The sequence below is a fragment of the Salmo trutta genome, chromosome 15 (assembly GCF_901001165.1).
Source record: "Salmo trutta chromosome 15, fSalTru1.1, whole genome shotgun sequence".
Lineage (NCBI taxonomy): Eukaryota > Metazoa > Chordata > Actinopteri > Salmoniformes > Salmonidae > Salmo > Salmo trutta.
This window is the reverse complement of record NC_042971.1, coordinates 6,717,849-6,789,937: the sequence shown is the minus strand read 5'-3', so window position 1 is coordinate 6,789,937 and position 72,089 is coordinate 6,717,849. Positions and strand designations below refer to the sequence as shown.

Below are 72,089 nucleotides of genomic sequence, written 5' to 3'. Positions count from 1 at the left end.
TTATAACAGTATGTATTCATAATGTTCATATTCACATGTAGCTACAGGTCTGCATTAAACTATTCCAACAGTATGTATTCATAATGTTCATATTCACATGTAGCTACAGGTCTGCATTAAACTATTCCAACAGTATGTATTCATAATGTACATATTCACATGTAGCTACAGGTCTGCATTAAACTATTCTAACAGTATGTATTCATAATGTACATATTCACATGTAGCTACAGGTCTGCATTAAACTATTCTAACAGTATGTATTCATAATGTTCATATTCACATGTAGCTACAGGTCTGCTTTAAACTATTCTAACAGTATGTATTCATAATGTTCATATTCACATGTAGCTACAGGTCTGCATTAAACTATTCTAACAGTATGTATTCATAATGTACATATTCACATGTAGCTACAGGTCTGCATTAAACTATTCTAACAGTATGTATTCATAATGTTCATATTCACATGAAGCTACAGGTCTGCATTAAACTATTCTAACAGTATGTATTCATAATGTTCATATTCACATGTAGCTACAGGTCTGCATTAAACTATTCTAACAGTATGTATTCATAATGTTCATATTCACATGTAGCTACAGGTCTGCATTAAACTATTCTAACAGTATGTATTCATAATGTTCATATTCACATGTAGCTACAGGTCTGCATTAAACTATTCTAACAGTATGTATTCATAATGTTCATATTCACATGTAGCTACAGGTCTGCATTAAACTATTCTAACAGTATGTATTCATAATGTACATATTCACATGTAGCTACAGGTCTGCATTATTAAACTATTCTAACAGTATGTATTCATAATGTTCATATTCACATGTAGCTACAGGTCTGCATTAAACTATTCTAACAGTATGTATTCATAATGTTCGTATTCACATGAAGCTACAGGTCTGCATTATTAAACTATTCTAACAGTATGTATTCATAATGTTCATATTCACATGTAGCTACAGGTCTGCATTAAACTATTCTAACAGTATGTATTCATAATGTTCATATACACATGTAGCTACAGGTCTGCATTAAACTATTCTAACAGTAAGTATTCATAATGTTTATATACACATGTAGCTACAGGTCTGCATTAAACTATTCTAACAGTAAGTATTCATAATGTTCATATTCACATGTAGCTACAGGTCTGCATTAAACTATTCTAACAGTATGTATTCATAATGTACATATTCACATGTAGCTACAGGTCTGCATTAAACTATTCTAACAGTATGTATTCATAATGTTCATATTCACATGAAGCTACAGGTCTGCATTAAACTATTCTAACAGTATGTATTCATAATGTTCATATTCACATGTAGCTATTGGTCTGCATTAAACTATTCTAACAGTATGTATTCATAATGTTCATATTCACATATAGCTACAGGTCTGCATTAAACTATTCTAACAGTATGTATTCATAATGTTCATATTCACATGTAGCTACAGGTCTGCATTAAACTATTCTAACAGTATGTATTCATAATGTTCATATTCACATGTAGCTACAGGTCTGCATTAAACTATTCTAACAGTATGTATTCATAATGTACATATTCACATGTAGCTACAGGTCTGCATTATTAAACTATTCTAACAGTATGTATTCATAATGTTCATATTCACATGTAGCTACAGGTCTGCATTAAACTATTCTAACAGTATGTATTCATAATGTTCATATTCACATGAAGCTACAGGTCTGCATTATTAAACTATTCTAACAGTATGTATTCATAATGTTCATATTCACATGTAGCTACAGGTCTGCATTAAACTATTCTAACAGTATGTATTCATAATGTTCATATACACATGTAGCTACAGGTCTGCATTAAACTATTCTAACAGTAAGTATTCATAATGTTCATATACACATGTAGCTACAGGTCTGCATTAAACTATTCTAACAGTAAGTATTCATAATGTTCATATTCACATGTAGCTACAGGTCTGCATTAAACTATTCTAACAGTATGTATTCATAATGTACATATTCACATGTAGCTACAGGTCTGCATTAAACTATTCTAACAGTATGTATTCATAATGTTCATATTCACATGTAGCTACAGGTCTGCATTAAACTATTATAACAGTAAGTATTCATAATGTTCATATTCACATGAAGCTACAGGTCTGAATTAAACTATTCTAACAGTATGTATTCATAATGTTCATATTCACATATAGCAACAGGTCTGCATTAAACTATTCTAACAGTATGTATTCATAATGTTCATATTCACATGTAGCTACAGGTCTGCATTATTAAACTATTCTAACAGTATGTATTCATAATGTACATATTCACAAGAAGCTACAGGTCTGCATTAAACTATTCTAACAGTATGTATTCATAATGTTCATATTCACATGAAGCTACAGGTCTGCATTAAACTATTCTAACAGTATGTATTCATAATGTACATATACACATGTAGCTACAGGTCTGCATTAAACTATTATAACAGTATGTATTCATAATGTTCATATTCACATGTAGCTACAGGTCTGCATTATTAAACTATTCTAACAGTATGTATTCATAATGTTCATATTCACATGTAGCTACAGGTCTGCATTAAACTATTATAACAGTGTGTATTCATAATGTTACTATTCACATGAAGCTACAGGTCTGCATTATTAAACTATTCTAACAGTATGTATTCATAATGTTCATATTCACATGAAGCTACAGGTCTGCATTAAACTATTCTAACAGTATGTATTCATAATGTTCATATTCACAAGAAGCTACAGGTCTGCATTAAACTATTCTAACAGTATGTATTCATAATGTTCATATTCACATGTAGCTACAGGTCTGCATTATTAAACTATTATAACAGTATGTATTCATAATGTTCATATTCACATGTAGCTACAGGTCTGCATTAAACTATTCCAACAGTATGTATTCATAATGTTCATATTCACATGTAGCTACAGGTCTGCATTAAACTATTCCAACAGTATGTATTCATAATGTACATATTCACATGTAGCTACAGGTCTGCATTAAACTATTCTAACAGTATGTATTCATAATGTACATATTCACATGTAGCTACAGGTCTGCATTAAACTATTCTAACAGTATGTATTCATAATGTTCATATTCACATGTAGCTACAGGTCTGCATTAAACTATTCTAACAGTATGTATTCATAATGTACATATTCACATGTAGCTACAGGTCTGCATTAAACTATTCTAACAGTATGTATTCATAATGTACATATTCACATGTAGCTACAGGTCTGCATTAAACTATTCTAACAGTATGTATTCATAATGTTCATATTCACATGAAGCTACAGGTCTGCATTAAACTATTCTAACAGTATGTATTCATAATGTTCATATTCACATGTAGCTACAGGTCTGCATTAAACTATTCTAACAGTATGTATTCATAATGTTCATATTCACATGTAGCTACCGGTCTGCATTAAACTATTCTAACAGTATGTATTCATAATGTTCATATTCACATGTAGCTACAGGTCTGCATTAAACTATTCTAACAGTATGTATTCATAATGTTCATATTCACATGTAGCTACAGGTCTGCATTAAACTATTCTAACAGTATGTATTCATAATGTACATATTCACATGTAGCTACAGGTCTGCATTATTAAACTATTCTAACAGTATGTATTCATAATGTTCATATTCACATGTAGCTACAGGTCTGCATTAAACTATTCTAACAGTATGTATTCATAATGTTCATATTCACATGAAGCTACAGGTCTGCATTATTAAACTATTCTAACAGTATGTATTCATAATGTTCATATTCACATGTAGCTACAGGTCTGCATTAAACTATTCTAACAGTATGTATTCATAATGTTCATATACACATGTAGCTACAGGTCTGCATTAAACTATTCTAACAGTAAGTATTCATAATGTTCATATACACATGTAGCTACAGGTCTGCATTAAACTATTCTAACAGTAAGTATTCATAATGTTCATATTCACATGTAGCTACAGGTCTGCATTAAACTATTCTAACAGTATGTATTCATAATGTACATATTCACATGTAGCTACAGGTCTGCATTAAACTATTCTAACAGTATGTATTCATAATGTTCATATTCACATGTAGCTACAGGTCTGCATTAAACTATTCTAACAGTATGTATTCATAATGTACATATTCACATGTAGCTACAGGTCTGCATTAAACTATTCTAACAGTATGTATTCATAATGTTCATATTCACATGAAGCTACAGGTCTGCATTAAACTATTCTAACAGTATGTATTCATAATGTACATATTCACATGAAGCTACAGGTCTGCATTAAACTATTCTAACAGTATGTATTCATAATGTACATATTCACATGTAGCTACAGGTCTGCATTAAACTATTCCAACAGTATGTATTCATAATGTTCATATTCACATGTAGCTACAGGTCTGCATTAAACTATTCTAACAGTATGTATTCATAATGTTCATATTCACATGTAGCTACAGGTCTGCATTAAACTATTATAACAGTAAGTATTCATAATGTTCATATTCACATGTAGCTACAGGTCTGCATTAAACTATTCTAACAGTATGTATTCATAATGTTCATATTCACATGTAGCTACAGGTCTGCATTAAACTATTATAACAGTAAGTATTCATAATGTTCATATTCACATGTAGCTACAGGTCTGCATTAAACTATTCTAACAGTATGTATTCATAATGTTCATATTCACATGTAGCTACAGGTCTGCATTATTAAACTATTATAACAGTAAGTATTCATAATGTTCATATTCACATGTAGCTACAGGTCTGCATTATTAAACTATTATAACAGTAAGTATTCATAATGTTCATATTCACATGTAGCTACAGGTCTGAATTAAACTATTCTAACAGTATGTATTCATAATGTTCATATTCACATATAGCAACAGGTCTGCATAGACGAAAGTTTTGGCTGTAAGAAGTCAGACAAAACATATTTCCTTTCCTCATCTTTAAATTCTTTAAATGAATAAACAATGTAGTGAATATTTTTCTAAACTGCGTTACCCATTCCAGTCAGCTGACGGCGATATGCGTCTTCAGATGGTGACGTCATATCTAGTGGACTAATCGACACCGGATGCTGTTTCAACAACACGGATACTGACTCATTCAACTACCTCCGTAGCCTGGTAGCCAACATACAACCGAAAACAAGCTCTTTGGACCATTTTTGTGTATATTGATCTCGGTGTTTTTAACACAATCCTCTTTACGTATCTACTATTTAACTTAAAGTAATTTGCTTGTTAAATGTACAAATGTGTTGATTATACTAAGTCTAGCACTAAGCTTATCGCTAATGCTAGCTAGCCCGGCCATGAGGTCGCTAAGCTACTCTCCTCCTGATGAAGAAGAGGTCTGCTGCACGGAGAAAGAAGCTATGGGGCTGAACATTGTCATGAAAGAAGATGAGGAGGATATTACAGTAAAAGGAGAGGAAGAAGCTTTCAGAATGAAAGAGGAGGAAGAAGAGGCTATCAGTATCACATTGAAAGAAGAGGATGTTACAGTGAAAGAAGAGAAAGAACCTTTTAGAGTCAAAGAAGAGGAGGGGATAGAGGCTGTCACAGTGGAAGAAGAGGAGGAGGATATTACAGTGAAAGGAGAGGAAGAAGCTTTCAGAATGAAAAAGGAGGAAGAGGAGGATGTTATAGTGAAAGAAGAGGAAGAACCTTTTAGAGTGAAAGAGGAAGAGAGGATAGAGGCTGTCACAGTGGAAGAAGAGGAGGTAGAAGCTTTCAGGATGAAAAAGGAGGAAGAGGAGGCCATCACATTGATAGAAGAAGAGGAGGATGTTTTGGGAGATGAAGGAGAGGAAGAGGAGACTGAAGATCTGATTAACACCAGTGAGTACTGTCTTAAAAACACAGCCAGAAACTCTGCAGTTGTTGAACTAATGTGTGGTTTGAAAGCCAAAGGGTCATTGCACTGAAATGTGCTCCTCACCAGAACCCCAAATATAAGCTTGTAAAACTCCTGTTGTGTGTAAACAATGCAAATGTAAACAAACACTGTATTTGACTCAAAACGTGGTTAAAACAATCATTTTGATCTCATTATTGGTCCTTGCATCACAGCTCTGTCTATGAATTAGAGTTGTTCCATTTCTTCAAACCCTCAGCTACTCTCCCCTATCTGTTTATTAGGACAGTGGAGATATAAAACGTTTAAGTACCAATAAGGTGTATGATATTTATGGCTCTACCTTTCTCACTCATTATTATTCATGATCCATTCATGATTATCCCCACCAAAAAAATATTTGTATTTTATTTAACCAGGCAAGTCAGTTAAGAACAGATTGTTATTTACAATGACGGCCTACCGGGGAACAGTGGGTTGTTCAAGGGCAGAAGGGCGGGCAGAACGACAGATTTTTAACTTGTCAACTCGGGGATTCGACCCAGCAACATTTCGGTTACTGGCCCAACGCTCTAACCACTAAGCTACCTACCGAACCCATCATGTTAGCATCCACAAAGTGTTAAGAAACATATTCTATTCTTGTGTGACTCGTATGACACAATACATTATTTACCGTTGTTAGGTTCTAATTCTCAGAGTGAAAACCCAACGGAAAAAGCTGAACCAGTTTATTCTTCCCAGAGGGTCAATCCAGTTGGATTAGACAAAAAAACCTCCTCCTGCACATCTGTACAAACATTGTATTTTTACTGCACTTTACTTCACTTTACTGGACACTAAATAATACGGGCCATAAACTTTTCTTCCTCCCTTAACGTGACCTGACCTCGACCCCCCTTCATCACTAATCCGTGGCTCTCTCCCCTTATCAATGCCTGCCACATGTGACCGCTTCCCTGCACTCAGTCTTTCAATAGGATCCCTGATATAATGTAAACATTATACATTACTTCCTCCCTTAACGTGACCTGACCTCGACCCCCCTTCATCACTAATCCGTGGCTCTCTCCCCTTATCAATGCCTGCCACATGTGACCGCTTCCCTGCACTCAGTCTTTCAATAGGATCCCTGATATAATGTAAACATTATACATTACTTCCTCCCTTAACGTGACCTGACCTCGACCCCCCTTCATCACTAATCCGTGGCTCTCTCCCCTTATCAATGCCTGCCACATGTGACCGCTTCCCTGCACTCAGTCTTTCAATAGGATCCCTGATATAATGTTAACATAAAACATTACCCTCTCGCCCTCATGTTCATGAATAAGTATATTTCATATTCTCAGAACCCAACACCATTCATTTCTATTGGGTACAACATCATCTGAAACACAACCAAAACAAACTGCAAATGTATCCAACAAGTTTGTAGAGTCACAAGCTTGATGTAGTCATTGCGTTCTAGGAATATGGGACCAAATACTTTAATTCACATAAAAGTGAATTTATCCAAATACTTATGACGCATTCAAATGGGGGGACTAGATACATGAAGTGATTTTATTTCTAAATGGTAAAACAGATGCCCTGAAAATACCCTCAAATAAAAGGTGATGTTCTGTACTGTCTCATATGAAACATTTGATCTAAAATGCTGGAGTACAGAGCCACATTAAACGGTTTATCTTCCCTGTCCAGATAAATACGTAGGGGAGAACAGAGCCACATTAAACGGTTTATCTTCCCTGTCCAGATAAATACATAGAGGAGTACAGAGCCACATTAAACGGTTTATCTTCCCTGTCCAGATAAATACGTAGAGGAGTACAGAGCCACATTAAACGGTTTATCTTCCCTGTCCAGATAAATACGTAGAGGAGTACAGAGCCACATTAAACGGTTTATCTTCCCTGTCCAGATAAATACGTAGGGGAGTATAAATCGTTTATTTAAGCAATAAGGCCCGTATACCACAGGTATGACAACCTGATCTACATGAATGCAGCTTCCACTTCATTAAAGCCGTTAGATGCAGTTTATCGTAGCGCTCTTCGTTTCATCACAGGTGACAGGTTTTGCACTCCACCGCTCGCTCTATCAGAAAGTAGGATGACCCTCTTTGACCTCACGTAGGTTGAAACACTGCATTTTATTCATTTATAAAGCCCAACACTTGCAACGAGATTGGTCAAGTATAACTTGTGTGCAGTGTTCAGTGCCTCTTTGTATGTAGTCTGATGATATACCAGGGACTGGGGATGTAGTTAGGTTTGTATACAGTCTGGTGATATACCAGGGACTGGGGATGTAGTTAGGTTTGTATACAGTCTGGTGATATACCAGGGACTGGGGATGTAGTTAGGTTTGTACAGTCTGGTGATATACCAGGGACTGGGGATGTAGTTAGGTTTGTACAGTCTGGTGATATACCAGGGACTGGGGATGCAGTTAGGTTTGTATACAGTCTGGTGATATACCAGGGACTGGGGATGCAGTTAGGTTTGTACAGTCTGGTGATATACCAGGGACTGGGGATGCAGTTAGGTTTGTACAGTCTGATGATATACCAGGGACTGGGGATGTAGTTAGGTTTGTACAGTCTGGTGATATACCAGGGACTGGGGATGTAGTTGGGTTTGTACAGTCTGATGATATACCAGGGACTGGGGATGTAGTTAGGTTTGTATACAGTCTGGTGATATACCAGGGACTGGGGATGCAGTTAGGTTTGTATGCAGTCTGGTGATATACCAGGGACTGGGGATGCAGTTAGGTTTGTACAGTCTGGTTATATACCAGGGACTGGGGATACAGTTAGGTTTGTATACAGTCTGATGATATACCAGGGACTGGAGATGTAGTTAGGTTTGTACAGTCTGGTGATATACCAGGGACTGGGGATGCAGTTAGGTTTGTACAGTCTGGTGATATACCAGGGACTGGGGATGTAGTTAGGTTTTTACAGTCTGGTGATATACCAGGGACTGGGGATGCAGTTAGGTTTGTACAGTCTGGTGATATACCAGGGACTGGGGATGTAGTTAGGTTTTTACAGTCTGGTGATATACCAGGGACTGGGGATGCAGTTAGGTTTGTATGCAGTCTGGTGATATACCAGGGACTGGGGATGCAGTTAGGTTTGTACAGTCTGGTTATATACCAGGGACTGGGGATACAGTTAGGTTTGTACAGTCTGATGATATACCAGGGACTGGGGATGCAGTTAGGTTTGTATGCAGTCTGGTGATATACCAGGGACTGGGGATGCAGTTAGGTTTGTACAGTCTGATGATATACCAGGGACTGGGGATGTAGTTAGGTTTGTATACAGTCTGGTGATATACCAGGGACTGGGGATGCAGTTAGGTTTGTACAGTCTGATGATATACCAGGGACTGGGGATGCAGTTAGGTTTGTATGCAGTCTGGTGATATACCAGGGACTGGGGATGTAGTTAGGTTTGTATGCAGTCTGGTGATATACCAGGGACTGGGGATGCAGTTAGGTTTGTATACAGTCTGGTGATATACCAGGGACTGGGGATGCAGTTAGGTTTGTACAGTCTGATGATATACCAGGGACTGGGGATGCAGTTAGGTTTGTACAGTCTGATGATATACCAGGGACTGGGGATGCAGTTAGGTTTGTACAGTCTGGTGATATACCAGGGACTGGGGATGCAGTTAGGTTTGTGCTTTCTGGTGATATACCAGGGACTGGGGATGCAGTTAGGTTTGTATACAGTCTGGTGATATACCAGGGACTGGGGATGCAGTTAGGTTTGTATGCAGTCTGATGATATACCAGGGACTGGGGATGCAGTTAGGTTTGTACAGTCTGGTGATATACCAGGGACTGGGGATGTAGTTAGGTTTGTATACAGTCTGGTGATATACCAGGGACTGGGGATGCAGTTAGGTTTGTTTTCCTCCAGCTATTCTCCAGTTTGCTCCCAGCAGCGTTCATAGAACATAGATCACTGTTAAACTAGGCTGCAGAGTTCCTAGTTTGACAGATAATTCAACCAGTGTGACCAGTGGGTTTCTTTAAATGAATGAATATCAAACTGCCTTAAATACAGATGTGAAGGACAGTATGTTTTAAATTCTCACTCAAAATATGCACTGCTCTATTTGAACGTCTCAATATAATATTATTATTTCATGAAAGGAATGAAAATACATTTGTCTGAAAAAAAAAACGTGTCTTATCTATCGTATCTATCTTAACTGCATTTCCCTCCAGTCAGCAGACGGCGATGTGCGTCTTTCAGGCGATGCTGCAGCGTGACGTATAATCTAGTGGACGGTTCTTCATAAACAGCTCGTCAACCACCTCGGTAGCTTGCTAGCCAACATAGCCGAAAGATTCAACCTATTTATACGCTTTCGGTCTATATTACCTACTGTGTTTTAGACACACTTCTGTCGTATCTACTTGTTAACCTATTTAATTTAATATTACGTTATTTTTTATTAGTCAGCTATAGTAGCTGGCTGGTTAAGTTAGCATTAGCCTAGTCGCTAATGATAGCTAGCTAGCTAACATCCCCGAACATGAGCTCCCTAAACTACTCCCCTCCTGTTAAAGAAGAGGAGGTCTGCTGGACGGAGAAAGAAGCTCTGGGGCTGAACATTGTCGTGAAAGAGGAGAAGGAAGAGGAGGATTTTACAGTAAAACAAGAAGTAGAGGGTGAGGCTGTTACAGTGAAAGATGAAGAGAAAGACGTTTCAGTTAAACAAGAGGAAGAAGAGGATGATGCTGTTTTTGGAGTGAAGAAGGAAGGAGAGATTACTGTCACATTGGAAGATGAAGAGGAGGAGACAGGAGATCTGAGTAACACCAGTAAGTACCGCCTTCAATTAGTTTTTAACTTTGGATATTCGGAGTTGGCTCGTCAATACCTCTTCAACGGAGGGCCCTGGGAAGATGACTGATATGTCCAGAATCAGACGACGTAGAGAGCAAGCTACCCCTTGTTTTCTCCGTTCCGTTTCCAAAAAGTGACTTAACATACACTACCGTTCAAACATTTGGGGTCACTTAGACATTTCCTTGTTTTTGAAAGAAAGCATTTTTTTTTGTCCATTAAAATATCATCAAATTGATCATAAATACAGTGTAGACATTTTAAATGACTATTGTAGCTGGAAACGGCTGATCTTTAATGGAATATCTACATAGGCGTACAGAGGCCCGTTATCAGCAACCATCACTCCTGTGTTCCAAATGCTCGTTGTGTTAGCTAATCCAAGTTTATCATTTTAAAAGGCTAATTGATCATTAGAAAACCCTTTTGCAATTATGTTATGTTGGTGCTGACATCTTCAGGACAGGAATACCGGTTTACTTAATGGAGGAATAAACACACATGTTCATCATTGGTGTTTTAACCAGAACGGGGGAAAATGCACTTTATTTATTTTCGCACATGCGCAGTCATACATCTCTCATAGGGCATGACTGTACCAGTGTAAGAACACAACTCAACAACATATTAGTCCACATGCCAACATGTTAGCACAGCTGAAAACGGTTGTGCTGATTTGAAGAAGCAATACAACTGGTCTTATTTAGACTAGTTGAGTATCTGGAGCATCAGCATTTATGGGTTCGATTACAGGCTCAAAATGGCCAGAAACAAAACTTTCTTCTGGAACTCGTCAGTCTATTCTTGTTCTGAGAAATGAAGGCTATTCCATGTGAGAAATGGCCAAGAAACTGAAGATCTCGTACAACGCTATGTACTACTCCCTTCACAGAACAGCGCAAACTGGCTCTAACCAGAATAGAAAGAGGAGTGGGAGGCCCTGGTGCACAACTGAGCAAGAGGACAAGTATATTACTGTCTTGTTTGAGAAACAGACGCCTCACAAGTCCTCAACTGGCAGATTCATTAAATAGTACCCGCAAAACACCAGTCTCAACGTCAACAGTGAAGAGGCGACTCCAGGATGCTGGCCTTCTAGGCAGAGTTGCAAAGAATAAGCCATATCTCAGACTGGCCTATAAAAATAAAAGATTAAGATGGAAAAAAGAACAGACACTGGACAGATGACTTCTGCCTAGAAGGCCAGCATCCCGGAGTGTTTTGCTGGTACTATTTAATGAAGCTGCCAGTTGAGGACTTGTGAGGCGTCTGTATCAGCAGGTTGTGTTCCTCTGACAGGTTGTGTTCCTATAGGTTGTGTTCCTATATCAGACCACACTAGCACCAGTGTTCCTATATCAGACCACACTAGCACCAGTGTTCCTATATCATACCACACTAGCACCAGTGTTCCTAAATCAGACCACACTAGCACCAGTGTTCCTAAATCAGACCACACTAGCACCAGTGTTCCTATATCAGACCACACTAGCACCAGTGTTCCTATATCAGACCACACTAGCACCAGTGTTCCTAAATCAGACCACACTAGCACCAGTGTTCCTATATCAGACCACACTAGCACCAGTGTTCCTATATCAGACCACACCAGTGTTCCTATATCAGACCACACCAGTGTTCCTATATCAGACCACACCAGTGTTCCTATATCAGACCACACCAGTGTTCCTATATCAGACCACACTAGCACCAGTGTTCCTAAATCAGACCACACTAGCACCAGTGTTCCTATATCAGACCACACTAGCACCAGTGTTCCTATATCATACCACACTAGCACCAGTGTTCCTATATCAGACCACACCAGTGTTCCTATATCAGACCACACCAGTGTTCCTATATCAAACCACACTAGCACCAGTGTTCCTATATCAGACCACACTAGCACCAGTGTTCCTAAATCAGACCACACTAGCACCAGTGTTCCTATATCAGACCACACTAGCACCAGTGTTCCTATATCAGACCACACTAGCACCAGTGTTCCTATATCAGACCACACTAGCACCAGTGTTCCTATATCAGACCACACTAGCACCAGTGTTCCTATATCAGACCACACCAGTGTTCCTATATCAGACCACACCAGTGTTCCTATATCAGACCACACTAGCACCAGTGTTCCTATATCAGACCACACTAGCACCAGTGTTCCTATATCAGACCACACTAGCACCAGTGTTCCTAAATCAGACCACACTAGCACCAGTGTTCCTATATCAGACCACACTAGCACCAGTGTTCCTATATCAGACCACACTAGCACCAGTGTTCCTATATCAGACCACACTAGCACCAGTGTTCCTATATCAGACCACACCAGTGTTCCTATATCAGACCACACCAGTGTTCCTATATCAGACCACACCAGTGTTCCTAAATCAGACCACACTAGCATCAGTGTTCCTATATCAGACCACACTAGCACCAGTGTTCCTATATCAGACCACACCAGTGTTCCTATATCAGACCACACCAGTGTTCCTATATCAGACCACACTAGCACCAGTGTTCCTAAATCAGACCACACTAGCACCAGTGTTCCTATATCAGACCACACTAGCACCAGTGTTCCTATATCAGACCACACCAGTGTTCCTATATCAGACCACACTAGCACCAGTGTTCCTATATCAGACCACACTAGCACCAGTGTTCCTATATCAGACCACACTAACACCAGTGTTCCTATATCAGACCACACTAGAACCAGTGTTCTTATATATGAACACAGTAGCACCAGTGTTCCTATATCAGACCACACTAGCACCAGTGTTCCTATATCAGACCACACCAGTGTTCCTATATCAGACCACACCAGTGTTCCTATATCAGACCACACTAGCACCAGTGTTCCTAAATCAGACCACACTAGCACCAGTGTTCCTAAATCAGACCACACTAGCACCAGTGTTCCTAAATCAGACCACACTAGCACCAGTGTTCCTATATCAGACCACACCAGTGTTCCTATATCAGACCACACTAGCACCAGTGTTCCTAAATCAGACCACACTAGCACCAGTGTTCCTATATCAGACCACACTAGCACCAGTGTTCCTATATCAGACCACACCAGTGTTCCTATATCAGACCACACTAACACCAGTGTTCCTATATCAGACCACACTAGAACCAGTGTTCCTATATCAGACCACACTAACACCAGTGTTCCTATATCAGACCACACTAGAACCAGTGTTCTTATATATGAACACACTAGCACCAGTGTTCCTAAATCAGACCACACTAGCACCAGTGTTCGTTGTTTCCTCAGTTTGCCACTTCGGCTTGTTGTTATTTCATTCTGTTATTTTCTTCTTGTCCCATCGGCCATGGTCATAGGAGCTTATATTAATTAATATTAATGAAACCCCTCTGTTGCAAACCAAATGCTAGGCTAGAATCATGGGGTAATAATGTCTAGATAATTCTTTCTAGTGGAGATTAGTTTATAAATTGCCTGGCAGGGCTGTGGGACAGTGGAGATTAGTTTATAAATTGCCTGGTTGAGCTGTGGGACAGTGGATGTGTAGGCATGATTCAAATAGAACTGTTAACAGCCATTACCCGGGTAGTATTGTGAATAACTAACGGCTATTAACCAATCAACATCCAGGATCCAAATGTTGTGTTATAATGAAATATCTAGTCTGGATTAAACCTCAATAGGAAGACTGTTTTATCATATGGTTTCATTCAGGTCTCTGTTTAACTAAATACTTTGTTTGTCTTTGGCAGGAGAGAGACCAGACTTTCCCTTTGACAGACGGAAGAGTCCTTCAGGGAAACCAGACCCAGAGACTCCCAAACCAGTGACACGACATCACTGTTCCCTGTGTGGAAGGAGTTTTACCAAGTTAGGGAACCTAAAAGAGCATGAGAAAAAACACACAGGAGAAAAGCCTTTCCAATGCTCCCAGTGTGGAAAGAGATTTTCACGAACTCATGAACTAATATTACATGAAAGGACACACACAGGGGAAAAACCACACTATTGCTCCCAGTGTGGAAAGAGTTTTGCGCAGTTAGGGAACCTAAAAAAACACAAGAGGGTACACTCCGGAGAGAAGCCTTACCCCTGTTCCCATTGTGGAAAATATTTTAGGCTGTCAGAACACTTAAAATCACATGAGAGGACACACACAGGGGAAAAAACACACACTTGCTCCCAGTGTGGAAAGAGTTTTTCCCATTTAGGGAACCTAAAAAAACATAAGAGAATACACACTGGAGAGAAACCTTACCCCTGTTCCCATTGTGGAAAGAATTTTAGGTTATTACAAAACTTAAAATCACATGAGAGGACACACACAGGGGAAAAACCACACAATGGCATCCAGTGTGGAAAGAGTTTTTCCCATTTAGGGAACCTGAACAAACATAAGAAAATACATTCTGGAGAGAAGCCTTACTGCTGTTCTCGTTGTGGAAAGAATTTTACATTGTCAGAAAGCTTAAAATCACATGAGAGGACACACACAGGGGAAAAATCACACAATTGCTCCCAGTGTGGAAAGAGTTTTTCCCATTCAGCGACCCTCAATCAACATAAGAGAATACACTCTCGAGAGAAGCCTTACTGCTGTTCCCAATGTGGAAAGAATTTTGCATTGTCAGATAACCTGAAGAAGCATGAGAGGACACACACAGGAGAAAAGCCGTACCAATGCTCCCAGTGTGGAAAGAGATTTTCAAGAACACCGGACCTTAAGAAGCATGAACGGACACACACAGGAGAAAATCCTTTCCACTGCTCCCAGTGTGGAAAGAGTTTTACTGACTTAGATAGCCTGAACATACATAAGATAATACACTCTAAAGAGAAACCATACCATTGTTCCCAGTGTGGAAAGAGTTTTACTAAGCTAGGGAACCTGAAAAGGCATGTGGATATACACACACAGGGGAGGATAAGCTCCCAGTTTGGAAAGAGTTTTAGTTAGGGAACCTAATTGTGGAAAGACATTTTCCCCGGACAGAGGACCTGAAATCACGTGACAGAATAGACAGGCTGTGTTCTGACTTATGTTTGACTGTTGTTTTATGGCACATTAAATCATATTGTTTATATGAAATTTAACTAAAAAATAGGCCTCTACTTTTGTTTTAGTTTTTAACTCTGGAGACATGATCATGTCTAAAATGTGATTCGTTGAATACAAGTATGAACCCTTATTATTCCGCAATGTGCTGATTGTAAAAATGATTTGATTAATGCAACATTATCTGAATAAAACTCTATATAACTATGTTAGTCACTAGTGGACATTCATTATATACATCTACATCTATGTACTTATAGAAACTAGTTATTCTGAATGGATGGCTGGAAGGTACATAACACAACGTATCAGGAGGGGTCTTCTGATTGGGTGAATGGATGGAGAGGTCTTCTGATTGGGTGAATGGATGTCAGGACAAGTCTTCTGATTGGGTGAATGGATGTCAGGACAAGTCTTCCGATTGGGTGAATGGATGTCAGGAGAGGTCTTCTGATTGGGTGAATGGATGTCAGGACAGGTCTTCTGATTGGGTGAATGGATGTCAGGAGAGGTCTTCTGATTGGGTGAAGGGATGGAGAGGTCTTCTGATTGGGTGAATGGATGTCAGGACAAGTCTTCTGATTGGGTGAATGGATGTCAGGACAAGTCTTCTGATTGGGTGAATGGATGTCAGGAGAGGTCTTCTGATTGGGTGAATGGATGTCAGGAGAGGTCTTCTGATTGGGTGAATGGATGTCAGGATATGTCTTCTGATTGGGTGAATGGATGTCAGGACAGGTCTTCTGATTGGGTGAATGGATGGCTGGATGGTAGATGACACAACGTATCAGTCAGAACATCAGGACAGGTCTTCTGATTGGGTGAATGGATGGCTGGATGGTAGATAACACAACATGTCAGTCAGAACATCACTAGAGGTCTTCTGATTGGGTGAATGGATGGCTGGATGGTAGATAACACAACATGTCAGTCAGAACATCACTAGAGGTCTTCTGATTGGGTGAATGGATGGCTGGATGGTAGATAACACAACATGTCAGTCAGAACATCACTAGAGGTCTTCTGATTGGGTGAATGGATGTCAGGACAGGTCTTCTGATTGGGTGAATGGATGGCTGGATGGTAGATAACACAACATGTCAGTCAGAACATCACTAGAGGTCTTCTGATTGGGTGAATGGATGTAAAAAAAGCAGACATTGAATATCCCTTTGAGCATGGTGAAGTTATTAATTACACTTTAGATGGTGTATCAATATACCCAGTCACTAACTCAGTTGCTGGAGAGGAAGGAAACCGCTCAGGGTTTTCACCATGAGGCAAATGGTGACTTTAAAAATAGTTACAGTGTTTAATGATTGTGATATGAGAAAACTGCGGATGGATCAACAACATTGTAGTTACTCCACAATACTAACCTAAATGACAGAGTGAAAAGAAGGAAGCATTCCCAGTCAGAGGACCTGAAATCACATGAGAGAATAGAGAGGCTGTTGGCACTAAAGTAATACTACAAAAATATGTGGCAAAGAAATGAACTTTATATCCTGAATACAAAGCGTTATGTTTGGGGCAAATCCAACACATCACTGAGTACCACTTCATATTTTCAAGCATGGTGGTGGCTGCATCATGTTATGGGTATGCTTGTCATTGGCGTCACTAGAGGCGCCACTACAGTCCCTGGTTCTAATCCAGGCTGTATCACAAACGGCTGTGATCGAAAGTCCCATAGGGCGGCGCACAATTGTCCCAGCGTCGTCCAAGTTAGGGGAGGGTTTGGCCGGCCGGGAGTCCTTGTCCCATCGCGCTCTAGCGACTCCTTGTGGCGGTCAGCATGCACGCTGACTTCGGTCGCCAGCTGGACGGTGTTTCCTCCGACACATTGGTGTGGTTGGCTTCCGGGTTAAACGAGCAGTGTGTCAAGATGTGCAGTGCGGCTTGGCAGGGTCGTGTTAAAGAGGACGCATGGCTCTCGACCTTCGCCTCTCCCCCGAGTCCGTAGGGGAGTTGCAATTGGATATCATGAAATTGGTGAGAAAATATATATATATATATACACTCGTACTGAAATTAGATTTTTTTGATGACCTGGCAGATGTGTAAAACCATGTAAACACCTGCAAGACTTCGGTTGGAAGTGAATCACCTTCTTGGACATCCTAAGAACCACACAGAGACCTGCATTTAGAAGTGGGTTTAATAATACTTGTGAAAACTGACTTCAGGTGATTGAGGGATCTAATCGAGATTAAACATCATAGGAAGTTTTATCATGTGGAGGTTTCATTCAGGTATCTGTTTAATTAATTAAATAATCTGTTTGTCTTTGACAGGAGAGAGACCAGACTCTCCTTCTGACAGCAGGAAGAGTCCTTCAGAGGAACCAGACCCCGAGTCGTCCAAACCAGCAGGACGACATCACTGCTCCCAGTGTGGAAAGAGTTTTACTCAGTTAGGGAGCCTGAGAACACATAAGAGAATACACACAGAAGAGAAGCCTTACCACTGCTCCTTGTGCGTAAAGAGTTTTAGGTGGTTTGGGAGCGTGGAAAGGCATGAGAGGACACACACAGAAGAAAAGCCTTTCCAATGTTCCCATTGTGGAAAGAGTTGTACACAGTTAGGGAGCCTGAAGGGGCATGAGAGAATACACACAGGAGAAAAGCCTTACCAATGTTCCCATTGTGGAAAGCATTTTGCCCAGTTAGGAAACCTGAACCAGCACGAGAAGATACACACAGGAAAAAAGACACACCACTGCTCCCACTGTGGAAAGAGATTTACCCGGTTAAGGTACCTGAAAGAGCATGAAAGAATACATACAAATACACAAGAGGAGAAGACATACCACTGCTCTCATTGTGGAAAGACATTTTCCCAGTCAGAGGACCTGAAATCACATGAGAGAATAGAGAGGCTGTGTTCTGACATGTGTTTTTGACTGAGAATTTGTGATTTGTTTGGACTGTCAGACATGAGTTCACTTTGTGTAATGTTAGTGCACAATTTTTTATTGCGATTAATCCATTGTCTGGAAGGGTTAAAAATACACTGAAAACATCCAAAATACATCCTGTATTAAAATCTACAATGCCATGTAAAAACAAGATGACATTGAGGTTAAATAAAGGGTGCTTTACCAATGGAACATATTTTGACACGTCCACTGTGGGGCTCTGCAGAGTCATAATATCCATAACAACTACAGGTCAAACAGGGAAATGGTTCACATCGTTTTTCCACCATTCATTTTCCCCATAGGGCTGTGTTTTGTTTAGGCTCACCGTGGTGTGACGTTTTGATAACCATGTAAATCTCTCTAGGTCAAGGTGACTGAGGACACACAGTGTGTTGTGAATGTATTGTAATGTTTTTAAAATGGTATAACTGCCTTTATTTTAGCTGGACCCCAGGAAGAGTAGCTGCTGCCTTGGCAGGAACTAATGGGGATCCATAATAAACCCCAGGAAGAGTAGAAGAGTAGCTGTTGCCTATATTTGTCTGTCTTTACTCTCGGATTCTAAAATGCTAATTAGCGTCAAAGTAGACGACATGCAAGACTACAAATCCCTGCAAGTCATCTCTAGCCGACACCTTTCACAGAATAGTTCACTGAATTGTCCATTGAAATAAATGTTGACAATTTTATCATTGCTACATTAAGGCCTGATTGGTGGAGTGCTGCAGAGATGGTTGTCCTTCTGGAAGGTTCTCCCATCTCCACAGAGGAACTCTGGAGCTCTGTCAGAGTGAACATCGGGTTCCTGTTCACCTCCCTGACCAAGGCCATTCTCCCCCGATTTCTCAGTTTGGCCAGGCGGCCAGCTCTTGGAAGAGTCTCGGTGGTTCCAAACTTCTTCCATTTAAGAATGATGGAGGCCTCTTTGTTCTTGGGGACATGAATGCTGCAGACATTTTTTGGAACCCTTCCCCAGATCTGTGCCTCGACACTATCCTGTCTCAGAGCTCTATGGACAATTCCTTTGGACCTCATGGCTTGGTTTTTGCTCTGACATGCACTGTCAACTGTGGGACCTTACATAGACAGATGTCTGCCTTTCAAATCATGTCCAATCAATTGCATTTACCACAAGTGGACTCCAATCAAGTTGTAGAAACATCTCAAGGATAATCAATGGAATCAGGATGCATATGAGCTCAATTTCGAGTCTCATAGCAAAAGGTCTGAATACCTAAGTAAATACATTTGCAAAAATCTCTAAAAACCTGTTTTCACTTTGTCATTATGGGGTATTGTGATGTCATTATGGGGCATTGTGATGTCATTATGGGGTATTGTGATGTCATTATGGGGTATATTGTGTAGATTGATGAGGGGGGAAAAAGTACATTTTAGAATAAGGCTGTAACGTAACAAAATGTGGAAAATGTGAAGGGGTCTGAATACTTTACTTTTCTACCGCAGTTTTGTACATGATCAAATCAAAGTTTATACACTGTCATGTGATACGTGATATGGAAAAGTCCAATCTTAGGAGAGTACATGGGAGGCACTATACTGTGTGTCTGCAGGTGTCTATCTGGTCAAAACCACTGATACAGGTGCCCCTCCACCCTCTGGTGGGATGGATCATGTCTACAGAGAAACCTAGATTCAAATACTTAGATTTGTGTGTATTGGGTATATGTTGTGAAATTGTTAGATTTTACTTGTTAGATATTACTGCACTGTCGGAGCTAGAAACACAAGCATTTCACTACACCCACAATAATATCTGCTAAACATGTGTATGATAAAATGTGATTAGATTTTTATTTGAAATAAACGTCCTATTTATCAAAGCTGCTTTTGGCTGGGGTCAAAATGACTCCAAAGGATTTGAATTTGTTAAAAGTCCATATTGATACAGAAACACTAAACCATGATTTAGATTTACTAACAACAAGTTGATTGACAAAGTCATGAAAAATGTAATAGAATTGAATAAACCACATTTTGTCTATGATAAAAGATATGCCTCTGGGGTCAAAATGATCCATGTCAGAAGTATGGTTCAATGCAAATATGTAGTGAGTCTAAAGTTTGTTTTAAATTCTCACTCATTAAACACAAATCAATCAACACATGCTTCTCTTTGAACGACTTAATATAATATTAACCTTTTATGAAATAAATGAAAAATAAACGTTTGGTTCCTCAACTGCGTTGCCCTCCAGTCAGCAGATGGCGATGTGCGTCTTTTAGGTTCAGGCGATGCTGCCAGTGTGACGTATAATCTAGTGGACGGGACGCTCCTTCAACAACAACAGCTAGTCAGACACCTCGGTAGCTTTCTAGCAAACATAGCTACAACATTCACGCTCTTTACACTGTTTTGGTGTTTATTAGTCGCTGTGTATTAAACACACTTCTGTTGTATGTACTTGTTGGCCCATTTAATTATATGTTTACGTTGTTTGTCAGCTAGCTGGTTTGCTAAGTTAGCTTAGAACTAGGCTAGTCGCTAATGCTAGCTAGCTAACATCCCCGACCATGAGTTCACTAAGCTACTCTCCTCCTGTTAAAGAAGAGGAGGTCTGCTGGACGGAGAAAGAAGCTCTCGTCAAAGAGGAGGAGAAAGAGAAAGATGTTACAATACAAAAACAAGTAGAGGGTGAGGCTGTTACCGTGAAAGAAGAAGAGAAAGACGTTTCAGTGAAAGAAGAGGAAGATGCGTTCAGAGTGAAAGAGGAGGAGGATGTTACAGTTAAAGATGAGGCAGAGAAAGAGGAGGATGTCGTTTTTGGAGTGAAAGAGGAGGAGGAGGAGATGACTGTTACATTGGAGGAAGAGGAGGAGGTTGGAGATCTGTTTAACACCAGTAAGTACCGTCTCTGCAGTCGTTGAACCAATATGCAGTGAAGGGGTTCTACACTTTAATGTTGTTCTGTAGGAATGGCTGAAGCTACACTGTAACGTGTAGAACATCAAGAGTGGACCATCAACAACACGTTAACAATTGATCAAATGCATCCAATGACAATGCCTGAAATACTGTAGTCCTCAATATCTCCTATTAGATTAGCCCAATATGTTCTCTTAAAGGGGCAATCAGCAGTTGTTACATCCATTTTGGGACTTATACATTAATGATATGTACCCACTGTTTCCTGAATAAATCACTTATAAATGCCTCATGAGCTTAGTTCAACTGTCGTACCCCATCAGAACCCAAAATATAAGCTTCTTTTACTCCAATGTTTGTCAGTAAATATAAACAACCATTGTATATCCTCAAAACATGGTTAAAACTAGAATGTTGATATCATGGATGGTTACATTTCTCCAGCCCCATCCCTCAGCTTTTTACCGAAACGGGCAGGGAGTACGCTTTGTTATTGTGTCTACTGCTGATTGCTGCCCCTGTCACTCCTCAAGGTCCAAGGACTGTGTGTTATTTTCAGAGGTAGACTGGCTCTGGCAGCTAAAATAGTCAAATATTCCATCTAAATGTGAATCAATTCTCAATTGCGATACGTTTCTAGAAACATAAATCGCTGTACTTTCATATCAATTCAGAATAATTTCACACAATACTTAAATATCACATCAAAATTATTTCAAATAATACTTTCATATCACATCAAAATAGTTAACCAGTCGCGATGCCCCAAACAGTCAATGCAAATAAATGTATAACATTTTTGACATGCGTTTTTCTGGATTTTTTTGTTGTTATTCTGTCTCTCACTGTTCAAATAAACCTACCATTAAAATTATAGACTGATCATTTCTTTGTCAGTTGGTAAACGTACAAAATCAGCAGGGGATCAAATACTTTTTTCCCCTCACTGTAACTCCCAATCACGGCCGGTTGTGACACAGCCTGGACTCGAACCAGGGTGTCTGTAGTGACGCCTCAAGCACTGAGATACAGTGTTTTAGACCGCTGCACCACTCAGGGGCCCCAAAATCATGTTCTAGTGCTGTTCTAGTGCCCTATTCCCTCTACTCCCCACCTCTAATAACATCCCCACCTCTAATAACATCCCCACCTCTAATAACATCCCCACCCTAGTCCCTCTACTCCCCACCTCTAATAAATCTTGGTCAACCAAGAGTCGTCTTTTCTTTCTACCAATCGATTGGTTGAAATGTTATGTGTATTTTTCCATATATAGACACAACCCATGTGTTTTAATAAAATCAACTATATGTACTGAACTGGTCTGATGCTTTAAGCACGTTGTTTGACAAAATAATTAAGACACACAAATGACTCGAGGGAGATCAAGATAACCTAACCAGAAGGAGAAACATTCTGCCGTTATGCTCCTGAAGTTTCCGGTAATGGGCTACACCAGCAGTCAGCAACCTTTTCCATTTGGAGTGGCAATGTATCTTACCATTTCTACCAATCTGGTGCCAGTTCTGATTTTCATATGCACATTTTCGTGGAAGATTTTAAAATCATTGTCTGTGATTAATCTACATTCTATCTAAATCTAAAAGAAAATTATACAAATCTAAAAGGAACTTTTATTGCCATTGCCAACTATGTAAAATAGCCTACATAAAGCCAACAAATAAAAACCTTGCAGCCTGCAGGTACAACGAACTTGAAACATATCAACTGGGTCCTCTGAAACTTGTGATAGCAAGCTTGCAACATTGTATAAAATATTCTGGGCCCTCAGAGTTTCCCGGCCAGTGAGTTCTGGACAGACACAGCTGTAGGATATTTGTGCAAAGGATAAGAAGTAATCAGGTATTTTATGACATTTCCACTAGATCAGAGCATTACATTTTTCACTTTTATGCCGAGTGGTTATCGAAAGGGTGAGAGCTGGAAATATTATTTTTAAATACTTTGAGGAACTATTGTCATTTGCAATTGATTTTGATTAGACTTTGTTTACTTGCTGTTTGATGTGAAGAAAAAATTACTTTGAGAAGCTCCACAACTCATTAGTGGTGGTGCATTAAGACAATCAGAAATACTATCAGACATCCCCAAATGGGCACATTTATAGGCCTACATTTGCACACAGGACAGGTAGACTAGTCCTACTTCTATATGTGTAACCAGGTAGACTAGTCCTACTTCTATATGTGTAACCAGGTAGACTAGTCCTACTTCTATATGTGTAACCAGGTGTGGGTCTTTACTCAACATCGACAGGAGTGTTTCAAACAAAAGACAATTAATAAATTGACAACAATCTTGCGGGGTCAGGTCTGGGTGGTCTGCCAGGGGCCATTTCATTTAGTATCCGTTTGGGTCGGCATGGGGAATGATTGTATTTCCCCATAGTATGTTGTACCTAGTTTCCCTCCTTCAGGGTCAGCATGGGGAATGATTGTATTGTCCCATAGTATGTTGTACCGAAGTTGACCGACAGAAAGGGAGTGTAACTTTATGACAGTAATTACTGTTCCCTGAAGGAGGGAAACGAGGTACAACACCTGTTTGGCCCCGGCTCGGTGAAGAGCGATATTAAATTGAATATGACCTAAGGCTCGTATATCTGTGTTTATTATATTATAATTAAGTCTATGATTTGATATTTGATAGAGCAGTCTGACTGAGCGGTGACTGAGTGGTGGTAGGCAGCAGCAGGCTCGTAAGCATTCATTCAAACATTCATTCAAACAGCACTTTCCTGAGTTTGCCAGCAGCTCTTCGCAATGCTTGAAGCACAGCTCTGTTTATGACTTCAAGCCTGTCAACTCCCAAGATTAGACTGGCAATACTATAGTGCCTATAAGAACATCCAATAGTCAAAGGTATATGAAATACAAATGGTATAGAGAGAAATAGTCCTATAATTCCTATAATAACTGCAACCTAAAACTTCTTAACTGGGAATATTGAAGACTCATGTTAAAAGGAACCACCAGCTTTCATATGTTCTCATGTTCTGAGCAAGGAACTTAAACGTTTAGCTTTTGGCACATATTGCAGTTTTACTTTCTTCTCCAACACTGTGTTTTTGCATTATTTAAACCAAATGGAACATGTTTCATTATTTATTTGAGACTAAATTGATTTTATTGATGTATTATATTAAGGTAAAATAAATGTTCATTCAGTATTATTGTAATTGTCATTATTACAAATAAATTAAATATTACAAATATATATATAAAATCGTCCGATTTATCGGTATCAGCTTTTTTTGGTACTCCAATAATCGGTATCGGCGTTGAAAAATCATAATCGGTCGACCTCTACTATGTTACTGTTTGTTAAAAACCCTCATTGTCAGGCTGGTATCAAAATTAGCCAAAGAGCATTTTACTGGTTGAAGTGTTTTTTAAAGTATAAAGCAGTTGATTTTAATCAATAACACAAACATATTAAGCAGGAGATTCAAACGACTCTTACAATTATAATCCATATTTAATGTGAAATGCACTCATAATCAACCTGTAAATGGAGACTGTTTTTGCTGTCAGCCTATGAGAACTCCCCTGAGTTTTCCCCCACGGTGGTGAATTAGTAAATAGACAGAGCTTAATGTGAGTTTCCTTGAGTAGCACTCCTGATCTTGCGCTGTAATATTCAGAATACATTGTGAAAAACTAAAATCTTTGCTCACCATTTCAGATATACTACATCCATAACTAGTGGTTTCCTCATTAGCAGATATACTACAGCCATAACTAGTGGTTTCCTGATTAGCAGGGATGTGTTTCTGCAATCAAATTGTGTGCGCATTGCCCTCGTGCTGCAATTTTAGAAAATACAGAAAGGGACCTATATTGGAGACCAAAAGTCATCTGGCACACTGCTTAGAGTTTCAACAACTTTAATAACTTATTTCTAGTTACTACTAATGTGAAAGCAAAACAAAATATGATTGTTGCTAAGTTGACTGTCTTAATTGTCAAATAAATTAACAGATGTCAATTGTACAACTTCATGGGTATGATCTGGACATCACCTTTTACCTCAAATAAACAATGGATTTCTGCTGTTGTGGGCCTTTAACCGTCTGTCTGACTTTGTCGTTCACACAGGAGAGAGGCGGGACAGTCATGGATCCTCTGGGGAGCCTCAACAACCTCATGATGCTGACGAGGCAGAGAAGAGTCTCTCCAGATCAGAACTCCTCAAGAAACACCTGCAGCGATCCACAGGGAAGAGAACTCACTGCTCCTCTGACTGTGGGAAGAGATTCACCTCATCAGCAAGCATTAAAATTCATCAGAGAACACACACAGGAGAGAAACCTTATAGCTGTGATCAATGTGGGAAGAGTTTTGGTCAATCTTGCCATCTGACTAAACACCAGAGAATACACACAGGTGAGAAACCTTATAGCTGTGATCAATGTGGGAAGAGTTTTGGTCAATCTTACCATCTGACTCAACACCAAAGAATACACACAGGAGAGAAATCTTATAGCTGTGATCAATGTGGGAAGAGTTTTGGTCAATCTGGAGAGCTGACAGTGCACCAGAGAATACACACAGGAGAGAAATATTTTAGCTGTGATCAATGTGGGAAGAGTTTTGGTCAATCTTACCATCTGACTCAACACCAGAGAATACACACAGGAGAGAAACCTTATAGCTGTGATCAATGTGGGAAGAGTTTTGGTCAATCTGGCCATCTGACAGTGCACCAGAGAACACACACTGGAGAGAAACCGTATATCTGTGGTCAGTGTGGGAAGAGTTTTACTGAGTCTGGGGGTCTGACTAAACACCAAAGAACACACACAGGAGAGAAATCTTATAGCTGTGATCAATGTTGGAAGAGTTTTGCTACATCTGGCCATCTGACATTACACCAGAGAACACACACAGGAGAGAAACCTTATAGCTGTGATCAATGTGGGAAGAGTTTTTGTCGATCTGGAGATCTGACAGTGCACCAGAGAATACACACAGGAGAGAAACCTTATAGCTGTGATCAATGTGGGAAGAGTTTTGTTCAATCTGGCCATCTGACATTACACCAGAGAACACACATAGGAGATAAATCTTATAGCTATGGTCAATGTGGGAAGAGTTTTGCAGCATCTAGCAATCTGACTCTACACCAGAGAACACACACAGGAGAGAAATTGTATAGCTGTAATCAGTGTGGGAAGAGTTTTACTGAGTCTGGGGGTCTGACTAAACACCAGAGAACACACACACAGGAGAGAAATCTCATAGCTGTGACCAGAGATAAAATGATAAAAGATCTCTGATCAAATATCAGAAAATACATACATGAAGGAGTTGTTTCATGATATCAATGAATTATGTAGAATGTAGAATGTTTTAACATTGTAGTAGCAGTATTTTAATGATATCACAATGTAGAACCCTAAACGTTTGTCCCCTGTTCTATTGATTTCAACATGATATGGATATTAGCCTCAGGTGGAAAATCCAGACTCTGAAATGTAAGAGTACTATTTATGTGATTTAACAAAAAGTGACTCACAAAAAAAGAGTTGTGTTACACTTACCACGTTGGTGACCCACTGGAATCAAAATGCAACACTTCAAAATGTATCTGGCTGTTTTCTACAAGTTGCCCTCTAACCAATGATGTACACATTATTCCCAGATTCCGTGTGGTTTTTGAGCTGTTAGTTTTAACAGGACGTGCAACCTCATCTCCCTTCTGTCACACAAATGATTTTAGCATATCGATGAGTGATGACAAATAAGTGTTGTGTTCCTTTGTTTAGCGACCCCTAAATTTAAATGCATCTCTCCAAAATGTAGCTGACTGTCTTCTGCAGGTTGTCCTCTAACCAGTGAGGTAAAATATATCTTCCATTTCCATGTGTTTTTTTGTTGTTGTGTTAGTTTCAACAGCACGTACAACCTGATATCCCCCCCTAATCGATATCAGTGATTTATTGCTGCTTGTGCAGTCTAAAAGGTGCTTGTTTTAAAAATTACAAGTAATATGATTATTGTGGCAGATGTTTGTGTATATAGCACATTTTATGTTTTCAATATATCGCAAACTGTTTCTGCATATTGGTTATTGATTGAGACACGTTAAAACTGTGTTTTGACATTGGGGATATCCCACCTAGCAAAATGTCATTGAAGAGCCGTTGAAAATAAGACCATGCAACCAAATATTTCATATTTACATTTCATGTAACCAACTGACAATTTTTGGTACAATTATATTGACATTGTTGCCCTGCTTTTAGAATATCAGAGTTCATTCCCAGATGTGCCAACCCAAATGTACTAGAGTATGACATTGGGGACTGGGCCCCGATCCAACAACATGCCTATTGAGTGAACCCTGAAAAGAGAGAGAAGCTCTGCAGTGAGGTGGAAAGTTACTACGGATATTGTAGGAGTTTCCTCTTGAAATCAGACATGTCTGAGGTAAGGACAACTTGGTTGCTGATTGTCTCAAGGGTGGGCAGTCAAAAAGTTTTGCGTTTAGCCAGTGAGTTGCCATGGATCACAATTTATTTTGACTGCACATTTTTCCGTTTTGGAGATGAGTTTTGTTTGGGCTCGTTCCAAGGGGACGAGAGTTCTAGAAGCTAGTGAGTTTTAGGAAGACGAGAGTTCTAGAAGCTAGTGAGTTTTAGAAAGACGAGAGTTCTAGAAGCTAGTGAGTTTTAGGAAGAAGAGAGTTCTAGAGGCTAGGCAGTTTTAGGAAGACGAGAGTTCTAGAAGCTAGTGGGGGGAAAAAAAATTTTTTCTTGTTTTTAATTGTTGACAGCCAGTAGACACCATGTTTATATTAGTGAAGGTGAAGCATTGTAGTTGATTATAATGTGAAATAGAAGTTGTTTTCTGTTGGTGGTGAGCATTCTCTTAAGGGGTGTTAGAGGTTCACGATAGGGGCAACACCAAATGTTTGATGTATTATAATAATTGATTATGCTAATGTTGTATTAATGAAAGGGGAGGGGTTATAAGACCCCTCCCTCCTTACATTTATAGGGTCCTAGACTACAGATTAACAATATATATATATATATATATATATATACATTATGAGGTTTAATATTGTTCCACAGTACTTTTCTACTGCCTCTTATAACAAAACTGTCTGAGAAATGTGTGACTGTGAAGACAGGACTCTACAGGGGAGTGTAAGACACTAGTCGGACATTCCACTATAAATCAACTTGGACATTTACTGCTAAGCTTTTAGATAACACTGAAACTCTACGTTTGTATAGCTGTGTGGCTGCATGGGCTTGGTCTCATGAGTAGAAGGTAATGATGTAATGGCTGGACTTCGGGTTTAATAAAAGCAACTTGGGACTTTTCCTTTTTTGCAGAACTTACTCGGAAACATGCGTTATGTTCCTGTTGTCAACTTCTGTCTGCAATTGCATTAAAGGTTTTGAATGATTTTATTAAAAGATATTGTCATAATGCTAATTTTCACCAATGAGCAAGTGATTGACAAGGAAATGAATTTCAAAGGAAGAGAAAATGTGTCAAAGAATAGTCTTACAAGCATTAAAACATATATATATATATTAAATAAATATTGAAAGAAATGGCATCAACATACAATGTAATGCAAAATAGAAGAACATATTGGAGAAAGCACTAGCCAATACAGTACTGCCATACAGGCCTAATATCACATTTCAAGATATCTTTGCACACAAATTGTTCAATATTTTATCAGGCTGACTTGAAAGATTATACGCAACATTTTGCTGCGTGGCAATACTGTGTTTGGATTCTGAAGGGCATTTATACAAAAGAGGTAGTCTAGACACTGTATTAATACTATTATGCATTTGAATCCCATCTACAGCTACCATCTAAGATATTAATTTCCCTCCACAAGGGGGCGGACATGTAACGTTTCCAAAATGGGATAGTATTGTACATGTAACGTTTCCAAAATGGGATAGTATTGTACATGTAACGTTTCCAAAATGGGATAGTATTGTACATGTAATGTTATGCCCCCTTGTGAGTTAATAGTATTGCATGCTGTAGCAGGCTATATAAAGAGGAAGACCTCCATTGACGATTCAGTTCGTTGTAACATCTCGTCTGGACAGGTCACCGTCCTTAGTTAGTTGGTTGGTTGGTTGGTTGGTTGGTTAGTTAGTTAGTTAGTTAGTTAGTTAGCAAAGCTAACGTTAGCTAGTTCATTATCACAAAAGTGAGAACTGCTCTAGATTGGAAACTTACGTTAATGAGTGTAAAGCCATGTTGGCTTTATGGAAACGATATACAATATATGGGAAAGAATATAGTTGAGGGAATAATCCAAACCTAGTTGTGCCTAGTTAGGACATAATGTTAGCTAGCTAGCTAACGGTACTGTACTGTAGCTCATACAACGTCGACGGTCAAACCCGGCTTTCTAATATTTACGTTCATTAACTATAGTAACGTTATGGAAGATATTCACAGAAAACCATCATTGTCTTCGTTATTCATTATTAGTATGTTATATTATTATAATAAATTATTTCGAGACATATTCAGAGCCAAACATCAACCCAACTTAACCTTTTTAACTGTTGTCGCATCCAAACTTGTCACCATCGTTTTCAGTTGTAATTGCGAAGTTCCCGGAAGAAGTCCAGCAACAACGGAGGTTCCTCGATGAACCCACCTTCTAACAAGTTCTTTGAAGAACCTTTTGGAGCTGTTTTTCATTTACCAAGAACCCTACGGTTCTTAGGGGATCTGAGAACAACTCCAGTTGAACCCTTCATTTTTAGAGTGTAGTCGGCTCTATTTACTCTCAGATTCAAACATGATGATTAGTATCAACGATCAAGTCAGCTGCTGCTGCTCCAATACAGTATGAGGTGAGATGGTGAACTGATGTTGAACCGGGCAGTCAGCTGCTGCTGCTCCAATACAGTATGAGGTGAGACGGTGAACTGATGTTGAACCGGGCAGTCAGCTGCTGCTGCTCCAATACAGTATGAGGTGAGACGGTGAACTGATGTTGAACCGGGCAGTCAGCCGCTGCTGCTCCAATACAGTATGAGGTGAGACGGTGAACTGATGTTGAACCGGGCAGTCAGCTGCTGCTGCTCCAATACAGTATGAGGTGAGACGGTGAACTGATGTTGAATCATAATGATTAAGTTAATTAAAATGAATTAGTGAAACTGTTAAAAAATAGTATATGTCATATTCAATATTTGACTCTATTGTTATCATATAGAAACATAATGGAATATTGTACATCATATTAAATATATTACTCTATTGTTATCATATAGAAACATAATGGAATATTGTACATCATATTAAATATATTGCTCTATTGTTATCATATAGAAACATCATGGAATATTGTACATCATATTAAATATATTACTCTATTGTTATCATATAGAAACATCATGGAATATTGTACATCATATTAAATATATTGCTCTATTGTTATCATATAGAAACATCATGGAATATTGTACATCATATTAAATATATTACTGTATTGTTATCATATAGAAACATCATGGAATATTGTACATCATATTAAATATATTACTGTATTGTTATCATATAGAAACATCATGGAATATTGTACATCATATTAAATATTACTGTATTGTTATCATATAGAAACATCATGGAATATTGTACATCATATTAAATATATTACTCTATTGTTATCATATAGAAACATCATGGAATATTGTACATCATATTAAATATATTACTCTATTGTTATCATATAGAAACATCATGGAATATTGTACATCATATTAGCATCAACATACATTATTGTTTCATTCAATTTCACATAATAAGGATATTTAATATTTTCAAGTTCAGAAGTCAGAACCCATCACCTGCTATGTAAAAGAGACAGAAGAATGCACAATGGTCAATGCTATCTGGGATCCTTGGGACATCCCTACCCTAAACCCTAACCTTAACCCCTAACCTTAACCATTTTAAATGTCAACTTCAACGGGCTAGGGACGTCCCAAGGATGTATCTCTACCTGAAAATACATGATCTAAGTTATTGATAGTTGGTATTCAGCAGTCATAAAGCCTTATTTACTTTAATGAACTACTAAAATAGTGATTTTGTCAGACAGCATAGACAGCAGCTCTACACTTTATTGACTGACTGATCCATTCATCCTTCCATCCCTCCTCAGCCTTCCTCTCCTCTGAAGACCCAGTGAGGGTGGAGCTCAGTCAGAGAGCTGTTGAGGGACTGGTTAGGAAGAACACTTCTACAGCCAGAGAGGTGAGAGGTCACACATGGTTTAGATGGTAAATATTTATGTCCCCTTAGCGGTTCATCACGTCAGCTAAAGGGAATATGTTCCATCATCCATGTTTATTTACATTAGTGCAAATTGTCCACTGATATTGGTGTAATTTCTCACCCCTTTTGGCTGTATGAAAGTTAATTTCCCCTCAGACACACACATTTGTTCTTTGATATTATGAAGATCATTTGTGAAGAATGTACTTTTCCTCACATCTCTTTACATTGCTTATGCATATTCCGTGCCCAGACTATGTCAAAGGCCCATCCTGGTAGATCTGAACCTAATGCAGCTTGGAGTGATCAGATGACAGAAGTCACATTTAGGTGCCAGGTGTAACTGAGGCCATAGATGCTCCATATCCATTACTTTGAGTGTTATATATAATATGACTAAATGTGTTTCTGTGTTGCAGGGACAGTCAATAAATGGAACAGCAAGGCCACAGAACATTACATAAGCAGAGCTGTGGGAGACCACCTCAAGCCCCTGGTAGAGCCGGGGGTGGTGTTTACCACTCCACCACGCCTTCAGCAGGCTGGAAAAGTGGGATTGATCTGGTTGATCCATTTGTTTGTTTCGGTTTGCAGTAGTTGAATCCTTTGACGTATTGTTGAATTAAACATTTATCTTCAACAAATGCACTCGGTTGGTTGAAAAGTGATACTAAACGTACATACCAGCACTATTTTGACATAGTGGGAGATATACTGAATTTATACTTTTTTCATAATAAGATGGACCAAGATACGTATTGGTTTTGCAAGAGTCTGTTGATTGTCAGTCATTGGGTTAATTTATTTTGCAATATGTTCAAATCAAGCTTTATTTATACAGCACATTTCAGACATGGATGCTTCACAGGAAAAAAAATAAAACAATGAAAATAAACAGAAATATTTACCACAACAAACATAAGATTAACAACTGAAAGATGAATTAGCATTCTAAGGAAAATCCATTGATTAAAATATTAATTGGATGCAACATCCAACCCAAAATATAACTTGTTTTTTAGGAGGGTCTCTGAAAGACACTATGGGGGTGTCCACTGAAAGTTGACTAGTAACAACAACTGGGACCTAAAAGACACCCACCATGAGACCCACTAAATCTGCCCAAGAAGAGACAAACAAAATAAAAACCCACACCAAACTTAAAGACAGGAAGCAAAACAAAAAGGTGGAGCAACTAAAGGTGTTGACTCTCCACGTATCAAGACAACTGGAGCACTGGGCCAGACACTCTTAAATAGAACCTGGACCAGCTCAGGTGAAACACCTTCCCACTAACGAGATGGACAAGCCAGCACAGGTGTAACACATACTGACTAACGAGGTGACACCAATCAATGCGTCCTACGTGCTAACGAGCTAGACGTGCTAAGGAGCTAGACGTGCTAAGGTGCTAGACGTGCTAAGGAGCTAGACGTGCTAACGAGCTATACGTGCTAACGAGCTATACGTGCTAACGAGCTATACGTGCTAACGAGCTATACGTGCTAAAGTCCAACCTCATAACATAAATGGAAAAACCAAAGCCTGTAACACCTTAAGACAACAAATATATCCTATATTTTTGTTGGAAAAGTTTGCTCACCACCAACAGAAAACAACTTCCATTTCACATTATAATCAACTACAATGCTTCACCTTCTACAATATAAACATGGTGTCTACTGGCTGTCAACAATTGAAAACAAGAAAAAACCCGTATTTCTAAATAATAATATACAATAGTATTATTTGTTTCTCCTTTTTCTTTCTATAGAATCCTAAATACCACTAGCTTCTAGAACTCTCGTCTTCCTAAAACTCACTAGCTTCTAGAACACTCGTCTTCCTAAAACTCACTAGCTTCTAGAACTCTCGTCTTCCTAAAACTCACTAGCTTCTAGAACTCTCTTCTTCCTAAAACTCACTAGCTTCTAGAACTCTCGTCTTCCTAAAACTCACTAGCTTCTAGAACTCTCGTCTTCCTAAAACTCACTAGCTTCTAGAACACTCGTCTTCCTAAAACTCACTAGCTTCTAGAACTCTCCTCTTTCTAAATCCCACTAGCTTCTAGAACTCTCTTCTCCTTGGAAGGAGCCCAAACAAAACTCATCTCCAATACGGGAAAAACGTGCAGTCAAAATAAATAAAGATCCATAGCAACGCACTAGCTAAACGCAAAACACAAATCTTATATCCATTTGGGGGGGAAATCAGGTTGAACCTGCTCTTGAAACTAACACAACAAAACAAAAAACACTTGGAAATTGAGATATATTTTACCTCACTGGTTAGAGGACAACCTGCAGAAGACAGTCAGCTACATTTTGGAGTGATGCATTTAAATTTAGGGGTCCCTAAACAAAGGAACACAACACTTATTTGTCATAACTCATTAATATCATGTTGAAATCAATTGTGCCGAGAGGAGGGAGATGAGGTTGCACGTCCTGTTAAAACTAACAGCTCAAAAACCACACGGAATCATGTGTACATCACTGGTTAGAGGACAATTTGTAGAAAACAGCCAGATACATTTTGATTCAAGTGCGTAACCAACATGGTAAGTGTAACACAACTCTTTTTGTGTTCGTCACTTTTTATTATATCTCATAAATAGTAACTCTTCCATTTCAGAGCCTGGATTTTCCCCCTGAGGCTAATATCCATATCATGTTGAAATCAATAGAACAGGGGACAAACGTTTAGGGTTCTACATTGTGACATCATTAAAATACTCCTTCTACAATGTCAAAAACATTCTACATTGTGACATTATATCATTGATATCATGAAACAACTCATTCATGTATTTTCTGATGTTTGATCAGATGTCTTTTACCGGAGAATCTCTTGTCACACTGATCACAGCTATAAGGTTTCTCTCCTGTGTGTGTTCTCTGGTGTCGAGTCAGACAGCCAGATGTAGTAAAACTCTTCCCACATTGACCACAGCTATAAGGTTTCTCTCCTGTGTGTCTTCTCTGGTGTCGAGTCAGAGAGCCAGATGCAGCAAAATTCTTCCCACATTGATCACAGCTATAAGGTTTCTCTCCTGTGTGTATTCTCTGGTGTAGAGTCAGATGGCTAGATGAAGTAAAACTCTTCCCACATTGAGTACAGCTAAAAGGTTTCTCTCCTGTGTGGATTCTCTGGTGTGATATGAGGCTGGTTGACCTAGTAAAACTCTTCCCACATTGACCACAGCTACAAGGTTTCTCTCCTGTGTGGATTCTCTGATGAATTTTAATGCCTGATGAAGAGGTGAATCTCTTCCCACAGTCAGAGGAGCAGTGAGTTCTCTTCCCTGTGGATCTCTGCAGGTGTTTCTTGAGGTGTTTTGATCTTGAGAGACAGCCACATGTAGTAAAACTCTTCCCACATTGACCACAGCTATAAGGTTTCTCTCCTGTGTGTCTTCTCTGGTGTCGAGTTAGAGAGCCAGATGTAGTAAAACTCTTCCCACATTGACCACAACTATAAGGTTTCTCTCCTGTGTGTGTTCTTTGGTGTAGAGTAAGATAGCCAGATGTAGTAAAACTCTTCCCACATTGACCACAGCTATAAGGTTTCTCTCCTGTGTGTCTTCTCTGGTGTCGAATCAGAGAGCCAGATGTAGTAAAACTCTTCCCACATTGACCACAACTATAAGGTTTCTCTCCTGTGTGTGTTCTCTGGTGTAGAGTCAGAGAGGCAGATGCAGCAAAACTCTTCCCACATTGATCACAGCTATAAGGTTTCTCTCCTGTGTGTACTCGCTGGTGTCTTGTCAGATGGCAAGATGAAATGTAAGTCTTCCCACATTGATCACAGCTATAAGGTTTCTCTCTTGTGTGTGTTCTCTGGTGTGATATCAGGCTGTCTGGCCGAGTAAAACTCTTCCCACATTGATTACAGCTATAAGGTTTCTCTCCTGTGTGTACTCGCTGGTGTCTAGTCAGATGGCAAGATGAAATATAAGTCTTCCCACATTGATCACAGCTATAAGGTTTCTCTCCTGTGTGTGTTCTCTGGTGTACAGTCAGGTAACTAGATGAAATAAAACTTTTCATACATTGATTACAACTAAAAGATTTCTCTCCTGTGTGTATCCTCTGGTGTGATAGGTTGCTTGACTGAGTAAAACTCTTCCCACATTGAGTACAGCTGTACCGTTTCTCTCCTGTGTGTGTTCTCTGGTGTAGAGTCAGAGAGAAATATGTAGTAAAACTCCTCCCACATTGATCACAGCTATAAGGTTTCTCTCCAGTGTGAATTCTCAGGTGTACTTTTAGTGATTTTAATCTTAAGTAACTCTTCCCACAATCAAAACAGTGGTGAGATTTCTCTCCTGTGTGTGTTCGCTGGTGTATTTAAGTTCTGATGAAGATTTGCAATGTTTTCCACAGTCAGAGCAGCAGATAGATTTCTTCCCTGTGGGTCTCTGCTGGTGTTTCTTGAGGTGATAGAATCTGGACAGACTCTTCTCTGACTCGTTAGCATCATGATGTTGAGGCTCCCCAGAGGATCCATGATAGTCACGTCTCTCTCCTGTGTGAACAAGTCAGACAGATAGTTAAAGGCTCACAACAGCAGAAATCCACTGAAAAAGGTGATGCCAACAGCGTAGCCATGATACTGTACAACAATTGACGTCTGTAATGAATGTTAAAATTACTTGACAATTGTCTTAAGACAGTCAAGTGAGCAACAATAGTCATATTTAGTCTTGTTTTCACATTAGTAGTAACTACAAATAAGTAAAAGGTGTTGAACTCCTAAGCAGTGTGCCAGGCGACTTTTGTTCTCAAATATAGGCCCCTTTCTGTGTTTGCTAAAATTGCGACAAGGGCGATGCGCACACAATTTGATTGCAGAAACACCTCCCTGCTAATGCAGAAACCACTAGTTATGGATGTAGTATATCTGCCTGGAGCAAAAATGGTGAGCAAGTGGTCTAAGCTGTGCCATTAGAGATTCTGGGTTCGAGTCCAAGCTCTGTTGCAGCCGGCCGCGACCGGGAGGCCCATGGGGCGACGCACAATTGGCCCACCGTCGTCCGGGTTAGGGGAGGGTTTGGCCGGCAGGGATATCCTTGTCTCATCGCGCACTAGCGACTCATGTGGCGGGCCGGGCGCAGTGCACACTGACCAAGTCGCCAGGTGTACGGTGTTTCCTCCGACACATTGGTGCTGCTGGCTTCCGGGTTGGGTGGGCATTGTGTCAAGAAGCATCGCGGCTAGGTTGGGTTGTGTTTCGGAGGTCGCATGGCTCTCGACCTTCGCCTTTCCAGAGTCCATATGGGAGTTGCAGCGATGAGACAAGACTGTAAGTACCAATTGGGGAGAAAAAAGGGGTGAAAAAAATATTTATATATATTTAAAAAATGGTGAGCAAAGATTAGTTATCACAATGTATTCTGAATATTACAGCACTAGATCAGCAGTGCTACTCAAGGAAACTCACATTAAGCTCTGTGTCTATTCACTAATTCACCACCGTGGGGGAAAACTCAGGGGAGTTCTCATAGGCTGACAGCAAATATAGCCTCCATTTACAGGTTGATTATGATTATTATTATTATCATTTGACACTACTTTGGATTATAATTGTAAGGCTCGTTTGAATGTCCTGATTTAATATAATGTTTGTGTTATTGTCGAAAATGTACTACTTTATATTTAAAAACGACTTCAACCAGTAAAATGCTCATTGGCTAGTTTTCCATCAGCCTGACATCAGCCTGACAATGAGGTTTTGTCCACTAAGTGTATGCCAAAATGGTCTATAATCTCACCTAACAATAACATAGACCTACTGTAGGACCCATAACTTCACCTAACAATAACACAGACCTACTGTAGGACCCATAACTTCACCTAACAATAACACAGACCTACTGTAGGACCCATAACTTCACCTAACAATAACATAGACCTACTGTAGGACCCATAACTTCACCTAACAATAACATAGACCTACTGTAGGGCCCATAACTTCACCTAACAATAACATAGACCTACTGTAGGACCCATAACTTCACCTAACAACATAGACCTACTGTAGGACCCATAACTTCACCTAACAACAACATAGACCTACTGTAGGACCCATAACTTCACCTAACAATAACATAGACCTACTGTAGGACCCATAACTTCACCTAACAATAACATAGACTTACTGTAGGACCCATAACTTCACCTAACAACAACATAGACCTACTGTAGGACCCATAACTTCACCTAACAATAACATAGACCTACTGTCGGACCCATAACTTCACCTAACAACAACATAGACCTACTGTAGGACCCATAACTTCACCTAACAACAACATAGACCTAGGACTATAAATCATTTAATATTTTAGGTGAAACAAGGAGACTAAAATGTCTTTGTCATGACATTTCATAACCTGATCACCAGATAATTTTGTGAATAATCCCACTAGGCTACTCTGTAATGTGTTGTCATTCTAAATGTCCTGAATAAAGGAAAATAGCTCTGTGTGTTGTACAATAGCCTATCCATCAAGGAACAGTTCTCTACACATTATGAGCTAAGTATCTCTGTGTTCAGACAGACTAACGAGACCCTACTGTAAATCAAGTAGACAATAACACATTATAAACATCGATTTGTTTGGGATGTTGGATCCAACGTGGAGCATGGCATAACTGTCTTTACCAGAGTAATGAATTAAGAACTACATTTGACTGGCATGCAGAAAATGATTTCCTGGATCAGCTGATGATAGTTGAACATGTGACTGTAACTAAACAGCTACAGTATTAAGTATTATGTGTCATTATTTAAGAACCGCATTAATGACAGTATCCATTTGGGTGTTGTCAATAAAGTTAAGGTGACTCTCGGTTAGAACCATTGGATTTAGTAAACTGAAATGATTTAGGATTTCTGTGCCCATGAAAACTGTTTTCCCAGCGTAACATAAGGAGACAATAAATGTTACGTAGGTAGAGAGCATTTCTGAGATCTGAATACAAAAAAACTGTCCGACAGCAAGATCCAGTATTTAAGTTAAAGTTCATCATATGACAAGCTTAACGTTATGACTATAACTACTGTTCCCTGAAGGAGGGAAACTAGGTACAACATACTATTAAATCCACACCTCGCTGGAAGCCCAGCATTCCACAGGTGATGAGCGTGAGACTCGGATATATTCCTTAAATTATTTAATCCTTAAATTTAATACCTCAATTCACTTACCCAGGAAGTGGCGGAGCCAAACAGGTGTTGTACCTCGTTCGTAACTGGCACGCAGATCGGTTGAAATGGTAAGATAAATTGGCACTTCAAACAGAAATGGAAAAAGTTTGCCTATTTTACCGGAAACTCCAGGAGCATAACGTCAGAATAAACGAAGGCCAGCAGCAGGTTGGGAATTGGTTATTTTCTTCTGGTTATATTGATCTCTGGCTTCCTTAAGTCATTTGTGTGTGTTAATTATTTAATCAAACGCTTGAAGCATCAGTTCAGTTCAAGTTCTGCACATAGAGTTGATTTTATTAAACACACGGGGTGTGTCTATATGAACAAATACACGTCATAACATTTCAACCAATCAATTGGTAGAAAGAAAATACTATTTAAAAAAAAAAAATCTGCCCTAGAACATACAACATACATGCATTCAGACCCCTTCCCTTTTTACACATTTGGTTATTATAATAATTATATATTTTTTTCAATTATCAATTTTCAGACAATACCTCATAAACACATCACAATACCCCATAAAAGTGAGAAAAAAAAGTTTAGAAATGCTTATATATATATATATATATATATATACACACACACATCTCTCTCTCTCTCTCTCTAGGTCATGCCAGTAGGTTACAGTAGGTTGTATATCTCTAGGTCATGCCAGTAGGTTACAGTAGGTTGTAACTCTCTAGGTCATGCCAGTAGGTTACAGTAGGTTGTATCTCTCTAGGTCATGCCAGTAGGTTACAGTAGGTTGTAACTCTCTAGGTCATGCCAGTAGGCTACAGTAGGTTGTAACTCTCTAGGTCATGCCAGTAGGTTACAGTAGGTTGTAACTCTCTAGGTCATGCCAGTAGGTTGTAACTCTCTAGGTCATGCCAGTGGGTTACAGTAGGTTGTAACTCTCTAGGTCATGCCAGTAGGTTACAGTAGGTTGTAACTCTCTAGGTCATGCCAGTAGGTTACAGTAGGTTGTATCTTTCTAGGTCATGCCAGTAGGCTACAGTAGGTTGTAACTCTCTAGGTCATGCCAGTAGGTTACAGTAGGTTGTATCTCTCTAGGTCATGCCAGTAGGTTACAGTAGGTTGTATCTCTCTAGGTCATGCCAGTAGGCTACAGTAGGTTGTAACTCTCTAGGTCATGCCAGTAGGTTGTATCTCTCTAGGTCATGCCAGTAGGTAACAGTAGGTTGTATCTCTCTAGGTCATGCCAGCAGGTTACAGTAGGTTGTATCTCTCTAGGTCATGCCAGTAGGTAACAGTAGGTTGTATCTCTCTAGGTCATGCCAGTAGGCTACAGTAGGTTGTAACTCTCTAGGTCATGCCAGTAGGTTACAGTAGGTTGGAACTCTCTAGGTCATGCCAGTAGGCTACAGTAGGTTGTATCTCTCTAGGTCATGCCAGTAGGTTACAGTAGGTTGTATCTCTCTAGGTCATGCCAGTAGCCTACAGTAGGTTGTAACTCTCTAGGTCATGCCAGTAGTTTACAGTAGGTTGTAACTCTCTAGGTCATGCCAGTAGGTTACAGTAGGTTGTATCTCTCTAGGTCATGCCAGTAGGTTGTAACTCTCTAGGTCATGCCAGTAGGTTACAGTAGGTTGTACCTCTCTAGGTCATGCCAGTAGGCTACAGTAGGTTGTATCTCTCTAGGTCATGCCAGTAGGTTACAGTAGGTTGTATCTCTCTAGGTCATGCCAGTAGGTTACAGTAGGTTGTATCTCTCTAGGTCATGCCAGTAGGCTACAGTAGGTTGTATCTCTCTAGGTCATGCCAGTAGGCTACAGTAGGTTGTATCTCTCTAGGTCATGCCAGTAGGTTACAGTAGGTTGTAACTCTCTAGGTCATGCCAGTAGGTTACAGTAGGTTGTATCTCTCTAGGTCGTGTCAGTAGGTTACAGTAGGTTGTAACTCTCTAGGTCATGCCAGTAGGTTACAGTAGAGTGTATCTCGCTAGGTCATGCCAGTAGGTTACAGTAGGTTGTAACTCTCTAGGTCATGCCAGTAGGCTACAGTAGGTTGTATCTCTCTAGGTCATGCCAGTAGGTTACAGTAGGTTGTATCTCTGTAGGTCATGCCAGTAGGTTACAGTAGGTTGTATCTCTGTAGGTCATGCCAGTAGGCTACAGTAGGTTGTATCTCTCTAGGTCAAGCCAGTAGGCTACAGTAGGTTGTAACTCTCTAGGTCATGCCAGTAGGTTACAGTAGGTTGTAACTCTCTAGGTCATGCCAGTAGGCTACAGTAGGTTGTAACTCTCTAGGTCATGCCAGTAGGCTACAGTAGGTTGTAACTCTCTAGGTCATGCCAGTAGGTTACAGTAGGATGTAACTCTAGGTCATGCCAGTAGGTTACAGTAGGTTGTAACTCTCTAGGTCATGCCAGTAGGTTACAGTAGGTTGTAACTCTCTAGGTCATGCCAGTAGGTTACAGTAGGTTGTATCTCTCTAGGTCATGCCAGTAGGTTACAGTAGGTTGTATCTCTCTAGGTCATGCCAGTAGGTTACAGTAGGTTGTAACTCTCTAGGTCATGCCAGTAGGTTACAGTAGGTTGTATCTCTCTAGGTCATGCCAGTAGGTTACAGTAGGTTGTATACAAGTGGAAACAATTATCAACCCAATGTGGAAAGTGTTGAATTTGGTCAACAACAAAATGAATGGCTTATATGCTACGTGAGGTTTACTTGATCTAACAGAAGTTTCGTAATGATTAAGTTGTTACGTGGACACGTGACATACCGACAACTTTGATAAAACACTATTGGAGTTGTCTCCAGATCGCTATGCATATTCATGCTAGTAGCTTAGCATCTCTCTCCATTGAATACAGGCGGTTGACGTCAACAACCCTCATAGAATATAAACAATAGATTACAATATTAAGATGTATCCACCAATCCAAAGACAGGATAGGCGGGAGATAGACAACCCACAGTGCAGCTTTGTGGACAACGACTCCCCTTGTTAGGACGGAGAGACATCTTGTCAGTATATCCATAATCTTTGGTGTAGCCAACCCAACTCTCACATGGCTCTATTGGGGGTCACGGTGTGTAGTAAAACATCACTACATTAAAATCACTACATGCCGTGGCCCCCCAGTCTGCGGTCAGCAGATAGACCCTCCTCAAATATATATGTTAAGTCACTTTTTGGAAACGGAACGGAGAAAACAAGGGGTAGCTTGTTCTCTACGTCGTCTGATTCTAGACATATCAGTCATCATCTCAGGACCCTCCGTTGAAGAGGTATTGACGAGCCAACTCCAAATATCCAAAGTTAAAAACTAATTGAAGGCGGTACTTACTGGTGTTACTCAGATCTCCTGTCTCCTCCTCTTCATCTTTCAATGTGACAGTAATCTCTCCTTCCTTCTTCACTCCAAAAACAGCATCATCCTCTTCTTCCTCTTGTTTAACTGAAACGTCTTTCTCTTCATCTTTCACTGTAACAGCCTCACCCTCTACTTCTTGTTTTACTGTAACATCCTCCTCTTCCTTCTCCTCTTTCACGACAATGTTCAGCCCCTGAGCTTCTTTCTCCGTCCAGCAGACCTCCTCTTCTTTAACAGGAGGGGAGTAGTTTAGGGAGCTCATGTTCGGGGATGTTAGCTAGCTAGCTATCATTAGCGACTAGGCTAATGCTAACTTAACCAGCCAGCTACTATAGCTGACTAATAAAAATAACGTAATATTAAATTAAATAGGTTAACAAGTAGATACGACAGACGTGTGTCTAAAACACAGTAGCTAATATAGACCGAAAGCGTATAAATAGCTTGAATCTTTCGGCTATGTTGGCTAGCAAGCTACCGAGGTGGTTGACGAGCTGTTTATGAAGAACCGTCCACTAGATTATACGTCACGCTGCAGCATCGCCTGAAAGACGCACATCGCCGTCTGCTGACTGGAGGGAAACGCAGTTGAGGATCACATTTTATATTCAGACTAAGATTATTTTACATGGATTTAATTAAATAATACTATTATATTGAGACATACAAAGACCTGAGTGTGTTGATTGATTAGTGAGAATAAAAAATGTTCACTACAGCACATTTAAGGCAGTTTCATTCATTCAAACAACATATAAATAAGTAGCCAGCTACTGTAGGTCTATACTGCTCCTACATGGTGTAACAATACATCATGTAGATGTATATAATGAACAGACTAGGTCTATACTGCTCCTACATGGTGTAACAATACATCATGTAGATGTATATAATGAACAGACTAGATCTATACTGCTCCTACATGGTGTAACAATACATCATGTAGATGTATATAATGAACAGACTAGGTCTATACTGCTCCTACATGGTGTAACAATACATCATGTAGATGTATATAATGAACAGACTAGGTCTATACTGCTCCTACATGGTGTAACAATACATCATGTAGATGTATATAATGAACAGACTAGGTCTATACTGCTCCTACATGGTGTAACAATACATCATGTAGATGTATATAATGAACAGACTAGGTCTATACTGCTCCTACATGGTGTAACAATACATAATGTGGGGCTTTAAGGCGATGCTATTGTGACGTGTATATATAGTGGACAGAACGCTTCTTTCAACAGCAGCAACAGTGTCGAACAAGCCCAATACCAAACCAATCAGGTGGTTGTTTGATGAAATGAAGCTTCAGACGCCATTGATGACATGCTGCTGATGAAGTGATACAGGCATCGGTACACTGCTTTGAAGTTTACTGCTTAGCGATTTGGACGCAGGCCTCGTAGCTCCGGTATCAAACACAACATCCCTACTGACAACAAGGCAGCAGAGTCTACCGTGCTAATGCGTTCCCACTAGATATCACGACCACACAGTATATGAAAGCATGAGGTGTGACTGACGTTTACAAGCTGGAGCTAGCTACCGAGCTAGCATACAAACTCTGCAGCACAGAGTAGATCCTCCATATGACGTTGAGAAATACTGCATTGTAGGTAGTTTAGAAGATATCCGGTAATAAGTTAAGAAATATGTAACAACGCAAAAACATAACTGTTTGTACTTATAGGCAACCATATCGTGACTACAACTAAGTTACTAAGTCTTTAACCACACTGTGTTGTTACACTGGTGAGTAAAAACGAACGCTTCCTACACTTTAACTTTTGTCAGAAATAAATATACATTTTACTCAACTGCGTTACCCACTCCAGTCAGCAGATGGCGGTGTGCGACTTTAAGGTAATACTGTTGGTGTGACGTATAATCTAGTGGACGGAACTCTTCTTTCAACAGCAGCAACAGTTCGTCAGCCACCTCAGTAGCTTGCTAGACAAAATAGCCGAACCAATAAAGCTCTTTAGACGCTTTCGTGTATATTAGCCACTGTGTTTTAAACCCACTTTTGTCGTCTAGTTAGTTATCAGATTTAATTTCATATTTACGGTGTTGTTGTTATTAGTTAGCTAGCGGGCTGGTTAAGTTAGCATTAGCCTAGCTAGCTAACATCCCCGACCATGCGGTTACTCAGCTACTCTCCTCCTGCTAAAGAAGAGAACATCACAGTAAAACAAGAAGTAGAGAGTGAGGCCGTTACTGTGAAAGAAGAGGATGCAGTTTTTGGAGTGAAAGAGGAGGAGGGGGAGATGACTGTCACATCGAAGAAGGAAGAGGAGGAAACTGGATATCTGGGCTCGGTTTCCCAAACGCATCTTAAGGCGTCCAATGGTTCTAACGATGAACGGGCCCTGGTTAACACTAGTAAGTACTGTCTTAAAAACAGAGGCACAAACTCTTCAGTTGTTGAACTGATGTGTGGTGTTAAAGGGGAAATATGCAATAGCTACATCCATATTTAAATGCTTTATTATTTATTTATAGCCATTGATTCTTGAAGAATATAACACATGCCTCATGAGCTTAGTTCAACTGTTGTACCCCATCAGAACCCCAAATAAGCGTTTTTTACTCCCATGTTCAGAAACAATGTAAACCAACACTGTATAGCCTCAAAACATAGTTAAAACTATAATGTTGATATCATGGATGGTCAGTCCTTGCTTCCATAGGTTTGTCTATGCATTTGAGACTAGTTACATTTCTCCAGCCCCATCCATCATCTTATTAGCAAAACAGTGGTGGAATTACAGCTTTGTTATTGTTTGAACTGCAGATTGGTTGATTGATTGTGTGGCTTTTTTAAAGGGGCAACCTAGTTTTTAAAACAGAAACAAAATGGCTGCCCATTGACCTGAGCTGTGTTAGAATACTCATACTAACCGTACTATTTGTGACGTGAATTTAGTATATAGTATGCTTATTTGTCATAGTATGCATATAGTTAGTATGCCAAAAGTTCCCGGATGTACTAAATTCAACAAAATACGAGGTAAACATGCAGAGGACACTTTCTGTGCTTTTAGGGCCCAAAATGCAATTCTTCAGGAAATGGGCGTGGCTTCAACTATTTTCAGATTTGAAGAAAATGGCGGAAAATATGCAGCCCAAGTCCGACAAGAGAGCGGATACAAATGAACTGCTTTAAACTAATTATGACAAATGTTGAGCAATGTAATGATTTTTCAAATAAGTTATGTTACAAATTATGTTAGCTACGCTATCCTTACAAAGCGCATAGCATATCTTCACAGCAGTATGTCAGCTAGCTACCTAACATTAGTTGGCTACTTTTACATCAAACTTGCCAGTATATTAACTATATTCCAACTAACTACCCAACGTTTATTGACTTGATTATTCACGTTATTCTTAGCCAAGGGGTCGTGTGCATTCTCAATGCTACTTTTACATCAAACTTGCCAGTATATTAACTATATTCCAACTAACTACCCAACGTTTATTGACTTGATTATTCACGTTATTCTTAGCTTAGCTAAACGGTATAGTCATTGTGCTCGTGTGCATTCTAGATGTTCCGCTAGCGGAACACCGCTCCAATATCCAATGATAGGGTGTGGTACGAATTACAAACTCCTCAAAAAAATCCCCAAACTTCAATTTTTCAAAACATATGACTATTTTACACCATTTTAAAGACAAGACTCTCCTTTATCTAACCACATTGTCCGATTTCAAAAAGGCTTTACAATCGAAAGCAAAACATTAGATTATGTCAGGAGAGTACCCCAGCCAGAAATATTCACACACCCATTTTTCAAGCTAGCATATAATGTCACAAAAAACCAAAACCACAGCTAAATGCAGCACTAACCTTTGATCTTCATCAGATGACACTCCTAGGACATTATGTTATACAATACATGCATGTTTTGTTCAATCAAGTTCATATTTATATCAAAAAACAGCTTTTTACATTAGCATGTGACGTTCAGAACTAGCATACCCACCGAACACCTCCGGTGAATTTACTAAATTACTCACGATAAACATTCACAAAAAAACATAACAATTATTTTAAGAATTATAGATACAGAACTCCTCTATGCACTCGATATGTAAAATAGTCATATGTTTGAAAAATGGAAGTTTTCGGATTTTAGAGGAGTTTGTATTTCGCGCCAGGCTCTATCATTGGATATTGGAGCAGGTGTTCCGCTAGCGGAACGTCTAGATGTAAGAGGTTTTAAAAGGGAAAAAATGTTTCTGCCAGTCCGTGGTGAGTAATCGCAGTTCAGAATGTCCAGAAGTTATTTTCAGTCATAAGCGATTGTAGCGACATTAAGTAAAAATAAGTAAAAAATAAGTTCCAAACAACGCAAAGAAATGATCAAAAAAACACAATTGGTTAAAACGTCAGCCTTCCTCTCCGGCGCCATCTTAAAGACAGTTATGCCGTGCTCCACGTTCGATCCAACATCCCTAACAAATTGATGTTTATAATGTTATTGTCTGCTTGATTTACTGTAGGGTCCTCGTTAGTCTGTCGGGACACAGAGATACTTAGCTCATAATGTGTAGAGAACTGTTCCTTGATGTATAGGCTAATTGTACAACACACAGAGCTATTTCCTTTATTCAGGACATTTAGAATGACAACACGATTACAGAGGTAGCCTAGTGGGATTATTCACAAAATTATCTGGTGATGAAATGTCATGACAAAGACATTTTAGTTTCCATGTTTCACCAAAAATATTACATGATTTATAGTCCTAGGTCTATCTTGTTGTTAGGTGAAGTTTTGGGTCCGACAGTAGGTTTGTTATTGTTAGGCAAAGTTATGGGTCAATATACGAAGTAGGAGGTTCAGGAGGAGATTCAAAGGAGCCTTATAATTATAATCCAAAATTGTAATATTCAGAACACATTGTGTAAAAACTAAAACCTTCATCCATAACTATCGGTTTCCTCATTACCAGATATACTACATCCATAACTAGTGGTTTCCTCATTACCAGATATACTACATCCATAACTAGTGGTTTCCTCATTACCAGATATACTACATCCATAACTAGTGGTTTCCTCATTACCAGATATACTACATCCATAACTAGTGGCTTCCTCATTACCAGATATACTACATCCATAACTAGTGGCTTCCTCATTAGCGGGGAGGAGTTTATACAACCAAATTGCATGTGCATTGCCCTCGTGCTGCAATTTTAGCAAACACAGAAAGGGGCCTATATTGGTGACCAAAAGTCGTCTGGCACACTGCTTAGAGTTTCAACAACATGAGTAACTTATTTCTCGTCTACAATCTTAGATGTTACTACTATGTGAAAACAAGACAATTATGACTGTTCTTGCTATTTTCAGACAAATGTCAAATAATCATTACATTCATTACAGACGTCAATTGTTGTACAACATCATGGTTACGCTGTTTACAGTGGATTTCTGCTGTTGTGGGCTTATTAAAAACCATCTGTCTGACTTTGTTGTTCACACAGGAGAGAGACGGGACTACCGTGGGTCCTCTGGGGAGCCTCAAAAAAACCTCATGATGCTGACAAGGCAGAGAAGAGTCTCTCCACATTAGACACCTCAAGAAACACCAGCATAGATCCACAGGGAAGAAACCTCACTGCTGCTCTGACTGTGGGAAAAGATTCACCTCCTCTGCAGGGCATTAACATTCATCAGAGAATCCACACAGTCGAGAAACCTTATAGCTGTACTCATGTGGGAGAGTTTTACTACTCATTCAACCAGCCTGATATCACACCAGATAAAACAGCACAGGAGAGAAACCTTATAGCTGTGGTCATGTGGGAAGAGGTTTTATACATCTAGCCATCTTATTGTACACCAAAGAACACACACAGGAGAGAAACCTTATAACTGTGCTCAATGTGGGAAGAGTTTTACTACTTCGAGCATTCTGACTCTTCACCATAGAACACACACAGGAAGAAACCTTATAGCTGTGATGAATGTGGGAAGAGTTTACTAATTCGAGCATTCTGACTTTATTCACCAGAGAACACACACAGGAGAGAAATCTTATACTTACTCAATGTGGGAAGCAGTTTTACTCATCCAAACCAGCCTGAAATCACACCAGCGAACACACACAGGAGAGAAAATCTTATAACTGTGCTCAATGTGGGAAGAGTTTTACAAGGTCAACCAGCCTGATATCACAACCAGAGAACACACACAGGAGAGAAACCTTATAGCTGTGTCAATGTGGGAAGAGGTTTGATACATCTCGCCATCTTATTGTACACCAAAGAACACACACAGGAGAGAAACCGATAGCTGTACTCAATGTGGGAAGCGTTTTATAGTCATTCAAACACCCTGAAATCACACAGAGAACACACACAGGAGAGAAACCTATAACTGTGCTCAATGTGCGGAAGAGTTTTACTACTTCGAGCATTCTGACTCTTCACCATAGAATACACACAGGAGAGAAACCTTATAGCTGTGCTCAATGTGGAAGAGCTTACTAAGTCTAGCTGTCTGACTAAACACCAGAGAACACACACAGTAGAGAAGCCTTTCAGCTGTAATCAATGAGGGAAGAGTTTCACTCAGTCAACCAGCCTGATATCACACCAGAGAAATCTTATAGCTGTGCTCAATATGGGAAGAGTTTTACTACGTCTAGCAAGCGGACTACACAACATATAACACATACAAGACAAACCTCAGCTGTGATCAGTGTGACCAGAGATAATCTGATAAAATACCTCAATCAATGAATTAATGTCAAATGTTTTAACATTGTAGAAGGAGTATTTTAATGTCACAATGTACAACCATAACATTTGTAGCCTGTTCTAACTGATTTCAGCATGATATGAAATATTAACCTCAGGGTCAAAATCCAGGCTCTGAATTGAAAGAGTTAGTACATTTTTGTTAAATCACATAAATAGTAACAAAAAAAGAGTTGTGTTACACTTACCACGTTGGTGACCCACTTGAATCAAAATGCGGCGAGCTGTTTTCTACAAGTTGTCCTCTAACCAGGGATGTACACATTATTCCCAGATTCCGTGTGGTTTTTGAGCTGTTAGTTTTAACAGGATGTGCAACCTCATCTCCCTCCTCTCGCACAAATGATTTTAGCATGATATCGATGAGTGATGACAAATAAGTGTTGTGTTCCTTTGTTTAGCGACCCCTAAATTTAAATGCATCACTCCAAAATGTAGCTGACTCTCTTCTGCAGGTTGTCCTCTAATCAGTGAGGTAAAATATATCTCCCATTTCCATGTGTTTTGTTTAGTTGTGTTAGTTTCAACAGCACGTATAACCTGATTTCCCCCCTAATCGATATCAGTGATTTATTGCTACCTGTCAAAAAGTAATATGATTATTGTGGCAGATGTTTGTGTATATAGCACATTTTATGTTTAGGTTTTCAATTCATCCCAAACTGTTTCTGCATATTGGTTATTGATTTGGACACTTTAAAACTGTGTTTTGACATTGGGGCTATTTCATATTTACATTTCATGTAACATTTAGTAATGATATTTATTTATGCAACCAACTGACAATTTTTGGGTACAATTATATTGACGTTGTTGCCCTGCTTTAGAATATCAGGGTTCATTCTCAGATGTGCCAACCCAAATGTACTAGAGCATGACATTGGGGACTGGGCCCCGATCCAACAACATGCTTATCTAGTGAACCCTGAAAAGAGAGAGAAGCTCCGCAGTGAGGTGGAAAGTTACTACGGGATATTGCAGGAGTTTCCTCTTGAAGTCAGACATGTCCGTAGGTAAGGACAACTTGGTTGCTGATTGTCTCAAGGGTGGGAAGTCAAAAAGTTTTGCGTTTAGCCAGTGAGTTGCCCATGGATCACAATTTATTTGACTGCACGTTCTTTCCGTATTGGAGATAGTTTTGTTTGGGCTCGTTCCAAGGAGACGAGAGTTCTAGAAGCTAGTGAGTTTTAGGAAGACGAGAGTTCTAGAAGCTAGTGAGTTTTAGGAAGACGAGAGTTCTAGAAGCTAGTGAGTTTTAGGATTCTATAGAAAGAAAAAGGAGGGAAAAATAATCCTATTGTATATTATTATTTAGAAATACGTGTTTTTTTCTTATTTTTAATTGTTGACATCCAGTAGACACCATGTTTATATTGGTGAAGGTGAATCATTGTAGTTGATTATAATGTGAAATGGAAGTTGTTTTCTGTTGGTGGTGAGCAAACTTGTCCATCAAAAATATAGGATATATTTGTTGTCTTAAAGGAGAAGGTTTTACAGGCTTTGGTTTTTCCATTTATGTTTTGAGGTTGGACTTTAGACTTTAATGCTCGTTAGCACGTCTAGCTCGTTAGCACGTAGGACGCACTGATTGGTGTCACCTCGTTAGTCAGTATGTGTTACACCTGTGCTGGCTTGTCCATCTCGTTATGGTTGAATATTGCATCCAATTCAATGGCATTTCCTTAGGGTTCTTATTAGTCTTTCAGTTGTTAGTCTTCTGTTTGTACTAAATATTTCTGTTTATTTTGTTAATTTTCATTGTCTTTAGTTTTTTCCTGTGAAGCCATTGTGTTGCATCCATGTCTGAAATGTGCTGTGTAAATAAGCTTGATTTGATTTGAACATATTGGCGAAAGAAATTAACTCAATGACTGAAAATCAACAGACCTAATTATTTTTTGATGAATTGCCTAACAGGCGAGTGGGTTAACTGCCTTGTTCAGGGCAGAACAACATATTTATTACCTTGATCAGCTCTAACCCACTAGGCTACCTGCCGCCCTACTTGCATAAACCAATGAGCACATATTTTAGTCCATCTTAGTATGAAAAACAGTATCAATTCAGTATATCTTCCACTATGTCAAAACAGTATCACTTTTCAACCAACCCAGTGCATTTGTTGAAAACTGAAAGGTTTTGAAATCACATACGTCAAAAATCAGACGTTTCATTCAGACCCTGCAGGGCTTAGACTGATAAACTAGGACAATTAAGTAGCTTTCCTGAACTTGGCTTAGTTAGTCGGAGACTAGAGTCCTGGAGTCAGGTAAGTAAGCCTAAATGAGAACACCTGGGTTAAGCCTGATTAGGTTCCGTATGAACACTAGGTTATCCTGATTAGGTTCAGTATGAACACCTGGGTTAAGCCTGATTAGGTTCAGTATGAACACCTGGGTTAATCCTGATTAGGTTCAGTATGAACACCTGCTGGGTTAATCCTGAGTTAGGTTCAGTATGAACACCTGGGTTTAATCCTGATTAGGTTCAGTATGAACACCTGGTGTAATGCTGATTAGGTTCAGTAAGAACACTTGGGTTAATCCTGATTAGGTTCAGTATGAACACCTGGGTTAATCCTGATTAGGTTCAGTATGAACACATGCTGTTGGTCTATGGTGCTCATTAAAACCCCGGAATAGAAAACACACCAATACTGGTGTGAATCTTGAGACGAACAATGGCAGAGGCAAAATAATTTGTTCCAAAAAACTTTTGTGTGCCATGAAAAAAAATGCTCCAAAACAAATGTTGTTCAAACCATCCAGTTATTCCAAGGTAAAAAACCACACTGCTGCTACTGAGCAGTAGAACAAGAGGGTGGGCTGGCAATTTGCTGTGAATTCAATGGAAATGTAACCACAAGAAGAGTACAACAACTAGAGGTGAGATATCTGCATTATTATCAGGATTACAAGAAGAAACAACAACTAGAGGTGAGATATCTGCATTATTATCAGGATTACAAGAAGAAACAACAACTAGAGGTGAGATATCTGCATTATTATCAGGATTACAAGAAGAAACAACAACTAGAGGTGAGATATCTGCATTATTATCAGGATTACAAGAAGAAACAACAACTAGAGGTGAGATATCTGCATTATTATCAGGATTACAGGAAGAAACAACAACTAGAGGTGAAATATCTGCATTATTATCAGGATTACAAGAAGAAACAACAACTAGAGGTGAGATATCTGCATTATTATCAGGATTACAAGAAGAAACAACAACTAGAGGTGAGATATCTGCATTATTATCAGGATTACAGGAAGAAACGACAACTAGAGGTGAGATATCTGCATTATTATCAGGATTACAAGAAGAAACGACAACTAGAGGTGAGATATCTGCATTATTATCAGGATTACAAGAAGAAACGACAACTAGAGGTGAGATATCTGCATTATTATCAGGATTACAAGAAGAAACGACAACTAGAGGTGAGATATCTGCATTATTATCAGGATTACAAGAAGAAACAACAACTAGAGGTGAGATATCTGCATTATTATCAGGATTACAAGAAGAAACAACAACTAGAGGTGAGATATCTGCATTATTATCAGGATTACAAGAAGAAACAACAACTAGAGGTGAGATATCTGCATTATTATCAGGATTACAAGAAGAAACAACAACTAGAGGTGAGATATCTGCATTATTATCAGGATTACAAGAAAAACAACAACTAGAGGTGAGATATCTGCATTATTATCAGGATTACAGGAAGAAACAACAACTAGAGGTGAGATATCTGCATTATTATCAGGATTACAAGAAGAAACAACAACTAGAGGTGAGATATCTGCATTATTATCAGGATTACAAGAAGACAACAACTAGAGGTGAGATATCTGCATTATTATCAGGATTACAAGAAGAAACAACAACTAGAGGTGAGATATCTGCATTATTATCAGGATAACAAGAAGAAACAACAACTAGAGGTGAGATATCTGCATTATTATCAGGATTACAAGAAGAAACAACAACTAGAGGTGAGATATCTGCATTATTATCAGGATTACAAGATGAAACAACAACTAGAGGTGAGATATCTGCATTATTATCAGGATTACAAGAAGAAACAACAACTAGAGGTGAGATATCTGCATTATTATCAGGATTACAAGAAGAAACAACAACTTCAGGTGAGATATCTGCATTATTATCAGGATTACAAGAAGAAACAACAACTAGAGGTGAGATATCTGCATTATTATCAGGATTACAAGAAGAAACAACAACTAGAGGTGAGATATCTGCATTATTATCAGGATTACAAGAAGAAACAACAACTAGAGGGGAGATATCTGCATTATTATCAGGATTACAAGAAGAAACAACAACTAGAGTTGAGATATCTGCATTATTATCAGGATTACAAGAAGAAACAACTTCAGGTGAGATATCTGCATTATTATCAGGATTACAAGAAGAAACAACAACTAGAGGTGAGATATCTGCATTATTATCAGGATTACAAGAAGAAACAACAACTAGAGGTGAGATATCTGCATTATTATCAGGATTACAAGAAGAAACAACAACTAGAGCTGAGATATCTGCATTATATCAGGATTACAAGAAGAACAACAACTAGAGGTGAGATATCTGCATTATTATCAGGATTACAAGAAAAACAACTAGAGCTGAGATATCTGCATTATTATCAGGATTACACATTTCTCATATTCATATTTTTGTGACATCACTTTTATTATTAAATGATATCTGCCTTTTATAGACTCTGTGGAAGAACCTTAAACTGGGTTTAAAACGAGAGAAAGCAGAGATCAGAAGAAAGCGATTTACCACCAAAACAACACAACACTGATGAATTGAGTGACTTCCTGTATGGAATAATAGAGCAGCAGAAACCTCTGGATGGTATACCAGATGATGACCAACCTCTGGATGGTATACCAGATGATACCCACCTCTGGATGGTATACCAGATGATGACCTACCTCTGGACGGTTACACCAGATGATGACCAACCTCTGAGACGGTAATACAGATGATTGACCAACCTCTGGACGGTATACCAGATGATGACCAACCTCTGGACGGTATATCAGACGATGACCAACCTCTGGACGGTATACCAGACGATTGACCAACCTCTGGATGGTTATACCAGACGGTGACCAACCTCTGGATGGTATACCAGACGATGACCAACCTCTGGATGGTATACCAGACGATGACCAACCTCTGGATGGTATACCAGACGATGACCAACCTCTGGAATGGTATACCAGACGATGACCAACCTCTGGATGGTATACCAGACGATGACCAACCTCTGGATGGTATACCAGACGATGACCACCTCTGGATGGTATCCAGACGATGGACCACCCTCTGGATGGTATACCAGACGATGACCAACCTCTGGATGGTATACCAGACGATGACCAACCTCTGGATTGTATACCAGATGATGACCAACAGGTTTGAAGAGCCAGCACACAGTGAGGGTGGAATGTGAACAGGTTGGAAGAGCCAGTACACAGTGAGGGTGTAATGTGAACAGGTTGGAAGAGCCAGTACACAGTGAGTGTGTAATGTGAACAGGTTGGAAGAGCCAGTACATGTGAGGGTGGAATGTGAACAGGTTGGAAGAGCCAGTACACAGTGAGGGTGGAATGTGAACAGGTTGGAAGAGCCAGTACACAGTGAGGGTGGAATGTGAACAGGTTGGAAGAGCCAGTACACAGTGAGGGTGGAATGTGAACAGGTTGGAAGAGCCAGTACACAGTGAGGGTGTAATTTGAACAGGTTGGAAGAGCCAGTACACAGTAAGGGTGTAATGTGAACAGGTTGGAAGAGCAAGTACACAGTGAGTGTGAACCCTCCACATCTGCTATAACATCCCTGAGAGAAGATTCTGCCACCACCTTTCAGCAGAGAACAAAAGAAGATGACCATGCATGAAACGTTAACCAGAGAATTTCATGAGCATAAAATGAAATATCTGAAGGAAGAACATGAGATGAGAATTGTCCAGGTTGAATTGGATATGAAGTTGGAAGAGAGAGTATCCTAAAAGAGACAGTAATGAGACAATAGTGATGACCAGCCATGGTGAACAATATGATATGTAAAACAATACATGTTTGGCATTTGGATATTCATGAGAGAGTATTTTAATCACCACAAACTACATTTTAAACCAGCCTTGGTTTAGTCACTCATTTCATTTTGCTGCACACTATTTGAATTTTGGACAGAACAAACATTATCAAAGCAAAATAATCCATAATGAATACATTCCATATTTAAATGCATCTCATCTAGTTGAAGTGCTGCAATGTGAAGCATCTCCTGTGCAAGTCCTCGTTGGTCATCGCCTGCCTCAGTCATGGACACATCTGCCTCAATCACATCTGTCTCAGTCATGGGAACATCTGCTTGATGCTGATCATGGGAGGATCAGGACAGCCATGCTGCTTCAGGTAGTTGTGCAGCACAGCTGTAGCAATGATCACCTTGCAGCAACTTCTTGGCTTGAAACCAGGTGTATTGTGAAAACACTGGAATCTATTTTTCCATACTCCAAACATACGCTGGACCATCCCTCTCGTGTGGATATGAGGTCTGTTGTATCTTTGCTGCTCAGCTGTTGTGGGATTTATGTCTGGAGTGAATAAAAAGTTACTCTAGTAGTCCACTATGTTGTCCTCTCTGAAACTGAGACCAATGAAGAGTTGAGGGAAATCCTTCAATGGTGAGTTGCACCTTTCCAACAGGCAACAATGTTTGAGAACTTACGGTTACGGTACTCCTCAGCATCAGGAGTTGATGGGAAACCAGTTGTTATGGTTACGGTACTCCTCAGCATCAGGAGTTGATGATAAACCAGTTGTTATGGTTACTGTACTCCTCAGTATCAGGAGTTGATGGTAAACCAGTTGTTATGGTTACGGTACTCCTCAGTATCAGGAGTTGATGGTAAACCAGTTGTTATGGTTACGGTACTCCTCAGCATCAGGAGTTGATGTAAAACCAGTTGTTATGGTTACGGTACTCCGCAGCATCAGGAGTTGATGGTAAACCAGTTGTTATGGTTACAGTACTACTCAGCATCAGGAGTTGATGGTAAACCAGTTGTTATGGTTACGGTACTCCGCAGCATCAGGAGTTGATGTAAAACCAGTTGTTATGGTTACGGTACCCCTCAGTATCAGGAGTTGATGGTAAACCAGTTGTTATGGTTACGGTACTCCTCAGCATCAGGAGTTGATGTAAAACCAGTTGTTATGGTTACGGTACTCCTCAGCATCAGGAGTTGATGGTAAACCAGTTGTTATGGTTACGGTACTCCTCAGCATCAGGAGTTGATGGTAAACCAGTTGTTATGGTTACGGTACTCCTCAGCATCAGGAGCTGATGGACACTTGATGGGACAATGACATCCATCTAACCAGCCAATCACTCCTGGGAACTGCCCATATTCAGAGAATTGCACTTTATAGTTGGCTTGGCCAGCAGCATCAGGAAACTAGATGTAAAGACTCCTCCTGCAGACTTTATAGTTGGCTTGGCCAGCAGCATCAGGAAACTAGATGTAAAGACTCCTCCTGCAGACTTTATAGTTGGCTTGACCAGCAGCATCAGGAAACTAGATGTAAAGACTCCTCCTGCAGACTTTATAGTTGGCTTGGCCAGCAGCATCAGGAAACTAGATGTAAAGACTCCTCCTGCAGACTTTATAGTTGGCTTGGCCAGCTGCATCAGGAAACTAGATGTAAAGACTCCTCCTGCAGACTTTGTAGTTGGCTTGGCCAGCAGCATCGGGAAACTAGATGTAAAGACTCCTCCTGCAGACTTTATAGTTGGCTTGACCAGCAGAATCAGGAAACTAGATGTAAAGACTCCTCCTGCAGACTTTATAGTTGGCTTGGCCAGCAGCATCAGGAAACTAGATGTAAAGACTCCTCCTGCAGACTTTATAGTTGGCTTGACCAGCAGCATCAGGAAACTAGATGTAAAGACTCCTCCTGCAGACTTTATAGTTGGCTTGGCCAGCAGCATCAGGAAACTAGATGTAAAGACTCCTCCTGCAGACTTTATAGTTGGCTTGGCCAGCAGCATCAGGAAACTAGATGTAAAGACTCCTCCTGCAGACTTTATAGTTGGCTTGACCAGCAGCATCAGGAAACTAGATGTAAAGACTCCTCCTGCAGACTTTATAGTTGGCTTGGCCAGCAGCATCAGGAAACTAGATGTAAAGACTCCTCCTGCAGACTTTATAGTTGGCTTGGCCAGCAGCATCAGGAAACTAGATGTAAAGACTCCTGCAGACTTTGTGAACAATTAAACACAGTTGCTTCACTGGCACCACACAAATCACCAGTTTCACAATGAAAGATTCCAGATGCCAAAAACCTCAAGGATTTAACTCCTATCCAAAAGTTAAATCTACCACTATCTTTTAGTCTGGGACTAAGCTTAAGCCTTTTATGTGAAACCGGCCCTGAGTGTTTTATATGACTAAATGTGTTTCTGTGTTGCATAGATGCTCCATATCCATTACTTTGAATGTTTTATATAATATGACTAAATGTGTTTATTTCTGTGTTGCAGGGGTAGTCAAGAAAATGGAACAGCAAGGCCACAGAACATGACATAAGCAGAGCTGTGGGAGACCACCTCAAGCCCCTGGTGGAGCCGGGGGTGGTGTCGACCACTCCACCACGCCTTCAGCAGGCTGGAAAAGTGGGATTGATCTGTTTGATCCATTTGTTTGTTTCAGTTTTCAGTAGTTGAATCCTTTGACATATTGATTTCAACAAATGAACTGGGTTGGTTGAAAAGTGAAACTAAACGTACAGTGGGGGAAAAAAGTATTTGATCCCCTGCTGATTTTGTACATTTGCCCACTTACAAAGAAATTATCAGTCTATAATTTTAATAGTAGGTTTTTGACATGCGTTTTTCTGGATATTTGTGTTGTTATTCTGTCTCTCACTGTTCAAATAAACCTACCATTAAAATTATAGACTGATCCTTTCTTTGTCAGTGGGCAAACGTACAAAGTCAGCAGGGGATCAAATACTTTTTTCCCCCACTGTACATATCATGCACTATTTTGACAGTGGAAGATATACTGAATTTATACTGTTTTTCATACTAAGATGGACCAAGATATGTGTTGTTTTTGCACATATCTGTTCATTGGTTTTGCAAGAGTCTGTTGATTGGACAGTCATTGGGTTCATTTGTTTTACAACATGTTCAAATCAAATCAAGCTTTATTTATACAGCACATTTCAGACATGGATGCAACACAATGGCTTCACAGGAAAAAACAAATATTTACCACAACAAACAAGATTAACAACTGAAAGACTAGAGATCATTCTAAGGAAATTCCATTGATAAAAATATAATCAATTGGATGCAACATCCAACCCAAAATATAAGCTTGTTTTACTACATTGTTTGTTGTTACGTTCCCCAGCAGTAAACCAGAAATGTCCCTTAAATAGAAGAGGGAACTAACAAAGAGTCACTGACAACAACCACAACTAAACAGGAGGGCCTCTGAAAGACACTATGGGGGTGTCCACTGAAAGTTGACTAGTAACAACAACTGGGACCTAAAAGACACCCACCATGAGACCCACTAAATCTGCCCATGAAGAGGAAAACAAAAGAAAAACACACACCAAACTTAAAGACAGGAAGCAAACCAAATGTATCAAGACAACTGGAGCACTGGGCCAGACACTCTTAAATAGAACCTGGACCAGCTCAGGTGAAACACCTTCCCACTAACGAGATGGACAAGCCAGCACAGGTGTAACACATACTGACTAACGAGGTGACACCAATCAGTGCGTCCTACGTGCTAACGAGCTAGACGGGCTAACGAGCTAGACGTGCTAACGAGCTAGACGTGCTAACGAGCTAGACGTGCTAACGAGCTAGACGTGCTAACGAGCTATACCTGCTAAAGTCCAACCTCAAAACATAAATCGAAATACCAAAGCCTGTAACACCTTCCCCTTTAAGACAACAAATATATCCTATGTTTTGATGGACAAGTTTGCTCACCACCAACAGAAAACAACTTCCATTTCACATTATGATCATCTACAATGCTTCACCTTCACCAATATAAACATGGTGTCTACTGGCTGTCAACAATTAAAAACAAGAAAAACACATATTTCTAAACAATAATATACAATCGTTTTATTTTCTCTCCTTTTCTTTCGATAGAATCCTAAATCCACTAGCTTCTAGAACTCTCGTCTTCCTAAAACTCACTAGCTTCTAGAACTCTCATCCTCCTAAAACTCACTACATTCTAGAACTCTCCTCTTTCTAAATCCCACTAGCTTCTAGAACTCTCATCCCCTTGGAACGAGCCCAAACAAAACTCATCTCCAATACAGAAAAACATGTAGTCAAAATAAATTGTAATCCATGGCAACTCACTGGCTAAACGCAAAACACAAATCTTTTTGACTGCCCATCCTTGAGACAATTAGCAACCAAGTTGTCTTTACCACGGACATGTCTGATTTCAAGAGGAAACTCCTGCAATATCCGTAGTAACTTTCCACCTCACTGCAGAGCTTCTCTCTCTTTTCAGGGTTCACTAGATAGGCATGTTGTTGGATCGGGGACCAGTCCTCAATTCATGCTCTAGAACATTTGGGTTGGCACATCGGAGAATTAACCCTGATATTCATAAAAACAGCGGCAACAATGTGAATATAATTGTACCAAAAAAATTGTCAGTTGGTTGCATAAATATATATCATTACTAAATGTTACATGAATTGTAAATATGAAATATTTGATTGCACAGGTCTTATTTTTCGACGTCTTTCAATGACATTTTGCTAGGTGGGACAGCCCAATGTCAAAACAAGAAGTTTAACGTGTCCAAATCAATAACCAATATGCAGAAACAGTTTGTGATAAATTGAAAACCTAAACATAACATGTGCTATGTACACAAACATCTGCCACAATAAATAATATTACTTGTATTTTTAAAACAAGCTCCTTATAAACTGCAGAAGCACCAAAAACGCTGTTGTTTTGACAAGTAGCAATAAATCACTGACATCGATTAGGGGGGAAATCAGGTTGTACGTGATGTTGAAACTAACAACTAAACAAAAACACATGGAAATGGGAGATATATTTCACCTCACTGGTTAGAGGACAACCTGCAGAAGACAGTCAGCTACATTTTGGAGTGATGCATTTAAATGTAGGGGTCGCTAAACAAAGGAACACAACACTTATTCATGTATATCATGCTAAATCATTTGTGTGACAGGAGGGAGATGAAGTTGCACGTCCTGTTAAAACGAACAGCTCAAAAACCACATGGAATCTGGGAATAATGTGTACATCACTGGTTAGAGGACAATTGGTAGAAAGCAGCTAGATACATTTTGAAGTGTTGCATTTTGATTCAAGTGTGTCACCAACGTGGTAAGTGTAACACAGCTCTTTTTTTGGTAATCACTTTTTGTTAAATCTCATATATAGTAACTCTCCTCAATTCAGAGCCTGGATTTTCCCCCTGAGGCTAATATCCATATCATGTTGAAATCAATAGAACAGGGGACAAACGTTTAGGGTTCTACATTGTGACATCATTAAAATACTCCTACTACAATGTTAAACATTCTACATTGTGACATCATGAAAATACTCCTTCTACAATGTTTAAACATTCTACATTGTGACATTATTTCATTGATATCATGAAACAACTCTTCATGTATTTTCTGATGTTTTAATCAGAGATCTTTTATCAGAGTATCTCTTCCCACATTGATCACAGCTAGGAGGTTTCTCTCCTGTGTGTGTTCTCTGATGTGATACTAGGCTGGTTAGCCAAGCAAATCTTATCCCACATTGACTACAGCTATATTGTTTCTCTCCTGTGTGTGTTTCTCTGGTGTAATTTAGGCTGTCTGGCCGAGTAAAACTCTTCCCACATTGATTACAGCTATAAGGTTTCTCTCCTGTGTGTGTTTTCTCGTGCTTCTTCATATTCTGTGAAGATGAGAATCTTTTTCCACAATCTGAACAGTGGAAATGGCTTCTCTCCTGTGTGTACTCGCTGGTGTCTAGTCAGATGGCAAGATGAAATATAAGTCTTCCCACATTGATCACAGCAATAAGGTTTCTCTCCTGTGTGTGTTCTCTGGTGTACAGTCAGTTCACTAGATGTATTAAAACTTTTCACACATTGATTACAACTAAAAATATTTCTCTCCTGTGTGTGTCCTCTGGTGTGATAACAGGTTGCTTGACTGAGTAAAACTCTTCCCACATTCAGTACAGCTGTACGGTTTCTCTCCTGTATGTGTTTCTCTGGTGTATAATCAGATAGCTAGATGTAGTAAAACTCTTCCCACATTGATCACAGCTGTAAGGTTTCTCTCCAGTGTGAATTCTCAGGTGTACTTTTAGTGATTTTAATCTTAAGTAACTCTTCCCACAATCAAACAGTGGTGAGATTTCTCTCCTGTGTGTACTCGCTGGTGTATTTTAAATTCTGATGAAGATTTGCAACGTATTCCACAGTCAGAGCAGCAGATATATTTCTTCCCTGTGGGTCTCTGCTGGTGTTTCTTGAGGTGATAGAATCTGGACAGACTTGTCTCTGCCTCGTTAGCATCATGATGTTGAGGCTCCCCAGAGGATCCATGATAGTCACGTCTTCTCTCCTGTGTGAACAAGTCAGATAGATAGTTATAGGGCTCACAACAGCAGAAATCCACTGAAAAGGTGATGCAAACAGCGTAGCCATGATACTGTACAACAATTGGACGTCTGTAATGAATGTTAAAATTACTTGACAATTGTCTTAAGACAGTCAAGTGAGCAACAATAGTCATATTTAGTCTTGTTTTCACATTAGTAGTAACTAGAAATAAGTAAAATGTGTTGAACTCCTAAGCAGTGTGCTAGGGCGACTTTTGTTCTCAAATATAGGCACCTTCTGTGTTGCTAAAATTGCGACAAGGGCGATGCACACACAATTTGATTGCAGAAACACCTCCCTGCTAATGCAGAAACTTGCTAGGTTATGGATGTAGTATATCTGCCTGGAGCAAAAATGGTGAGCAAGTGGCCTAAGCTGTGCCATTAGAGATTCTGGGTTCGAGTCCAAGCTCTGTTGCAGCCGGCCGCGACCGGGAGGCCCATGGGGCGACGCACAATTGGCCCACCGTCGTCCGGGTTAGGGGAGGGTTTGGCCGGCAGGGATATCCTTGTCTCATCGCGCATTAGCGACTCATGTGGCGGGCCGGGCGCAGTGCACGCTGACCAGGTTGCCAGGTGTACAGTGTTTCCTCCGACACATTGGTGCTGCTGGCTTCCGGGTTGGATAGGCATTGTGTCAAGAAGCATCGCGGCTAGGTTGGGTTGTGTTTCGGAGGACGCATGGCTCTCGACCTTCGCCTCTCCAGAGTCCGTATGGGAGTTGCAGCGATGAGACAAGACTGTAAGTACCAATTGGGGAGAAAAAAGGGGTGAAAAAATATATATATTTAACAAATGGTGAGCAAAGATTAGTTTTCACAATGTATTCTGAATATTACAGCACTAGATCAGGAGTGCTACTCAAGGAAACTCACATTAAGCTCTGTGTCTATTCACTAATTCACCACCGTGGGGGGAAAACTCAGGAGAGTTCTCATAGGCTGACAGCAAATATAGCCTCCATTTACAGGTTGATTATGATTATTATTATCATTTGACACTACTTTGGATTATAATTGTAAGGCTCGTTTGAAATGTCCTGATTTAATATAATGTTTGTGTTATTGTCAAATGTACTACTTTATATTTAAAAACGACTTCAACCAGTAAAATGCTCATTGGCTAGTTTTCCATCAGCCTGACAATGAGGTTTGTCCATTAAGTGTATGCCAAAATGGTCTATAATCTCACCTAACAATAACATAGACCTACTGTAGGACCCATAACTTCACCTAACAACAACATAGACCTAGGACTATAAATCATTTAATATTTCAGGTGAAACATGGAAACTAAAATGTCTTTGTCATGACATTTCATAACCGGATCACCAGATCATTTTGTGAATAATCCCACTAGGCTACTCTGTAATGTGTTGTCATTCTAATGTCCCGAATGAAGGAAAATAGCTCTGTGTGTTGTACAATAGCCTATCCATCAAGGAACAGTTCTCTACACATTATGGCTAAGTATCTCCGTTTCCAAACGGACTAACGAGACCCTACTGTAAATCAAGTAACAATAACACATTATAAATATCGATTTGTTTGGGATGTTGGATCCAACGTGGAGCACGGCATAACTGTCTTTACCGGTGTAATGAATGAAGAACTACATTTGACTGGCATGCAGAAAATGAGTTCCTGGATCAGCTGATGATAGTTGAACATGTGACTGTAACTAAACAGCTACAGTATTAAGTATTATGTGTAATTATTGAAGAACCCGCATTTATGACATTATCCATTTGGGAGTTGTCGATAAAGTTAAGGTGACTCTCGGTTAGAACCATTGGATTTAGTAAACTGAAATGATTAGGATTTCTGTGCCCATGAAAACTGTTTTCCCAGCGTAAATATAAGGAAACACTAAAATTTACGTAGTTAGAGAGCATTTCAGAGATCTGAATACAAAAAACTGGCCGACAGCAAGATCCAGGTATTAAGTTAAAGTTCATCATATGACAAGCTTAACGTTATGACTATAACTACTGTTCCCTGAAGGAGGGAAACTAGGTACCCAGGTCTGCCCACGTATTCTCGCATACCCCTAGAGCATCGAGCCAGCGGGGTGGTGGCACTGAAATCCTCATCTCTCCCAAGTGGACTTCTCTCTTTCCCCTGACCCATCTGTCTATCTCCTCCTTTGAATTCCATGCTGTCACAGTTACCAGCCCTTTCAAGCTTAACATCCTTATCATTTATCGCCCTCCAGGATCCCTTGGAGAGTTCATCAATGAGCTTGACGCCTTGATAAGTTCCTTTCCTAAGGATGGCTCACCTCTCACAGTTCTGGGTGACTTTAACCTCCCCACGTCTACCTTTGACTCATTCCTCTCTGCCTCCTTCTTTCCACTCCTCTCCTCTTTTGACCTCACCCTCTCACCTTCCCCCCCTACTCACAAGGCAGGCAATACGCTTGACCTCATCTTTACTAGATGCTGTTCTTCCACTAATCTCATTGCAACTCCCCTCCAAATCTCCGACCACTACCTTGTATCCTTTCCCTCTCGCTCTCATCCAACACTTCTCACTCTGCCCCTACTCGGATGGTATTGCGCCGTCCCAACCTTCGCTCTCTCTCTCCCGCTACTCCTCCTCTTCCATCCTATCATCTCTTCCCTCTGCTGAAACCTTCTCCAACCTATCTCCTGATTCTGCCTCCTCAACCATCCTCTCCCCTTTCTGCATCCTTTGATTTTCTCTGTCCTCTATCCTCCAGGCCGGCGCGGTCCTCCCCTCCTGCTCCGTGGCTCGACGACTCACTGCGAGCTCACAGAACAGGGCTCCGGGCAGCCGAGCGGAAATGGAGGAAAATCCGCCTCCCTGCGGACCTGGCATCCTTTCACTCCCCTCCTCTCTACATTCTCCTCTTCTGTCTCTGCTGCTAAAGCACTTTCTACCACTCTAAATTCCAAGCATCTGCCTCTAACCCTAGGAAGCTTTTTGCTACCTTCTCCTCCCTCCTGAATCCTCCTCCCCTCCCCCCCCCCCCCCCTCCTCCCTCTCTGCGGATGACTTCGTCAACCATTTTGAAAAGATGGTTGACGATATCCGATCCTCGTTTGCTAAGTCAAACGACACCGCTGGTCCTGCTCACACTGCCCTACCCTGTGCTTTGACCGCTTTCTTCTCCCCTCTCTCTCCAGATGAAATCTCGTGTCTTGTGACGGCCGGCCGCCCAACACCTGCCACTTGACCTCCACCCCTCCTCTCTTCTCCAGACCATTTCCGGAGACCTTCTCCCCTACCATCCACCTCGCTCATCAACTCATCCTTGACCGCTGGCTACGTCCCTTCCGTCTTCAAGAGAGCGAGAGTTGCACCCCTTCTGAAAAAACCTACACTCGATCCCTCCGATGTCAACAACTACGACCAGTATACCTTCTTTCTTTCTCTCCAAAACTCTTGGACGTGCCGTCCTTGGCCAGCTCTCCTGCTATCTCTCAGAATTACCTTCTTGATCCTAATCAGCTCAGGTTTCAAGACTGGGCTGCCACGGAGACTGCTCTTCTCGTGTCACGAAGGCTCTCCGCACTGCTAAAGCTAACTCTCTCTCCTCTGGCGCTCATCCTTCTAGACCTATCTGCTGCCTTTGATACCGTGAACCATCAGATCCTCCTCTTCACACATCTCCGAGTTGGGATCTCCGGCGCGGCCCACGCTTGGATTGCGTCCTACCTGACAGGTCGCTCCTACCAGGTGGCGTGGCGAGAATCTGTCTCCGCACCACGCGCTCTCACCACTGGTGTCCCCCAGGGCTCTGTTCTAGGCCCTCTCCTATTCTCGCTATGCACCAAGTCACTTGGCTCTGTCATATCCTCACATGGTCTCTCCTATCATTGCTATGCAGACGACACACAATTCTCTTCTCCTTTCCCCCTTCTGATAACCAGGCGGCGAATCGCATCTCTGCATGTCTGGCAGACATATCAGTGTGGATGACGGATCACCACCTCAAGCTGAACCTCGCAAGACGGAGCTGCTCTTCCTCCCGGGGAAGGACTGCCCGTTCCATGATCTCGCCATCACGGTTGACAACTCCCTTGTGTCCTCCTCCCAGAGTGCTAAGAACCTTGGCGTGATCCTGGACAACACCCTGTCGTTCTCCACTAACATTCAAGGCGGTGACCCGATCCTGTAGGTTCATGCTCTACAACATTCGCAGAGTACGACCCTGCCTCACACAGGAAGCGACGCAGGTCCTAATCCAGGCACTTGTCATCTCCCGTCTGGATTACTGCAACTCGCTGTTGGCTGGGCTCCCTGCCTGTGCCATTAAACCCCTACAACTCATCCAGAACGCCGCCAGCCCGTCTGGTGTTCAACCTTCCCAAGTTCTCTCACGTCGCCCCCGCTCCTCCGCTCTCTCCACTGGCTTCCAGTTGAAGCTCGCATCCGCTACAAGACCATGGTGCTTGCCTACGGAGCTGTGAGGGGAACGGCACCTCCATACCTTCAGGCTCTGATCAGGCCCTACACCCAAACAAGGGCACTGCGTTCATCCACCTCTGGCCTGCTGGCCCCCCTACCTCTGAGGAAGCACGGTTCCCGCTCAGCCAGTCCAAACTGTTCGCTGCTCTGGCACCCCAATGGTGGAACAAGCTCCCTCACGACGCCAGGACAGCGGAGTCAATCCCCACCTTCCGGAGACACCTGAAACCCCACCTCTTTAAGGAATACCTGGGATAGGATAAAGTAATCCTTCTAACCCCCCCCCCTTAAAGATTTAGATGCACTATTGTAAAGTGGTTGTTCCACTGGATATCATAAGGTGAATGCACCAATTTGGTAAGTCGCTCTGGATAAGAGCGTCTGCTAAATGACTTAAATGTAATGTAATGTAAATGTACAACATACTATTAAATCCACTGGCTTACTGGTGTTCTTCCATGCCATCCATGGGAGGGTGCGTCACTTGAGTGGGGTTGAGTCACTGACGTTGTCTTCCTGTCTGGGGTTGGCACCCCCCCTTGGGTTGTGCCGTGGTCGGAGATCTTTGTGGGCTATACTCGGCCTTGTCCCGGGATGGTATGTTGGTGGTTGAGATATCCCTCCAGTGGTGTGGAGGCTGAGCTTTGGCAAAGTGGGGGGGTAATATCCTACCTGTTTGGCCTGTCCGGCGGGTTTCATCGGATGGGGCCACAGGGTCTCCTGACCCCCTCCTGTCTCAGCCTCCAGTATTTATGCTGCAGTAGTTTATGTGTCGGGGGGCTAGGGTCAGTCTGTCACATCTGGAGTATTTCTCTTGTCTTTTCCGGTGGTCCTGTGTGAATTTAAAATATGCTCTCTCTAATTCTCTCTTTCGGAGGACCTGAGCCCTAGGACCATGCCTCAGGACTACCTGGCTTGATGACTCCTTGCTGTCCCCAGTTCACCTGGCCATGCTGCTGCTCCAGTTCAAACTATTCTGCCTGCAGCTATGGAACCCTGACCTGTTCACCGGACGTGCTACCTGTCCCAGACCTGCTGTTTCAACTCTCTAGAGAGCAGGAGCGGTAGAGATACTCTCAAAGATCGGCTATGAAAAGCCAACTGACACTACTCTGTGTTACTGACTTGTTGCACCCCTCGACAACTACTATGATTATTATTATTTGACAATGCTGGTCATTTATGAACATTTGAACATCTAGGCCATGTGCTGTTATAATCTCCACCCGGCACAGCCAGAAGAGGACTGGGCCACCCCTCATAGCCTGGTTCCTCTCTAGGTTTCTTCCTAGGTTTTGGCCTTTCTCGGGAGTTTTGCTAGCCACCGTGCTTCTACACCTGCATTGCTTGCTGTTTGGGGTTTTAGGCTGGGTTTCTGTACAGCACTTTGTGATATCAGCTGATGTAAGAAGGGCTATATAAATACATTTGATTGATTTGTGACTATAATTACTGTTCCCTGAAGGAGGGAAACTAGGTACAACATACTATTAAATCCAGACCTCGCTGGAAGCCCCGCATTCCACAGGTGATGAGACTCGGATATATTCCTTAAATGATTTAATATCCTTAAATTTATACCTCACTTCACCAACCAGGAAGTGGCGGAGCCAAACAGGTGTTGTAACTCGTCATAACTGGCACGCAGATCGGTAGAAATGGTAAGATAAATTGGCACTTCAAACAGAAATGGAAAAAGTTTGCCTATTTTACCGGAAAACTCCAGGAGCATAACGTCAGAATTAACGAAGACCAGCAGCAGGTCGGGAATTGGTTATTTTCTTCTGGTTATAATTGACCTCTGGCTTCCTCAAGTCATTTGTGTGTGTTAATTATTTAATCAAACGCTTGAAAGCATCAGTTCAGTTCAAGTTCTGCACATACAGTTGATTTTATTAAACACATGGGTGAGTCTATATGAATAAATACAACGTCATCAAATTTCGACCAATCAATTGGTAGAAAGAAAATACTATTTTTTTTAAATCTGCCCTAGAACATACAACATACATGCATTCAGACCCCTTCCCTTTTTACACATTTGGTTATTATAAAATAGATTTTTTTTTTCAATTATCAATTTTCAGACAATACCTCATAAAGACATCACAATACCCCATAAAAGTGAGAAAAAAGTTTAGAAATGCTTGTGTGTATATATATATATATATCTAGGTCATGCCAGTAGGTTACAGTAGGTGTAACTCTCTAGGTCATGCCAGTAGGGTTACAGTAGGTTGTAACTCTCTAGGTCATGCCAGTAGGTTACAGTAGGTTGTATCTCTCTAGGTCATGCCAGTAGGTTACAGTAGGTTGTATCTCTCTAGGTCATGCCAGTAGGCTACAGTAGGTTGTATCTCTCTAGGTCATGCCAGTAGGTTGTATCTCTCTAGGTCATGCCAGTAGGTTACAGTAGGTTGTATCTCTCTAGGTCATGCCAGTAGGCTACAGTAGGTTGTATCTCTCTAGGTCATGCCAGTGGGTTACAGTAGGTTGTATCTCTCTAGGTCATGCCAGTAGGTACAGTAGGTTGTATATCTCTAGGTCATGCCAGTGGGTTACAGTAGGTTGTATCTCTCTAGGTCATGCCAGTGGGTTACAGTAGGTTGTATCTCTCTAGGTCATGCCAGTAGGTTGTATCTCTCTAGGTCATGCCAGTAGGTTACAGTAGGTTGTATCACTCTAGGTCATGCCAGTAGGTTACAGTAGGTTGTATCTCTCTAGGTCATGCCACTAGGTTACAGTAGGTTGTAACTCTCTAGGTCATGCCAGTAGGCTACAGTAGGTTGTATCTCTCTAGGTCATGCCAGTGGGTTACAGTAGGTTGTATCTCTCTAGGTCATGCCAGTAGGTTGTATCTCTCTAGGTCATGCCAGTAGGTTACAGTAGGTTGTATCACTCTAGGTCATGCCAGTAGGTTACAGTAGGTTGTATCTCTCTAGGTCATGCCACTAGGTTACAGTAGGTTGTAACTCTCTAGGTCATGCCAGTAGGCTACAGTAGGTTGTAACTCTCTAGGTCATGCCAGTAGACTACAGTAGGTTGTAACTCTCTAGGTCATGCCAGTAGACTACAGTAGGTTGTAACTCTCTAGGTCATGCCAGTATGTTACAGTAGGTTGTACCTCTCTAGGTCATGCCAGTAGGTTACAGTAGGTTGTATCTCTCTAGGTCATGCCAGTAGGTTACAGTAGATTGTACCTCTCTAGGTCATGCCAGTAGGTTACAGTAGGTTGTATCTCTCTAGGTCATGCCAGTATGTTGTAACTCTCTAGGTCATGCCAGTAGGCTACAGTAGGTTGTATCTCTCTAGGTCATGCCAGTAGGTTACAGTAGTTTGTATCTCTCTAGGTCATGCCAGTAGGTTACAGTAGGTTGTAACTCTCTAGGTCATGCCAGTAGGTTACAGTAGGTTGTATCTCTCTAGGTCATGCCAGTAGCTGTATCCAAGTTGAAACAATTGTCATCCCAATGTGGAAAGTGTTGAATTTGGTCACACAACAAATGAATGGCTTATTTGCTACGTGAGCTTTACTTCATCTAACAGAAGTTTGGTAATGATTAAGTTGTTACGTGGACACGTGACATACCGACAACTTTGATAAAAACACTATTGGAGTTGTCTCCAGATCGCTATGCATATTCATGCTAGTAGCTTAGCATCTCTCTCCATTGAATACAGGCGGTTGACGTCAACAACCCTCATAGAATATAAACAATAGATTACAATAATAACATGTATCCACCAATCCAAAGACAGGATAGGTGGGAGATAGACAACCCACAGTGCAGCTTTGTGGACAACGACTCCCCTTGTCAGGACGGAGAGACATCTTGTCAGTATATCCATAATCTTTGGTGTAGCCAACCCAACTCTCACATGGCTCTATTGGGGGTCACGGTGTGTAGTAAAACATAACTACATTAAAATCACTACATGCCGTGAACCCCAGTCTGCGGTCAGCAGATAGACCCTCCTCAAATATATATGTTAAGTCACTTTTTGGAAACGGAACGGAGAAAACAAGGGGTAGCTTGTTCTCTACATCGTCTGATTCTAGACATATCAGTCATCATCCCAGGGCCCTCCGTTGACGAGCCACTCCGAATATCCAAAGTTAAAACTAATTGAAGGTGGTACTTACTGGTGTTAATCAGATCTCCTGTCTCCTCCTCTTCATCTTTCAATGTGACAGTAATCTCTCCTTCCTTCTTCACTCCAAACACTACATCCTCCTCTTCTTCTCTTGTTTAACTGAAAACGTCTTTCTCTTCTTCTTTCACTGTAACAGCCTCACCCTCTACTTCTTGTTTTACTGTAACATCCTCCTCTTCCTTCTCCTCTTCACGACAATGTTCAGCCCCAGAGCTTCTTTCTCCGTCCAGCAGACCTCCTCTTCTTTAACAGGAGGGGAGTAGTTTAGGGAGCTCATGTTCGGGGATGTTAGCTAGCTAGCTATCATTAGCGACTAGGCTAATGCTAACTTAAACCAGCCAGCTACTATAGCTGACTAATAAAAAATAACGTAATATTAAATTAAATAGGTTAACAAGTAGATACGACAGAAGTGTGTCTAAAACACAGTAGCTAATATACACCGAAAGCATCTAAATAGGTTGAATCTTTCGGCTATGTTGGCTAGCAAGCTACCGAGGTGGTGGACGAGCTGTTTATGAAGAACCGTCCACTAGATTATACGTCACGCTGCAGCATCGCCTGAAAGACGCACATCGCCGTCTGCTGACTGGAGGGAAACGCAGTTGGGGATCACATTTTATTTTCAGACTAAGATTATTTTACATGGATTTAATTAAATAATACTGTTATATTGAGACATACAAAGACCTGAATGTGTTGATTGATAAGTGCGAATTTAAAATGTTTTACTACAGCAAGTTAAGACAGTTTATTAAGTCAAACCAAATCTAAATAAGTAGCCAGCTACTGTAGGTCTATACTGCTCCTACATGGTGTAACAATACATCATGTAGATGTATATAATGAACAGACTAGGTCTATACTGCTCCTACATGGTGTAACAATACATCATGTAGATGTATATAATGAACAGACTAGGTCTATACTGCTCCTACATGGAGTAACAATACATCATGTATATAATGAACAGACTAGGTCTATACTGCTCCTACATGGTGTAAACAATACATCATGTAGATGTATATAATGAACAGACTAGGTCTATACTGCTCCTACATGGTGTAACAATACATCATGTAGATGTATATAATGAACAGACTGGGTCTATACTGCTGCTACATGGTGTAACAATACATCATGTAGATGTATATAATGAACAGACTAGGTCTATACTGCTCCTACATGGTGTAACAATACATCATGTAGATGTATATAATGAACAGACTAGGTCTACACTGCTCCTACATGGTGTAACAATACATCATGTAGATGTATATAATGAACAGACTAGGTCTATACTGCTCCTACATGGCGTAACAATACATCATGTAGATGTATATAATGAACAGACTAGGTCTATACTGCTCCTACATGGTGTAACAATACATCATGTAGAT

The 72,089-nt window shown here is 40.3% G+C and overlaps 3 protein-coding genes across 3 annotated transcripts; 2 read left to right on the top strand and 1 right to left on the bottom strand.

Moving 5' to 3' along the window:
• The first annotated feature begins 16,179 nt into the window (after window positions 1-16,179).
• LOC115149606 (zinc finger protein 32-like) lies at window positions 16,180-19,013 on the top strand. Its single transcript, XM_029692559.1, has 2 exons — window positions 16,180-16,190; window positions 18,195-19,013. The coding sequence occupies exons 1-2, from the start codon at window positions 16,180-16,182 to the stop codon at window positions 18,802-18,804; spliced, it is 621 nt and encodes a 206-aa protein (XP_029548419.1). The 3' UTR covers window positions 18,805-19,013.
• Window positions 19,014-26,009: 6,996 nt separating this feature from the next.
• LOC115148212 (zinc finger protein 180-like) lies at window positions 26,010-26,771 on the top strand (the record flags this gene model as incomplete). The annotated part of the gene is made up of 1 exon (XM_029690185.1): window positions 26,010-26,771. A coding segment is annotated over one exon (762 nt), but the record flags the coding sequence as incomplete, so codon positions are not given.
• An 8,049-nt stretch (window positions 26,772-34,820) lies between these two features.
• On the bottom strand, window positions 34,821-36,104 carry LOC115148211 (zinc finger protein 271-like; the record flags this gene model as incomplete). Its single annotated transcript, XM_029690184.1, has 2 exons — window positions 34,821-35,260; window positions 35,366-36,104. Coding segments are annotated over 2 exons (1,179 nt in total), but the record flags the coding sequence as incomplete, so codon positions are not given.
• Between the last annotated feature and the right edge of the window lie 35,985 nt (window positions 36,105-72,089).